General features: G+C 40.1%; 1 protein-coding gene across 2 annotated transcripts; it reads left to right on the top strand.

Moving 5' to 3' along the window:
* Positions 1-20494: 20494 nt before the first annotated feature.
* On the top strand, positions 20495-66014 carry LOC126239032 (uncharacterized). Of its 2 annotated transcripts, none has more exons than XM_049947829.1 (4): positions 20495-20624; positions 29577-29802; positions 45690-45909; positions 65060-66014. In XM_049947829.1, the coding sequence occupies exons 2-4, from the start codon at positions 29627-29629 to the stop codon at positions 65468-65470; spliced, it is 807 nt and encodes a 268-aa protein (XP_049803786.1). In that variant the 5' UTR covers positions 20495-20624; positions 29577-29626; the 3' UTR covers positions 65471-66014. The 2 variants fall into 2 exon arrangements, with proteins under 2 accessions (XP_049803786.1, XP_049803787.1); XM_049947830.1 differs by lacking the exon at positions 20495-20624 and adding an exon at positions 23782-23808.
* The last annotated feature ends 6075 nt before the right edge of the window (positions 66015-72089 follow it).

Raw genomic sequence — 72089 nt, 5'->3', positions numbered from 1 at the left:
TTGTTATCAGTTTCGGAAACTTCCTTTTGGTTCGAACATTTCTTCAGCAGCATTCATTCGCGGGCTAAATTCCATATTACCTGAGTTCTTAAAACGTCACATCACCTTATATGTGGACGATATTCTAATAGCAGAAGCTTCATGGGAACAGCATAATCGCATCCTCAACAGTTTGTTACGTATTTTTGCAGAATCTGGAATTACAGTTAACTTGGAAAAGTCTGAATTCGGTAGGTCAAAGGTGAGGTTTTTGGGACATATTATTTCTTCTGAAGGCATTCAGCCGGATCCTGAAAAGTTAGAAGCAATCAGAGCCATTCCAGTTCCATCCACAAAAAGACAAGTCCGCAGTTTTCTAGGTCTCGTAAATTTTTACCGTCGTTTTCTGAATATGCAAATCCTTGTTACACCAAAACTTTGTTCTCTCACTGGAAAAAATACTATTTGGAACTGGGACGAACAAGCACAGTTGGAATTCAATTCTTTGAAAGAAGCGCTACTTAACGCGCCAATACTAGCTCATCCAGATCTGTCACAAGATTTCTTCCTTAGCACGGATTCTTCTAAAGTCGGTCTTGGTGCCCATTTATTTCAAGAAGCCACAGAAAATGACACTACTGTTCAGAAAACCATTGCTTTTGCTAGCCGAGTGCTAACAAAATCTGAAAAAAATTATTCCGTTACTGAATTAGAAGCATTAGCTATCGTTTGGGCATTTAACAAATTCCGTTTCTTTCTTTCTGGTAAGCACGTAAAAGTATACAGTGATCATCGTGCATTACAATTTCTTATGTCTTCAAAATTAAATCATGACAGGTTAAAACGTTGGGCATTGTTTCTGCAAGAATTCCGCTTCACAATAGTCTACATTTCCGGCAAGGAGAACAATGTTGCGGACGCGCTGTCACGCGCACCGGCTGGGCTTGAGAAAAGTACCACAGAAGGCAACCTCGAGAAAAATTTCAGTATTCTTTACATTCAGAAAGTCGCCTTTGAAAACTTCATCACCACATCTTTAAAGGACATTGCTCATGAACAAGATAAAGATCCGATTTGGAAAGACATCAAGAGCAAATGGCATGAAAAGACACACACTCAGATTCGGCATTATTATCTGGTTAGAAACAACATACTGTTCAAACGCTACACTGTTGATGACAAGCTATGGGTACTTTGCATTCCTGACGATTTTGTTAATAAGCTCATTTGGTACATTCATTTCAGCTACGCACATTTTGGTCCACGAAAATGTTATCATATTCTTCGAACGACTTGTTATTTTAACAATATGGAAAAGAGAATTCGAAGAGTCCTGTCTATTTGTAAACTTTGTCAAAAGGCGAAACCATCTACTATCTCACATCGTGCTCCGTTGTTTCCTATTATTCCTTCTAAATTAAAAGAATTTGCTGCTATTGATCTCTTGGGACCGCTTGTCAGAACATCTAATGGATTTTCGTACGTTCTAGTTGCTGTTGAACTTACTTCAAAATTTGTTTCTTTCACTCCGTTACGTAAAGCCACTGGACGGTCTGTATCCAACGCCTTTGTTAAAAATTTCTTACGTGAAGTTGGACACGTTAGTAAAGTCATTTCAGATAACGGACCGCAATTCAGATCTGCTGTTTGGTCATGCATGCTTCGCAACCATAAAATCAAACCTGTTTTTATTTCATTGTACTCACCACATTGTAACCCCTCCGAACGGATTATGAAAGAAATCAATAAGCTTTGCAGACTTTATTGTCACAGAAAGCATCAGCATTGGGACAGATATTTACACTTATTTCAAAACGTGCTGAATGAAATGCCTCATGACTCCACTGCTTTACCACCTACTCTTGTACTGAAGAATGAAAAACCACCGAACAGAATCAGAGAGCTTGTACCTTTCCCGAATACACGTAAACTTCGACACAAAGACATAATTGATTTGGCTATTAAAAATATAAAATCTGCAGCAGACAAAAGGAGAAAACTACACGGTAAAGCAAATGTGAAGAAATTACATATTGGTCAGAAAGTTCTCATTAAAGCTCATTCATTGTCACATAAGAAGAAACACTTGAGTCACAAATTCTTTCTAGTTTACAATGGACCTTACAGAATCCGACGTATACCACATGATAATTGCGTTGAAGTTGAAACTCTGCGTACTAGGAAGAGTAAAGGTTTACACCACATTTCACATGTAAAACCGTTTATTGAAAGATAATCTGCTTTTTAACTTTGTCTCTGCCATAAAACTTTTCACTTCACATTTCTAGTATGCTTTGTCAGACTTAAGAAACTGTTAACATGCAACAATGTTTGAAGTCAAATATCCAGTCTAGAACCTAGGGAACATTTTTAAACAGAAATTACGAATGCATTGTTATAGTGAACAGACGACACAGTGTTGTATTTGTACATTCTTGCTTGTTAGTTGCACGATTACATAAAGACTATAAGGCTTACATACTTAGGACACATACCGGCAACGCTAATGAGATTTTCATGCAACATTTTGGTTTACTTAAAAAAAATAGAACATTCTGGATTTAAAGTACTTTCTGTGAGATACCAGAGGACACAGTGGTTAGTTTACGTGACAGCTACACGATGTTATCATGACGCTACTAATGAGTGACAATTTACAATGTTGCTTTTGCAGTGTATCTGTTTTATATCTGCACAGTTTTTCTGAATTATTCTGGAAAGTAAAACATGTTTTAGTATTTAACTTTTGTGGTATAGCTACAATGAGACAGCCTTTTTCGTGGCACAACAATACGTCACAGCACAGTACTTTCTTCATCACAACAATAAGCGTAATAACTAAGATATCTATACGCAAAGCATTTCACTTTTGTTTATCATGAGGTAAGTACATTGACTTCTGCAGAACTTAGCTTTCGGAGGACGATAACTGCGAGACTTCCACAGAGATTATCTTACAACATGACGCACAGTTTAGCGCTACAGGACATGTATTTGAGTGATTAATTTTGTACTTAAAACATTTATTTTTAAAGATTTTTGAATTGCAAAGAAAGTTTTCCGTGATACATTTCATTCCATTGCTGTAATCTGTAACACCTGAGGGTATAATTACATTAATCCTCAGGGGGGTACACGCTTACTTTGTGTACCATGTGTGTGGCAACCACAAGGAACCCTAGCTAATATGGTATTTGCTTATACAACTTTACACATCGGTACCATATTTCTCTAACACACAAATTACACAGCCATCTGATCATATAACTGAGAGATAAACTTTTTTTTTTACTACATTAGTGACAGATGTTTACGTAATTACACAGTTGAATAACTTCACACGTATGAAATTGCATTTTGTCAGTACTTTGTGAACTGTTCATATTTTTTTTAGAACCATTGTGATACTATGAGAACTTTGAATGATGTATTTGGTATGGGATCATGATTTTTGAAGTGCGTTTGAGGCGGATGACACTTTTGACATGAGCAGAGAATTTTTTTAGGTTTTGAAATTATTGGAGGAAGCTACGACGATTTTGAGAGTTGACTGAGGTATTATGATGTTATTTTTATGACGATGATGTGTATTATGCTGTTGAGGTATGTTTATGATGAACAATTTGATGCTATATGGGGAATTTGATTATGCTATGTATTTATTACGATGAAATAGTGAAGTGTCATCGCAAGATTGACGTGTCGACGAATATGTATATGTGTAATAAGGTAAGGGGTAATGTAAAGTGATTAGGGACTCTGACTTGTGGAAAAGGTTGTTGGAAACCAAGAATCGTACTTCAAGAGTTATGAAATGTGTGTATATGCGTGAATGTATCACAATGCTGACGAAAATTTTTTGGACGCTGTTACATTTATAGGATTTTGTTTCTACAGATTTGCAACGCAAATTCTCGAACTGTGGAATTTTTATATGAGACTGTCACTGTAGCGGAAACTGGTGTCATAAATATTTCGGTAAGAAAGTTAAGTGACCACCTGCACGTAATGCGTCGTGGGCACCCAGATGGGCGACAGCTGCCCGAGAAAAAAAAAAAAAGCCATTAGCGTGTGCCTTCCAGCGGCACAGGTAGAAAAAGAAAAGAGGCCATTATTCTCGCTATTGACGTTCCTTTGTAGAAAGCATCGCAAGAACGGCACGGTCGAACTTGAAAACATATGTTGACACTGTGGAGCTCTTAATTTATGATATTTACAGAAATGCCTAATGAAATGACGAGAAATATTTTTACATCTGCACACCTGATTATGACAAGCGTCTTTCTACGAGAGTTGAGAGATTTTCTGTACTACCTTATGAAATGCCCTATGGCCAATGAATGATGTTTCATGCCTTCCTTTGTACATATTTACTCATTTTGTTTAATATCTAGTTTCTAGCTGCACTGCAGCATTGGTTAAAATAAAATTTAATAGATGTACTAATATAAATATTTTATGCCTACAGATCCAGTAAATAATTTTATGATCTATTCAAAAAAAACGAAGGAGCATAAAAAGATATTTCCCTTCACAGGAATTGCCTACGGAATTTTCTTTTCAACTACTGGGTAATTTTTTTTGGTAGAATAACTTCTTGTGGTGCACCACTTTAATTACTTAGACATTAAGATGTGATTATACATTTCCCTTATCTGCATTGTTATCTTTAGTGTACTATTTTTTTTTTTTTTTTTTGCTTGAGCTATGTCATGTTTAGGTATTTCATTTTCTGCTGCTGTTTGCCAGGCATAATGTTACTGAATTTGACATTGTATTACGCTGTTAAACCAGTTTTACTACTGATTTATTTTTCTTGTTTGCTGCGCATTGCCGCATATTAGTTGTAATGTTGAATTGCTTGGTAATTTAGATTTACTGTAGCTTGCTTTGCCAGCTTGAAATTTTTGTCATTGATGTTTGTTACTTGATTTGTGCTGCTGCATTGCCTCGTCCCTTAGTTTAATATCTGAGCTCAGTAGATTTAAGTTAGCTTAAGAGGGGGTAGACTATATAAGAAACTAGTTGTGATGAATGGAAAGAAATGCATTGAAGGTATATGAAAACGTTTTGGGCCAAAATGAGTATTGTACAATGATCCGTAATTATTTTGAAAGAAATATGAACAGAGTAGAGAAAGCAGGTATTGATAGGACTTTTTGGAAATAATGAGGAACGAAGGGAGATCTCCGAGAAGTAAAGAAAGTTTTGTTTGCAAAATACTGCAGTAAAACAAACCCTGTCCTTTCCTTGTGTTATCCCACTATCTGTTTGTGTACCCTTGTGTATTTAAGTTCTTCCTGTCTTTATATGTTTATCTGATAAGACTTATGTTGTAGAATTTTTCTAATACTCAGCTACATGAACTATGATGAGGGATACTGTTATCCTCAAATATAATTGGCATTAATAATATGTTATTTACCTTGTAAATACGCTTAGACATTATTTATTCTGTTTTGTTTTAATGCTTATGTGTAAAGTTGATGTTTCAAACGTTATTCTGATATTTTTTCATAATTCCTGTAACACTGATGTATATGTTTATTTCTATTCTTTTGTAAAGCCTGTACTACAAATGTTATCTGTATTGTAATGTTATTTAATGATGTATTTTGTACCTTTGTAATTGTATTCTTCTGTTATAAAATTGTAATTGACACCAGGCCATCAAATTAAGTAACTTGTAAGTTACATTTCACTGCACACGTTTCTATTGGTCATAGTATATGGACAATATGTGAGAAGTAGGGACTGTTAGTGTTTGCACGTGTGTTAATAATTCAGCAAGGGACTGGATAACAGCATTGTTCGTTCTAAGGACAATTCTAAAATCTTTGTGAGTGCACAAGTGGTGGTTATGGACTTGCTATATTAGCCGCAAGACTCTTCAATGGTGATTGTGCACCTGCACAGTCACAACAGATGGCTGCTGGCCATCTCTACAAGGACTACAGTGGGTCTGCATCTTTGATGATCCATCAAAACCATTATTTCTACAAGGACTGCAGTGGGTCTGCACCTCTGGTGGCCCACCAATACCGTAATCTCTACTAGGACTACAGTGGGTCTGCTCTGTGATGACCTACCCACCAATACTCTTCAAAACTTCGACTGACTCCGCTGTGGGTTTGCTCTGTTGTGGCCCATTACCTGTCAGCATGTCAAGAGTCAGCACTGTCTTTCCGTTGGAAGGACAACGCTACTTCTTCAAGACTGCATGGAAATCCACTACTTCCGTGTGCATTTTCTTTTACTGCTCAGACTTTGAGAAAAACACTGCAATGTGATGAATGATCAGGACTGTCTTTATGGACTGTGAGAAAATTTTACCTTTTGACCAACATTGTATCAATAAGTGTGTGCATTTGATTTCTTTGTTATTGTAATTACGATTATGAAAAATTTTAACAAATATGTATTGGCCAGTGCCCAAAAAAATTTGTAAAATATTTTGTGGGGAGCATGGGGGCTATGTAAGTAGGCTGTTTAGGTTTTTTTATTGGTAACGCCACCTCTGTATAAAAAAATCACTGGCTGTGTTGTGTGCAGTCTGTGGCTGCTTTGCATTGTTGTAATACTCAACCATTGTAGTGCTAGGCAGCTGGCTGTGAACAGCGCGTAGCGTTGCGCAGTTGGAGGTGAGCCGCCAGCAGTGGTGGATGTGGGGAGAGAGATGGCGGAGCTTTGTAATTTGTCATGAACTGCTATATATATATATGATGATATCAAGGTAAATACATTCTTTGTTCTCTATTAATATCTTTCATTTGCTAACTATCCCTATCAGTAGTTAGTGCCTTCCATAGTTTGAATCTTTTATTTAGCTGGCAGTAGTGGCGCTCGCTGTATTGCAGTAGCTTGAGCAGCGAAGATTTTTGTGAGGTAAGTGATTTGTGAAAGGTATAGTTTAATGTTAGTCAGGGCCATTCTTTTGTAGGGAATTTTGAAAGTCAGATTGCGTTGCGCTATAAATATTGTGTGTCAGGTTAAGCACAGTCTTGTAAATTTGTTAAAACGGGGACGTTTCACGCGCTGCATGGTGTCGTGATTGCGAAGATGGACCTCGCTATGGACGTCGGGAGTGAAGTTGCGCATCATGCAGCCTACTGCACACAGTTTGAGTCGTAACACAACGTCCTGTGGCCGCACGAAAAGCATTATTCAACATGTTGGCGTCAGCCATAATCCATGGGTCGCGGTCATCCACTGCAGTAGTAGCCCTTGAGCGGCCTAAGCGAGGCGTGTCATCGACAGTTGCTGTCTCTCTGCATCTCCTCCATGTCCGAACGACATCGCTTTGGTTGACTCCGTGACGTCTGGACACTCCCTTGTTGAGGGCCGTTCCTGGCACAAAGTAACAATGCGGACGCTATCGAACCGCGGTATTGACGGTCTTGGTTGATCTACGGACAACACGTGCCGTGTACCTCCTTCCTGATGGAATGACTGGAACTGATCGGCTGTCGCCCCGCCCCCCCCCCCCCTGTCTAATAGGCACTGCTCATGCATGGTTGTTTACATCTTTGGGGGTGGGGGTGGGGGGGTTGGTCACATCTCTGAACAGTTAAAGGAACTGTGTCTGTGATACAATACCCACAGTTAACGTCTGTCTTCAGGAGTTCTGGGTACTGGGCTGATTCAAAACTTTTTTTGATGTGTATAGTTTGAAGTTTGCGCTACAGAGAGTATTTTGTATTCATGTGCAACTCTAGCTAGAGAAGTCTGAAGTACTAAATAAAAATGGTACGCAAATTACTGTCGTTAACTTGTGAAGGGCAGCGAAATGTAGTTCGATACTTGTGGGCCAAATGGCACAAACCTAGTGGAATTCACAGGATCAGGCGTGGCGTGTTTGGGGACGACTGTATGGACAGTAGCAATATCTCCAGATGGTGTGCATTCTTCCAAGAGGGCTGTGTGCTTCTTAGTGATTCGCCACGCTCCGGTCGGCTATAGCAGCTGCAACCCCGCAGAATGTCGCAGTCATTGAGGCTGCAACCGGCGTGTGCAACTGCGAACTTACCACAGCGTTCCAACATTTGCTATGTTGCGGTGTACGATACTGTTCATGACACGTTGAAATTACGTAAAGTTAGTGCTCGCTGGGTGCCCAAGAACCTGACACGCAACCCAAGAGCCAACAAATGATGACAAGCTTAGATCACTTATGGTGCAGAAGGGCGTGACTTTCTGAAAGGTATCGTCACTGGCGATGAGTCGTGGGCGCACCACTACACTCCAGAAACTAAGCTGGCCCCAATGGAGTAGAAACATGCTGGTTCCCCAGAACGAAAGAATTTCAAAGTGACTTAGTCTGCTAGAGAAGTGCTTGTGACAGTGTTTTGAGATATGCATGTTGTATCACTGGTGGACTTCGCTGAACACGGGACCATTTAAATGCTGCAGCCTACATTAAAACTTCGGTTAAGTAGTGTTGTGTCCACCGTGACAAAAGCCCCAACATTATGGCTGGCGGTGTCAAATTTCTTCACGACGACGCTCGCCCCCATGTTGCTGCTCCTGTTCGTGAGAAACTCGCCAAATTTGGGTAGGAGGTGCTCCCGTAAGAGATTCCTGATCGACCAACGATTTGCGACAGATGTGGGAGTGAAATCGGCAGTCCGCAGATGGTTGTACTCCAGCCAAATAGACTTCTGCGGATAGGGCATATTAAAACTGGTACCACGAGGGGAGAAATGTGTTGAAAACGATGATGACTGTAGAGAAGTAGGTAAAAGATGTAAGTTCATTTGTAAAGTTTTTTGTTTTGTTAGCCATTAAACATTTTGACAATAAAATTATGGAGTGCTACTTTCCGGTCTTCCCTCGTTTATATTGTTTACTTTTTACTTATTGTTATGTACATTGATATTAAATTGTGGCGTTAAACTTCCCAAGGGATATCAAGTAACAATTTCAGTGAAGATGTTTCCTTTCTGGACTTGAACTGTTTTCTTGACTTTCAGTCTAAATTCACTTTTGTACGTGATAAAGTATTTGTGCAAGAGGCATATCACAGATGTCTGGTATTATTATTCTGTAATACAATTTAAATTAAGTTGGATCAAAATGTATTTGTAACATGCCACGGAAGGTGGAAACGACTTGGGGCGTAATCTACCTATCATCACAGCCCACGGCCCTGATGCAACAAGTTTTCGGTTTGTACAAGAAACCTGAACATTACTTCTCAGAACTGTAGTGGTTTATAACTTCTAATAACAAGTGAGTGACTGTATCTGTACGGCGGGAGGGACAATAAAATGATATGAAATAACTTATTTCCTGGAACAAAACCTGCCATATTTTCCATTTCTAGCGGTGGACGTGACTCGTTAGTTCCAGAGGGACTGCGTTCAGACCCCTGTTTTAAGCTTCCATGGTTTTCTTCATGGGCTTCCACAGATTGTTATCCAGAAGGGAGCAAAGTTCAAAATTTCCCTATTTTTATGCTACTGATTCGATGAATCTGAAAACGTGTCGTGTCCCAAGACTTAAATTCGACATAAGTCCGTAACATTTTTAGTATGTAGAAGGACTGATAGGTATATATCTAGTATACGCAAAGTACAACTTTTTATGTTGTTGACATGAATATGATGCCGCTTGTTTGATTCGACGATCTGAAATTACGTTCTTGTATAGTGAATGAGGATATTCAACGAGTTACGGAATAAAGCTAGAGAATATTCACAAAAAATGTTTATTGGCACTCCCATAATGTTTGGCTGAAACTGAGAATTAAAAAGATGAAATAGAAAAAATTTCAGAATTATTGAAAAACTCCTGCTTGACATCAACAAAAATGCCATATTAATACTTCTCGAAGTGAAGAAAAACGACATAAACTTTGATAAAGACTTATTCACATCTCTTCACATGAATGGATATGAATGGATGTTTTGCATTACTTTCAAGATCAATGTATTTTTAGTGGCGGCCGGCATAACTAAAGTAGAACAAAATGTGTTTTGAAAGCTACTTGGCCGGCCGCAGTGGCCGAGCGGTTCTAGGCGCTTCAGTCTGGAACTGCCCGACCGCTACGGTCTCAGGTTCGAATCCTGCCTCGGGCATGGATGTGTGTGATGTCCTTAGGTTAGTTAGGTTTAAGTAGTTCAAAGTTCTAGGGGACTGATGACCTCAGATGTTAAGTCCCATAGCACTCAGAGCCATTTGAAACTTTTTTTTTTTTTTTGAAAGCTACATGCTTTTAGTTTAATTAGGTCAAGTGTAGCCTGGGGCCAATATATGACCACTCTAGAACATGAAGAACCTCCAAAAACCATTCTCAAATAGGACGATAGAATAAACTGTTAGCAGCATACAGCTGCACCAAAGTAATACTCCAGTTTTTCACATTATGGAGAAGAATAGCAACTGGAATGCAGCTCTGTGACTGTCCAAGGTGGAATACAAAATTTTCGTAACTGATGCTGCCATATGGAAAGTAGGAGTAGTAGATCTTTGCATCACTAGATGGCGAGAGCTGCATATCTGATGAGTCAGTGTGCGGAGTGGCATTCAGCTGGGAGGACGCGTTGCGTATCCACAGTGATTTCCGTAGTACTCTGTGTTTGGTGTGTGGCGATTTTATTATGGATCCGCGAACAGAACAGCGCGTGTGTATCAAATTCTGTGCGAATCTCGGGAAAAGTGCTAGGAGACCATTGCAATGATTCACCCCTTGCAATGATTCAAAAAGTGTTTGGGGGACAAAGCATGAGCCGTAGGCGTGTGTCTGAGGGGCATGCTCGGTTCAGGACCGGCCGTACAGACGTCGAAGATGATGCTCACACTGGAAGGCCCGTTAGCCGGACAACGCCAGACATTGTTGCCAAACTTCAACAATTGGACCATGCGGATCGACGTCGAACCATTCAAGACCTTGCGGATGAAGTGGGTATTGGTTAAGGGGCATGTCAACGAATGTTAACTGATGAATTGGGAATGCATTGTATTGTCACAAAATTTGTGCCATGGATCTTGACTGCCGATCAGAAGGCACAGCGTGTTGAAGTGTGCATGGACCTTCGTTAGACTGCATCTGATGATCCAAACTTCTTGTCACGGGTTATCACCGGCGACGAGAGCTGGATTTACAGTTATGACCCAAAGACTAAGCAACAATCGTCCCAGTGGAAGAGCCCGGGCTCTCCAAGACCCAAAAAAGCGAGACAGGTGAAGAGCTAAATGAAGAGCATGATCATCGTTTTCTTTGATGCTAAGGGAATTATGCACAAAGAATTATTCCCACCCAACCAAACAGTGAATTCTGTGTACTACTGTGACGTTTTGTGATGGCTCTGTGAAAACGTGTGGCGACGATGGCCCGAACCTTGGCGTCAAGGGAACCGGCTGCTGCATCACGACAACGCGCCCTGTCCCACGTTCTTGCTCACCAGGGCCTTTTTGGCAAAAAACAACATGGCGGTAGTACCCCAACCACCGCACTTGCCAGATTTGGCCCCTTGCGACTTCACGCTATTCCCAAAACTGAAACTCAAGTCGAAAGGCCGTCGGTTCGACACTCTACACAGGATTCAAGAAGCTTCACTCAAAGAACATGACTTCCATAAAACGTCTGACCAGTGGCAGAAGTGCTGGAACCGGTGTGTACATGAGGATGGGAACTACTTCGAGGGTGATGGTGACCATTAGTCCAAAGGTAAGGTTTTCAACACATGACAGCACCAGTCCCGAAAATTTTGGATAGCACCTCGTATATGGTGCTTTGCTACACCCACAGACTTTAAGAAGGTCGCAGTACTGAAGAGGACATTTTTTTACCTTCAAATTTCAGTTTTCCCTCTCCTCTAGTGGATACAGACGCATTTTCTTTTTTCAATAGATGTGTTTCGAATTACGTTTACATATACAATATGTACAATTTGTAAAATACGAAGGTGGTTTTATAAGTCTGATAAATCTCCATGAAAGAATAAAACATTTTTTGTTGAGCATCACGGTCGGTAAGTTTGTAATTCCAAGGACAGTATAAAGAATTTCAACAATGTACAGTGCTCAGTTCATTGTTGACAGCCGTCTGAATTGGTCAGTGTGTCGGCTGCGATTGAAAATGGAGAAAACCGAGTTTCGTGCTGATACTAAACATTTTCATTTGAACGGTTGGACTGTGGGACAAATCAAAACAGAGTTGGATGAAGTTCTTGCGGACTCTGCACCATCACTGAAGACTTTTTCGTTTTGGATTAATGAATTTAAACCCGGTCGGACGAGTACCGATAACAAAGCGCACTCCAGCCGTCCAATTGAATCCACCAGTTAGGAAACAAATGACAAAATCCGTGATAAGGTCACGCAAGACCGCCGAATAAAAGTTCGTGAGACTGCTGAGACTATAGGCATCTCAACTGAGCGAGCGCATAATATCCTGCACGAAGAACTGCCTATAAGGAAGCTGTGTGTGAGGTGTATTCCGCTATACCTCACAGTCGTCCCAAAAGTGTATCCGGCAGAAATTTCAACACAATATCTGGCGATGTTTAATCTCAATCCGCAAGACTTTTCGCACCAGTTTGTCACTGTTGATGAAAGCTGGATCCGTCCTTATACACCAGAGCCAAAACGACAGTCAAAACAGAAGCTGGTGTAAGTGCACCGAAAAAGGCAAAGACCATTTTGTCAGCTGGTAAGAAGATGGCCACGTTTTTTTTTTTCAAGGAATAATCCTCATAGATTACTTGAAAAATGCGGAAACATAATTGGACCCTATTATGCTTCACTGTTCGATCGTTTGAAACTTACTTTGGGTGAAAAAAGACTTAGGTTGCCATGCAAAAAAGTGCTTTTTCACAAGGATAATGCATCATCCGACACATCAGAGATAACAATGGCGAAAGTGCATGAATTGGGCTTTGAATCGTTCACCCTGTTGACGAGACTTAACTCCAAGTGACTTATCCCTGCTCCATAACTTTAAAGTTTGGCTTTCTGGGAAGAAATTTTCATCAAATAAGAAAGTGATGGTTTCAGTCAACGAATATTTTGCAGAGTTTGACTGAAACTATTTTTCCGATGTAATGAAAAACCTGGTGATCGCTGTTTGCGGAACAAACATTTTTTCTTGCTTTTTAACAAGCCTTATCAAGTCACCCTCATATAGTATGGGTGTGTTCTTCAGAGTGTACTACAATAGCTCTGTCATGTAAAACAGAATGCAGAATCAACAAACAATCGTGGATTTTCTGTTTCCGCAGAGAAATGGTAGACTACTGTTTTGATTCCGTTGTGCATGAAGGGGAAAGGGAGTCATTATGGAAACTGGGGACGGATAATCGCACGAATAGTGGTACCAATTAGTACGTACTCAACGAAGAAGCGACAGCACAAAGACTGAAGACATTATTTCGGCACGGTTATGTAAAGGTTCGTATCTATCCTGACTATAGACCAGCGCCGAAACCGCAGCCTCACGAATAGACTGGTATAATTTCCCGTGAACAGTGACAACTAAGAAAACGCAAGATATATAGTCACTGATAAAGCTGCAGTATTTCTCTTCGTGGTCGGGAACGCTAAATCTCCAGTTTAGTGGAGTCGCAGAAAACTGATAGAAATTTGAGAGAATCCCATAAAGAATAAAAAAAGTCTGTATACAGAGTTCAGGAAGGGGCAAGCTCCCCTCCGCCTCTCTTTCCCCATTCCGACCTTGCGGATACCTATGTTTTCCTTAAACTGATCGAGGTATCTCTAAGACAACTCCTTTGAGAAGGATACGGTTGATTCTCGCCCCTTTCGTTGCTCTATCTGAGATTCCCTAACGACCTTGTCTGGACGTTAAAACCGCAATCCTGTAATCCATACTCCACTGGCGTGTGTGGTATTGCAGTCCTTGACGTAGAGGATTCCGTTTCCTTTTAAACTAGGGGTTTCTACCATACTGACTATAGTCCGATTACAATTGCTGGAGAGTTGACACGCGATCGCTGTTGCCGAACTGCAACAACAATTAGTTCACTTCCAATTCTTTGTACGGCTTTCTTTCTTGATATGTTTGGATTCCGATTCCTGGGTCTGGCTCTTTTATCTCGTATTTCATCACATATGATAACCACACCTCAACCAACACACACACAACGATGCTGACGAAATACACACGTTTCATACACAGCATCAACACACTACTGAATGCTTCCTCATGAGACGCGATTCAGCGCCCTTTGTACAATTATTATTATCACAGATTTGGGCTCATTATAGATGCTTCACAAGACATTCTGTGAGCCGAATTTTTTAAGGATGTCAGTTAATTGTTGCGACTGGTACACGAGAGTTATAAATTCAACTTCCTAGCGTATGCCATGTAAAAGGTCAAAAGTTTGAATCTTCTCAAATGCAGTGAGGTTTTGTAGTTTTCCAAATCTAATCGAAAGACTTTATCATTTTTATTCATTTAATTGGTTTAAATGTAATTCTTTTATTTCTAATACTTTGCCACGTCATTTTCATCATCGTGTTGGCTTTTTTATTGGTTTTTATTTTTCTTCCTATTATTCTGTTTTTTTCGTTTGGAACCTGCTTGTGTTGCCTGTAATATGCAATCAAATGCCATCTAGGACTGCTCATCGGTTGTTGACGCAGCATCCCGTGTAGCCAGCGTTAGAAAGGTATCAGGTAACCAACGACAGCGAGAAATTACAGTTTGCCTTTACCGCTAAAACTGAAATTTTGCTGCAGAAGATGGCTGTGCAAACAAACATATTATGAAAGTTTCCTATCTTTAGAGGTTAGCCTTAAAAACCGTGAACAAAGCGATCATGATTTTATTTCTGCCCCAGATTGCTGTTCGTCGTTTTTTCGGCTACATTGCATAGGCCTACTACGAGGTTGTGGTTAGGTTAGAACATGAGTTTAAATTCAGGGCTACAAAACCCGTCGTCTGCTGCAGTTCAGTCACTGGTCATTTAAAATCAGCTGGCTACAATTGGCAAGTGACAGATGTCAATTATCAAGTAATTTTAATCGGGCTATATTTGGGCGTTTGTGCTATGTCATTCACTACACTTACATGCGACACATCTCCAAAAGACGAAAACCGAATTTCGGAAACCGTTTTTTGCTGTCGCCATTCCTAACAAAAACAGTGGGTGGACTCACCTAAAGAGGATCCCATTTGTTGGAGTACCGGTCACACTGCTGCACATGTGGGTTAGCCTTTTTTGCATTTTAGTGTTCCGCGTGCCTTTGGCTTTTGATCTATACTTTAATGTAATCCTCGGGGTTCCAGAGGTGCAGTGGAGGCCCCATAATTGAAATAAACATTAAGGATGAGAGATAGCAAAGAAAAACCGAATTCAGCAGTGTTGTGATAACGAAGTTCATTGCGCTGAAGCGTTTTTCACAGCCCGATGCTCTCACAGAGAGTGTATCAACACAAACAAAAACTGGTTTCAGGTTTTCAGGAATGTTCTGTCCACTGTCGTCTATATAATCTCTGAAAAATTCTCTTACATTTGGAAAAGAAAGAAGAAAACGGGCCAGCCGCTGTGGCAGAGCGGTTCTAGGCGCTTCAGTCCGGAACCACGCGACTGCTACGGTTGCAGGTTCGAATCCTGACTCTGGCATGGATGTGAGTGATGTTATTAGGTTAGTTAGGCTTACGTAGTTCTAAGTCTAGGAGACTGATGACCTCAGATGTTAAGTCCTATAGTGCTCAGATCCATTTGAACCTTTTTTATTTTTTTTAAGAAAACGCTCATTCGTTATTCTTAGATTTTCTTCCCCATCTAGCCATGGGCTACTGTGTTTGTGACAAACAGTGTGGCAATGATGAATGAAAAACAGTTAAGAAACTCAATTGTAAATAGTGCAGTGTAGGAAATAACGCAAAATGCCAAAAACTGTCAAGTGCAGATACGAAATGAAGCCAGTCGACAGCAACCATTGCTAGCAAAAAAATGGTTCAAATGGCTCTGAGCACTATGGGACTCAACTGCTGTGGTCATAAGTCTCCTAGAACTTAGAACTACTTAAACCTAACTAACCTAAAGACAGCACACAACACCCAGCCATCACGAGGCAGAGAAAATCCCTGACCCCGCCGGGAATCGAACCCGGGAAAATTGCTAGCAAGAAGGGAAGGAGCAGATTATGTAAAGAAACACCAATACCACAGAAGATGCTTTGTAAATAAAAGTGAAACGCGTATAGTGTAATTCTTTTGAACTAGGTTGCAGTCAGCTCAAGACAAATTGTCAAATGGCTCTGAGCACTATGGGACTTAACATCTGAGGTCATCAGTCTCCTAGAACGTAGAACTACTTAAACCTAACTAACCTAAGGACATCACACACATCCATGCCCGAGGCAGGATTCGAATCTGCGACCGTAGCGGTCGCGCAGTTCCAGACTGAAGCGCGCAGAACCGCCCGGCAACTGCGGCCGGCCCAGCTCATGAAACATACCAACACTACTGGCCATTAAAATTGCTACATCACGAAGATGACGTGCTACAGACGCGAAATTTAACCGACAAGAAGAAGATGCTGTGATATGCAAATGATCAGCTTTTCAGAGCATTCACACAAGGTTGGCGCCGGTGGCGACACCTACAACGTGCTGACATGAGGAAAGTTGCCAAGCGATTTCTCATACACAAACAGCAGTTGACCGGCGTTGCCTGGTGAAACGTTGATGTGATGCCTCGTGTAAGGAGAAATGCGTACCATCGCGTTTCCGACTTTGATAAAGGTCGGATTGTAGCCTATCGCGATTGCGGTTTATCGTATCACGACATTGCAGCTCGCGTTGGTCGAGATCCAATTAGCAAAATATGGAATCTGTGGGTTCAGGAGGGTAATACGGAACGCCGTGCTGGATCCCAACGGCCTCGTTCAAATGGTGCAAATGGCTCTGAGCACTATGGGACTCAACTGCTGAGGTCATAAGTCCCCTAGAACTTAGAACTACTTTAACCTAACTAACCTAAGGACAACACACACACATCCATGCCCGAGGCAGGATTCGAACCTGCGACCGTAGCGGTCGCGCGGTTCCAGACTGTAGCGCCAGAACCGCTCGGCCACCAGCGGCCGGCCAACGGCCTCGTATCACTAGCAGTCGAGATGACAGGCATCTAATCCGCATGGCTGTAACGGATCGTGCAGCCATGTCTCGATCCATGAGTCAACAGATGGGGACGTTTGCAAGACAACAACCATGTTCACGAACAGTTGGACGTCGTTTGCAGCTGCATGGACTATCAGCTCGGAGACCATGGCAGTGGTTACCCATGACGCTGCATCACAGATAGGAGCGCCTGCGATGGTGTACTCAACGACGAACCTGGGTGCACGATTGGCAAAACATCATTTTTTCAGATGAATCCAGGTTCTGTTTACAGCATCATGATGGTCGCATCCGTGTTTGGCGACATCGCGCTGAACGCACGTTGGAAGCGTGTATTCGTCATCGCCATACTGGCGTATCACCCGGCGTAATGGTTGGGGGTGCCATTGGTTACACGTCTCGGTCACCTCTTGTTCGCATTGACGGCACTTTGTACAGTGGACGTTATATTTCACATGTTTACGACTCGTGGTTCTACCCTTCATTCGATCCCTGCGAAACCCTACATTTCAGCAGGATAATGCACGACCGCATGTTGCAGGTCCTGTACGGACCTTTCTGGATATAGTAAATGTTCGACTGCTGCCCTGGCCAGCACATTCTCCAGATCTCTCACCAAATGAAAACGTCTGGTCAATGGTGGCCGAGCAACTGGGTCTTCACCATACGCCAGTCACAATCTTGATGAACTGTGGTATCGCGTTGAAGCTGCATGGGCGGCTGTACCTGTACACGCCATCCAAGCTCTGTTTGACTCAATGCCCAGGCGTATCAAGGCCGTTATTACGGTCAGAGGTGGTTGTTCTGGGTACTGATTTCTCAGGATCTATGCACCCAAATTGCGTGAAAATGTAATCACATGTCAGTTCTAGTATAATATATTTGTCCAATGAATACCCGTTTATCATCTGCATTTCTTCTTGGTGTAGCAATTTTAATGGCCGGTAGTGTATAATAATAAATGTTAACAGCTGCTGCGGAAGATGGCCGCACAGACGAACAAAGAAAAGTGTCCATAATTGCTTCCAACAGTTAAATTGTGTACAGCATAATCAGGTTTGCCAACATTAATTTTTAAGTTCATATGCAACTTTAGTTGTCACTGGGCGTTAAAGGGTTAAAGAATACAGAGTGCCGAAGAAGGGAAGTAAGTGTTTTCAGACAATATTATCATGTCACGCGATGTGAGCGTCTAAAGGTGAGTCGACATCGGATGTGCAACTCCGCGCATCATCGCTCAGGCCGGCGCAGAGCAGCCCAGAACTGCCAAGAAAGGAGCAGAGTCTTTGTAGGTGTCCAGGAGTGCTCCAGTGGTACTCGCATGTGTGTCAATAATAAAGGTAAACGAGAAATGCCGTTTAAACAGAGCCCGCATTTCCTCTGATGTTCCGATACTGTACCGAACTTATTCATTGTTGTGCAGAGCGGCGCTCTTATGACGTACCCACCGGCCGCGCCGAACCTTCTTCCTGACTTTGCGCGGATGCCCGGCACCACACGCCTGATGTTCGTTGTTCTTTTTTACTGCGCTGTTTGTCTGGGCCATTTATCGATGCTCAGTTCATTCCACAGCTAACATGTTCTAAGAGTTATAACTCAAAATCGATGATAATTAATTTAGAGAGACGATGAAAGAGAATTACTGTAAAAAGAAAATATTCTCTACCTGAACTTGTCAGGGAAACGTGTACACCCTGGAAAATAAGTGGAAGGGATGGGGGGGGGGGGACGGAGTGGACCTGTGTTCCAACAATACGGCGCTGGCTGTCGTATTTACATAAAAAGATCTGCAGCGGATTTGCTAGCCCAGTTAAATACGTCTGGAAAACAACTAACCAAGTTCCTGATGTAGTCAACACAATCGTTATTTCTGTTCGCTTAAATATTACAGCTAGACAGCTCATGCTCTATCTAATATTTCTGCTTCTCCACTGCACATAAGTTCACGTTAGCCGAATATTCTGAAAACAAGACGTAACTCGACAATCCATGCACGTTTCAAAACTGGTTGCGTTTACATGGGAGCGAAAATGGATTGCGGAATTGGAAAACCGGCAACTAGACGCGAATTTCCAAAATCAGTTTGGACCGCCCATAAGCGGCTTTGGAAATTCGGTTTACTAAATCCGGAGTTGGAAGCCCCATGTAAATGCGGTGACTGTATGACACACAACGCGTACCAATCACATCAATTGAGAGCTCACTGAAGAATACTCAGAGCTTGCAATAATATGAGGACTGGCGAGGCTGGAGGGCTCGTAGCCTGATAACCCCGGGTTCACCAAACACAAATTTTTCATTGCTTCCTGAACTTCGAAAGGTGGCCGACATTTGTGTAAGTTCTGAGATTCGAAAACTGTTTTCCAGATTAAAAATTAATTCCGGCGGAGCAAAACTCACACGTTTCGTCTGCAGGAATATGCTATGACTAATCTCACTTTTGGTTGCAGTGGGATCCAAAAATACATTCATTTACATTTTTCGTACTTTCCTTAGATCACAATGCTACAACCAGTCCGTTCGTTGCCCATCTTTGTGCGATTGGAGTTTGTACTCCGTTCCTATGACCTCCATTTCGGCGAGATCTTAAATCTAATCTCCGTTTCGCTCATTTTAAACTCATTACTTACAAATGAGCATATCAATATGCTCGAAGGGAAACTGCGAATTTGCACAGAACATGCCATCGATTTGTCTTTTTTGAAAAATTGGTACGTTAAGTTCTGTTCGCTCCGCTTCCTTGTTATATTTTTTTTAATAATGCAACTGAGCGAGGATAATGTGGCGTATGGTAAGTTACGTATTTGATAAAGTCGACTAAATTAAGAGTCCTTTGACGCTGAACATGGTCAAAGCGAGGCGGAAGGACAAAGTTTATGTTAAACGCCGGCCTTTATCGGAGAGAAGCACACAGGTTGAAGTGGACAGAGAAAGGACACTTTTGTTGCAACGAATTGTCGCAGCATTCACTTGTCGCCCCGACTGCGAATCGTAAAAGATTTAAATTTCTATGGCCACATCAGGATTTGTTTCTTGTTCGTACCAAAACATCTAAAATTATGGATCCTAGTCCTCTTAAATATGACCCCAGTGCGGTTTAGCCCAGCGAAATTGCAACACAAAGAGACCACTATCGTTCTGCACGTTGAGGCTCTTGTAGCCTTCCAAAATGTATGTTTCCTGCCTCTGATGTGTTTTACATCTTCTCTCACCGTGTTCTTCTATTTGTTTTCCGCCTTTGTGTATTTTAAGACAGACTTTATTTCTGGCTTTCGCTGCTCTTGCGCCTTCCACCCCTAGATCCTGAATGTCTCGCCCTAGCTTGGAAGTGATCAATAGCTGAGCTGTTAACGCAGCTGCCAGTGGGCTCCGGACATGCGCGTTGTGGAAGTGTACATCGCCATGACTAGTGTTCTCGTTCTTCTTTCACAAGTAATATGATTGTTGTATCAACAGTACTGTCTGGTGAGCACAATAGTGACCAGGTGGCCAGTAATAAGGCATCAAGAGCTGGAATGCTGTCGGAGTGGAATGACATCGCTGAGGTGTGTCAGGTATGCACATTCGGAAAGCTGAACAGGGTTTGTAGACATTACCGTGGCTGTTGTTTACGACGTCCTATTAGTCAGAGTCGTAATATTGTAGTGCGGCATTTGTTTTCACAATAAAAAGTGAAACATGAAATGCATTTAGCATTTCTTTAGCGTTTCTTAACAATAATGCTTAATTGTTGATCGTCTAGTGTCAGTTGTTTGTCTACCGTAAACACACAAAGAACAAAGAATTAGCGTCTGCAAGTGTGCGCTTCCACCTCTTTGTACCGATAGTATATTTTTCGCAGAGGAAATGAAAAACAACGGCGCGAAGAAACACAGCTAATAATCATAGCTATAAAACAACGGCGCGAAGAAACACAGCTAATAATCGTAGCTATGATAGAATGGGCGATGTTGAAACTGAAACACATACCGCTAGACATATTACACGGTTGTACGACGTTAATCTGTATATTAAATTCGCGCATATTTATTCGTCAAACTGTCACGTGAAATAACGGTTCAGAAGTAAATATAGCTCTAACAGATAGAACAAGCGCACGTACAGCAGGATGATTGTAGTTTTGTTTCAGTCAATTATACGGAAATATTTAATATTACAAGGCCACAAGCGGTTTATTTTCATTGCACAGAAGCAGCACATTTGTTTCCTCATCAAATTCCACGTAACATAGCTCTTTCTTCACACGTAACTGGTACCGGTGCATATTTAAAATCCCAACATATGGTGCAGAAACGGAGATCAAATGTGAACTTTGCCTAATACTGTATTTGCCCCAGTACCTGTCAGCAGATATCATATATAAATGGTTTAGGGCCAATAATTCTGAATTTCGTGTTTTATGCTACAGTTTACCTATTGTTGTGACAAACTGGATTATCTGGTCCTGGCATTTCCTAATAAATTTGCCGTTATCATTTTCTTAAACTACGAAATTGGATGAGTTTCTTCGATAATGAGGGTCAACATCCTCTCGTACCTGTATGTAACGTTTTTTACTACGCTATTTCAACTGAAATTATTTTACATTACATCTTGTATTTTTTCTACTCTTCATTGAGGAGCACATGAAAAATATAGTCATCCTGCATCTTTTTAATTTTGCACAACGTGCTGCATGTTTGTGTTTTATATAGCATTCGAATATGATGTCGATAAATTCTTTGTCAATGCAATTTAGTGCATTTTTAAATCTGCCTATGTGGGCTCATTTTTTTTATGGTGCACAATGTCATTGTTCTCCAAAGAATTCTCTTGTAGTTTGTAACATACCATTTACACTTAGCTACTGGTATGTTATTTTCACCACTTTCAGTTCATAAGATTGCTTTTTCTCAATTTATGCAATAAGTCCACATTGCCTGCCTCTCAACCTGAGTAACTGCCATAACAAATCAAAACAGTCATATTCTAATGTACTTTGCTTCGTGCTGTAGTCTTCAACGTTTTCTTGGTAAATGACACAACTCTGTGGCACTTTTCCTTGTTAATTACTTCTCAAAGATCAAACTTTTCTGGATCTGCTAATCCAGTCGTCCTTTCAATCACGCTGAACTATTGCATTTGAATGGAAACTCAGAAATCATAATGAGTAGAGGGAGCCGCATGAAGTAAATGATTAATAGTATGATTCTTTAAGTATAAAATGGAAAACCCCCTTTAGAAACTGAATGAAATGCAAGACATATAATAGTAACAGAACTCAAAATATTCATCACATCTCTTTTATGGATCATATCATCTGCCCCACTCCTCCAACCTCTCGCACAACCATCCTTGTTACATTTACATTTACATGCTGGTTGAACTGTAAAGTATTGAGGGAGAAGAAATGATAGTCTTTATTAAAGTTTTATGGGGCCGTGGTTAGCAAACATTTTGGGGAGTTGAGTAGATACGTGCCAAAGAGTTTTTACATCATTTATGAAACTTAAACTTAATCTGTTCACTGGCTTCTAATTCAGATGAAGATTTCAAATGTAGAAACTTGTCAGCAAGCAAGTTACTTCAAGAGGCATAGAAACTATTGAACCACACTCATACAACGATACTGAGAACTTTTCAGGAGCAATGTGTATACCTGGATCTCATTTCAACATTTATGTAATTGCTGTGGAATAATAAATACAATAATGAAGGATCATAGAGGGAATACAGAAAATTGTATGACAAAAGACAACTTCCATCCATATGGAGATACTTCATTACCATTGATTATTGTATGAATTAGTTTGTCTCCCCAGTATGATTAGTGAAGTCCATAGGATGGTGAACCATTGCTGTTATCCTGGCTGAATGAAGTGTTGTATACTGGTGGGGACATATTCCATTCAGTTGCACATTAGTGTATTTTTCTTTTCATTTAATTTGTCAGTTCAGATGAGATTTTGATGGCATGTCACCACTGGCATAATGATATAACTTCTGTTTGCTTATTGTGGCTTCATTGCTATCAATAGTGATGATGAATGGCTTACTGAAATTGGAATAGACAATGACAAGTAGTATCATTAGCTCCATGCTCCACCCCCTCCCACCCCTTCCCCATAGTTGCTTGTTCCATGCTAATTAGCTTACAGGTAGTTAGAAAACATATTAAAATGGTTTATTAATCATCCATGGTACCAAACTATGCTTGACGTCATTAGTTTGATTTGATTTGATTTGATATTTTGAATTGTTATGGATGGACTCCGGCTTCACTGAGTTGGGTTTAATTTTATGGGTGACATTACATGTTCTAAATGCAATAGTGACTTCTTCAAAAATTCACACTTTACTGTTTTCTTCAAAAATTCACACTTTACTGTTTCGACATGGAAAGTGTGAATTTGCTTGTGTTTCATGTTTTTGGTCAGTTTATGATTATGCTCACCTAGGTATTTTCTGATCATGACTGTCAGGGAGGGTAACAATCTGAAAGATTTCAAATCTTTCATAACATAGTCTTTGAGTTCCTGGTATGTGCTAGATGCTGTCTCTAACCCACAGGCATATAAACACATAAATGTTTCAAGGTCTCTGCTGCATACTGGATTTCATTTTTTCCCCTGTTTCTGTTCTCCATTGACACATGTTGTTAATTCCTATTAGACTGAATCCAGAGAAATTTTTCACCTTTCCATTGATATGTCACCTATTTGCAGCAATGGAAATGCGAGATCACACTGCATTCCTTTAGTAAGTTGAAATGTACTAATATATCATTTTCATTAATCACTCATATTTAATTCCATGGGAAATTCCATTCATTTATTCTTTATCTGATAGTATCGTATTTCCTACTGTAGCACTTTCTGTTGAGAGTGAAAACAGTGCTACTCACCACATAGAGAAGACATTGCATCACAGGTAGGCATCATAAAAAAGACTGTAAAAATGTGTAAGCTTGCAGACAAAGTCGTTCTTTCAAAGCAGAAAGAGCACAACTCACACACAAATGGCCACTGTCTGTGCGCACCAAGTTATTCCATTCTGGACTTCACATTGTTTCTTCAGAGTCTGTTGTATTCTATAGAGGAGGATGCATGTAGTCCTCTCTTCAGACTCAAGTAACAATTTGTTAACTAAAAAGGAATTGTACTCCATGTGATGGCCTAAACCACTTTAGAATTTCATAAAGTACAGAGTAAAAGTTGGTTTAAAGCTGGAAAGACACAGACTCAATAAGCAGAAAATCAGACACATAAACTCTGATTTAAAAATGACGACAGGCTCTGAGTTTTAGAAAACAAAGATTATACATACATAGACAACAAAGAATCAATCATTTAACAAAGGTTCATATGCAAACAGCGAAAGATGTTGCAGGCAAAAAGAATGCAAAAGAAAAGAGAATCTCAGATGGAATGAGTCGAATACTAAAGGAGGATGCAGGAGTTTCAAGTAAAGACAACAGGAAAGTGATGCAGTATGCTGAATTAAACAAAACTTATAGTAAATGTCTGCATAAGAATGTGAGAAGATATAATGAAACTCTGATAAAGAACAGTTGAAGACCATTACAGTAGAAACAAAGTGCAAGAGAAACTATGATAGGTAGACATTATATACCATAAGTTAAAAGGGTATAAGACAGTTTCTAACAAAAGAAAGAAAAATATACAAGTATTTGTAACAATGCTGTAACTTTAAATGGTTTTGCTTTGGGTCTTTTATGGAACATAGTAATTATTATGCATGAAGAGACACTTTTTGACATATTTTATAACTTTGCATTCGACATAACGTTGGTGTTTGGTTACAAGCTGTTATTCTAGTGTTACTGCTTCTAATACGTTGTTATTGTTTTTTTGGTGTACTATGAAACGAAGAATTTCCAACCACCAAAAAATTAAGTGGAAATTCAAAATATACCAAGATCTTACAAGATACCACAGTAAAATTAAATGATGATATGAGATTGAGTCCAAAAGTTGTCTTTCTAATGGGTTCCCAGCCCATGTTAGGTTGATGAACAACATATTGTACACAGGGTGGTCAGAAACGGTCTGAAAAGCTTTTAAGGGTGTGGAACACAAATAACTGTTAAAAACAAAATTCGGTATGTTTTCTGTTTCCAAGTTAAATAACATTGAAGTTAGCCATTCAGGCAGTTATAAATTCAAGCACCCTGGTAGACACAATTAGTGTCAGCTGTTCTCATAGCGTAGACCATAGGTGAGTGTATGAGACTGCTCAGTTTTTGGTTCAGGTTCGATACTTACTACCATCCCATGTCCAGTTTTTATGTTGCCATCTTGTTTGGTTTTAGGAAACAAAATGAAGAACGTGTTTGGTGTCACTGTATTTGGAGGGGAGCCGCTTGAATTAGCACACGATGGCCTGATTGGCTGACTTCGTTGCTAATTAACTCGGAAATTGCGTAAGGTATCGAATTTTTTTCCTAACAGTTAGTTCTCATCACAACCTACCTGGCAACAACCTGACAAGCGTTTCAGACTGTTTCTGACCACCATATATATTTTTCAAACTGTTTTTCTGTGATTGACCTTTTATTGTCTCATTATATTTACATGATGATGAGCTCGTTTCACTAATTTTTGTCATTTTGAAGTGATCCTGCAATGATGGTACAATCTTTTGCAATATTCAATGATAAAAATATATTGTTTATGTCTGTGTAAGTAATTGTTTGTTATGTTTATCAGATTCCAAATTAGATGTAGAGTTTCTCACTCCACAGTATTGATACTATGTGAAATAGATAACAGTTTAAATACAGGTCTTCTCTCCACACAATATTAACAATAAGATACTGTTTAAAATGCAACAGATAAGGCAATTCAGTTATTTTTCAGTATTTGAGGATGGAGTTTATATTACAACTTATGGAACTGAACAGTGCAGAGTGGGTGGAGAGAAGGTTTTCATTTAGACATTCCAACAGTATTTTGAAGTGGTGAGAAAACACTAAAGTAAGCTGCTTTAAATGTTCATGCTTTTGGTGTTATATTGATGATAATACACTTCTGTTGTGCCCTCCTTCAGCGATAACACTACCCATGTTCTTCAGCCTCAGTGAATTTGATCTATTCAAACACACAAGTTACCTTGGATGTGGAAAAACTTGGCACATTAGCCTTCGTGGATGTTTTGGTACAAAGTGCTGTCAGCAGAATGCTGGGGCATAGCTTGTACTGGAAGTGAAATCAAACTGATCTGTTTTTGTTTGCTGCAAGTTGTCACCACTTGTGGTGGGGTGTTGCACAGACTGATGCAGAAAGCATGCATTGTTTCCGATCCAGTCTGCTAAAAGAGTTCCAAAATATGAGGATGGTTTCCTAATAGAAGAGCTATTCAGCAAATAAATTCATTGCAAATTCTAGCTGAAAAAAAGTAAAGAAATTATGTCCCCTACTATCAAAGCCTTTTTGGTGTACTTTGATGGTAATACCTCAAGAATCAGAAGGATCCCTAATAGACACAAAATAAAATGTGTTTTTTGAGATCTGTAAAACTGAGGAACTTGCTGGGACTTGTCAAAGACTGTGTTTGCTTTAAGAAATACCAGTGTGCCATCAGTCATGAAAGAATGTTGTATATGTGGAAGAGAATTTGAGACTGGAAGATTTCAGATAAATGGAGACATTGGAAGATTTCATATAAATGGAGACATTGTTAGATTTCAGGTAAATTATATAATTGTAAGACAAAGAGTTTGTTTCCAGATTTTAAACTGCAAAACATTTCCAGTGGCATATGTGGCTTCTGGACATAATTTTTTGGTTATAAAGTGCAGAGGAAAACTGGAAAGAATTGCAGTAAGTTAGGAAATTAAGGAGATGAGATCTGGTCAGATTGAAAGAATGGGAGATGGCTGAGAGTTAGAACGGGATCATTAAAGTTCAGGAAGAATAAATAAAAGAATTGAGGTATGTTAGTGATTTGTAATGCTGTCAGATACAGCAAAGGACTTGGAAGGGCAGTCAAATGGAAGGTATAATGTCTTGAAAAAAGGTTATAAGATGAACATCACCAAAAGTAAAACAAGGGTATTGAAATGTAGTCAGGCAATGGTGATGAAACTGGATTAGGAAGTGAGACACTAAAAGTAATAGAGATTTTCTATTTGGACAGCAAAATATTTGATGGTGGCAGATGTGGAGTTAATTTAATACTCTGTAAGAAAAAAACTTCTAAAAAATAGGAATTGTTTACACCAAATGTAAATTTAAGGGTTTAGAAAGTCTTTTCTGAAAATATTTGTCTGCAGTGTAGGCAGGTAGAAAAGTGAAACATGGATGACAAACTATTTCAACAAGAAGAGAATACAAGCTTTTGGAATCTGATTCTATAGAACAATGTTGAAGATTAGGTGGGTATATCAATAACCAATGAAGAGGTACTGAACTGAACAAATATACAAATAGAACTAAGGGACATAGTTCTTGAAAGTTTTGACAGCACAAAATTTATGGGACTCGGACTCCTGAACAACACAAGATGGGAGGTACACATTGAATATCTGCAAAGAAAACTAAGCAAAACCTGCTAAATGATGAGGATCTTAAAAAGCTGTTGCAGCAAAGCCAGCCTGTTAAATGTATACTACTCCTATGTCTATTCTGTAATTAAATATGGCATAATCTTCTGGGGCAATGTAAAAACAAATATTAAACTTTTCAGGATGCAAAAGAGAATATTAAGAATTATTGAAGGTGTAAACAATAGGAAATCATGCAGACCCATATTTAAAAAAATGCCAATTTTTCCTCTGACTTGCATTTTTATCTACGAAACATCAGTTTTCATAAAACAATAGACAGCCAGGTATCTTATTAAAAATGAAGATATGCATGCATACAGTACAAGACAAAAATTTGGTCTTCATATGAAGCGGGCGAGAACATTGTTGTGCCAAAAAGGCTCTCTACATATTGGGATAAAAATTTACAATAATCTGCCTAACCATATTAAATCAGTAAGTAAACTCAATAGTTTTAAGGCTGAACTTAAGGCATATTTAATTGATCATTGGTTTTACGGTCTGGCAGAGTATCTAGAAACCAAACAACAAAAATAAGTATGCGTAATGAATATTCTACTTTGTATGTTGTCTCTGATGCGTATTGTATATAAGATTCTTTGCTAAATTATATAAATATCTAGTCCCTAGCAATGCAATACAGACTGTATTTTATGTTGTAAAGACTTAGCCATGCCCAGTATTCTTGTATATATTCCATACACGTAGGATTAGAAGGACTAAATAAATAAAAAATAAATAAATAAATAAAAATTTATGGCACAACTTGACTAAAAGAATGATTGGTTGATAGGATGCATTTTGAGGCACCAAGGATTGTCAGTTTGATAAGGTAGGAAAGTGTGGGGGATAAAACCTGTAGAGTGAGACCAAGGCCTTGAATACATTTAGCAGGTTCAAAAGAACGTAGGTTGCAGTAGTTTTGCAGAGATGAAGAGGTTTGCTAAGGGTAGACTAGTGTGGATAATTGTGTCAAACCATTCTTCTGACTGAAGGCCATACTGCTAACAACAGCAACAACAATACTGATTGCCCACTGATTGTATTTATTTGTAATGTCTCTAGCACAATTTGTGCTTAGTTACCTGTCTCCTCTCCTCCTCTGCCCTTTACTCTTCTTCCTAGCGCTTTCCTACTCCCACCTCATCCTTTTTGCTGACTAGACATTGCTCTCGTAGTATTCACTTTAAATGTTCATTTTATTGTTTCTCTGCCCCATTCTGGTAAAATATTTGATACAATTCATAGTGAACTTTTTCTTTCTGTGGGCAGCTGTATCATATTTCAAAAGCACTTTTTGAATAAAATTTTTTTGTGTTAGGCCATGTCATTTTAAAACACTAAAGCAACTGAATTTCCAACATTTTGACTGACTTACTGTGCTTGTCTTCAGGGAGTTAATTCCCTAGTTAACTCTTGGTTAACCACCCTGAAGGACACCACAGCAAGTTAGCCAAGACATTGACAATTTAGTTGGTTTAGTGTTTTAAAATGATGGAGCCCAACACCCAAAATTATTTTATTGAGAATGACACTGGCTGTGGAGGCCTATGAACTTATAGAGGCACTTTTTATACTAATCTTAATTTTATTTGCTAAGAAGGAATGGGGGCAAGGTAAATAAGCTTAAATTTTCATAAACTGAAACTGACATACACCCAAAAAATGGTGCAATTGATGTCACAAAACTCCTTTAAACAATTTGTAGAACTTGCTGTCATAGGGCAATTTTTAGTTTTCTGTCCCCTGTGTAATTAATCCCATAGAGATGTTAAGATAAAATTAGATTAATAATGTTTCGCTCAGAATATATTCTTGTGTCATATGCCAAAATGTACCCTCTGTCACAGTATATTTACAGTGTATAGGTACATTTATGGGAGAAATTATTGCATTTATTATTTACACTACCCATAAAGCGTAGGTGGGTTACTGATTTTGGCAATTATGTTGCATGCAGGTGAAAGCTTTCTGGTGAAAATCACATTCACACTTGATGGAAAGTTCCTCATGCATTTCTGGATTGACAAGCGCAGCCAGACGTGTGGGTATAACGGGCGGCGCTCACTGCCTATGGGCTGTGGGACAAGACGGCCCCGCTGCAAGCCCATGGTTACACCTGTCCACCGGTTTACACCAATTGACTGTGGGCGGCGTAGCCAGCTGTCAGTGCCGCCCACTTTCGGGTATGTTTACTTTTAATACTTATTCTTGATACTTTTAATGCTGAGTGAATGTTTAATACATATTCATGATGATACTTTTAATACTGAGTGGTTTTTTGTCACTTTGCCTATAACAGTGTGACAAAAATATTTTCTTTATACAGTGCTGCACAGCTTCAGTGTAAGCTCACTGGACAAAATACACAAGTGCCTCCGACCCCCTCCTCCCTTAAAAGAGCAAACTATGGGTGATACGGAACTGGTACTGGGTGGTAATGTGACACTCCATAATGAATGTAACTTGTGGCAGTGAAGTTATGTGTATATGCCAGTTGGTTGTCCAGAACTGCTGTACATTTGTGGGTTGACATGAAGATGTGACACAATGGCAGAAAGGAGCAACGATATCTGGACATGCCAGTGACCACACCATGGATGTTGCATAATTTGTGGATGTATCAATACTGACTGTCGACTATGTGTACAAGCCATGTAACTGAGTGGTTGCAAAAAGATACCAACCGACAGGGATGAGGTAAGATTGTCATGCCTTGTCAGTGACAGATGGTTTCAAACCAAAAAGGAACAGCTGTTATCAGTGAATGCAGATCAACCTCAACTAGTTTCCAAGTGAACATTGCAAAATACAATTGGAGTCTGATACCTTGCAGAAGGCCATTGCATCACAGCAGCATCTAAACTGCACATCTTCAGTGGGCCAAATGACAGAAAATGGACAGTAGTTGACTGGAAGTGTGTGCAGTTTCAGTGCTGATGTCATGATTTTGCCTTTTTTTTCCAAATAATGCAACATGTTGAGTTTACCAATGGCAGAATGAGGCATTTATTTATTTAACTAGCTCTGATTAGGGCCATTTGGCCCCCTCTTACATCAGCCGAGGGATTCACACATACAGTACCTCTTTTCCTTCAGTCACCTGAGAAGTAACAGTTTTAATATGACAGATAGTATTAAAATGATTTGAGTGTCTGAAGTGGTAATGTCAGTAAATAATAATAAAATAATAAATACTGGCAGTACTTGTACTACTGCAGCTGCTGCCAGTAATAGTGATAATAGTAATAATAATAATAAACCCCGTGGAGGCCCGGGAAAAGAATAGGCCTCAGGTATGTTCTGCCAGTCGTAAAAGGTGATGAAAAGAACAAACCACTAATAGGGCTAACCCCCCTCTTTAGTGCGATTAGTTGGTTCAGGACAGAACTAAAGAAGCCTCGGACAAGCACCATTATGGTTGGGGACAATGTTTGAACCCTATGCCCGCCCACAATGGTAACGACACTGCTAGCCAACTGGAAAATGATTTAAATCCAAATAGAGGTGTTTTGCAGGATATGCTTCCTGCAACCACCCTAGAAGGAAAACAAAGACAGAGGATGAGATGGTCAGATGAAGTTAATCAACACCTCATGTTCTGTTATTAGCAAGCAACAAACCTAGGAACCAACACAACTGGATACAGATCACAAGTATACACAACATTTATTATCAGATACCCAGAATTAAAATTTTTAACAGAACGACGACTAGCTGATCAGATACGTGTAATAATAAAAAATAACAGGATATCCAAGTCAGAATTAGAAAACATCAAACAACAAGTACAACAAATACTGGAACAAAATAATGTGCAATCAGAAGAAGAAGAAAATACAGTAATGGACTCAAACATCCCAGAGCAATCAAACAAAGAACAACACGCAACAATTAAACAATCAGAGGAAAACGAAATCTTAAGACAGCCACCAGAACAAGCACAAATAGAACTCGAAGTAACACACATGTTAGATATAGAAGAAAAATTTCAGCTGACATATATAGAATACAAAGACACAAATGCAGACATTAGACCATTCTTGCATGGACCGCCAAATAACCCACAAGTCGAAACAACAATAAAAACTATCAACACAATCATACACAACAAAATAAATGAAAACACAACTATGGAAGAGTTACAACTACTGTTTTATATAGGAGCACTCACTACACTAAATATACACACTAGCAGAGATCAGAACCAACCAACACACAGAAGAAACCCACAAAACCAGCATGGCAACACAGGCTACAGATCAGAATAGAAAACTGAGAAAAGACATCGGACAGCTAACACAATTTATAGGAAATGAAATGTCAGAAAAATACGAAAAAGGTTAGGTAAAATGTCACAACAAGAAGTGATAGAGCAAGTAGATGAAAAGAAGCAGAAATTACAAGCACTGGCCAAACGACTTAGAAGATACAAAAAAAGTGAAAATAGAAGGAAACAAAACCAAACATTAAACACAAACCAAAACAAATTTTACCAGACAATAGATAACACACACATTAAAATAGACAATCCACCAAACATAACAGACATGGAACACTTCTGGAGCAACATATGGTCAAACCCGGTACAACATAACAGGCATGCACGGTGGATACAAGCAGAAACAGATACATACAAGATGATACCACAAATGCCTGAAGTGATAATTTTGCAACGTGAAGTCACCCGAGCAATTAATTCTACACACAATTGGAAAGCCCCTGGAAAAGATAAAATAGCAAATTTCTGGCTAAAGAAGTTCACCTCAACACATTCACATCTAACTAAATTATTTAACAGTTACATTGCAGACCCATACACATTCCCTGATACACTTACACATGGAATAACTTATCTGAAACCTAAAGATCAAGCAGACACAGCAAACCCAGCTAAATATCGCCCCTTAACATGCCTACCAACAATATACAAAATATTAACTTCAGTAATTACTCAGAAATTAATGACACATACAACACAGAACAAAATTATAAATGAAGAACAAAAAGGCTGTTGCAAAGGAGCACGAGGATGTAAAGAGCAACTGATAATAGATGCAGAGGTGATATATCAAGCTAAAACTAAACAAAGGTCGCTACACTACGCATACATTGATTACCAAAAAGCTTTTGATAGTGTACCCCACTCATGGTTACTACAAATATTGGAAATATGCAATGTAGATCCTAAATTGATACAGTTCCTAAACATAGTAATGAAAAATTGGAAAACCACACTTAATATCCAAACAAATTCAAATAATATCACATCACAGCCAATACAGATTAAGCGTGGAATATACCAAGGAGACTCATTAAGTCCTTTCTGGTTCTGCCTTGCTCTGAATCCACTATCCAACTTGCTAAATAATACAAATTATGGATACAATATTACTGGAACATACCCACACAAAATCACACATTTGCTATACATGGATGATCTAAAACTACTGGCAGCAACAAATCAACAACTCAACCAATTACTAAAGATAACAGAAGTATTCAGCAATGATATAAATATGGCTTTTGGAACAGACAAATGTAAGAAAAATAGCATAGTCAAGGGAAAACACACTAAACAAGAAGATTACATATTGGATAACCACAGCGACTGCATAGAAACGATAAAAAAAACAGATGCCTGTAAATAGCTAGGATACAGACAAAAAATAGGAATAGATAATACAAATATTAAAGAAGAACTAAAAGAAAAATATAGACAAAGACTAACAAAAATACTGAAAACAGAATTGACAGCAAGAAACAAGACAAAAGCTATAAATACTTATGCTATACCAATATTGACCTACTCATTTGGAGTAGTGAAATGGAGTAACACAGACCTAGAAGCACTCAATACACTTACACGATCACAATGCCACAAATATAGAATACATCACATACATTCATCAACTGAAAGATTCACATTAAGCAGAAAGGAAGGAGGAAGGGGATTTATCGACATAAAAAACCTACATTATGGACAGGTAGACAATTTAAGAAAATTCTTTATAGAACGAGCAAAATACGAGCAAAATACACAAAGCAATCACTCATATAAATACATCGACTACACCACTGCAATTTCATAACCACTTCTACAACCCTTTAGATCACATAACATCAACAGATATGAAGAAAGTAAATTGGAAAAAGAAAACACTACATGGCAAGCACCCGTATCATCTAACACAGCCACACATCGATCAAGACGCATCCGACGCATGGCTAAGAAAAGGCAATATATACAGTGAGATGGAAGGATTCATGATTGCAGTACAGGATCAAACAATAAACACCAGATATTACAGTAAGCATATTATTAAAGATCCCAATACCACAACAGATAAATGCAGACTTTGCAAACAACAGATAGAAACAGTAGATCACATCACAAGCGGGTGTACAATACTAGCAAATACAGAATACCCCAGAAGACATGACAATGTAACAAAAATAATACATCAACAGCTTGCCTTACAACATAAACTTATAAAACAACACGTTCCCACATACAGGTATGCACCACAAAATGTACTGGAGAATGATGAATACAAATTATACTGGAACAGAACCATTATAACAGATATAACAACACCACATAACAAACCTGACATCATACTCACCAATAAAAAGAAGAAATTAACACAACTAATCGAAATATCCATACCCAATACAACAAATATACAAAAGAAAACAGGAGAAAAAATTGAAAAATACATCCAACTGGCTGAGGAAGTCAAGGACATGTGGCATCAGGATAAAGTTGACATTATACCAATTATACTATCAACTACAGGAGTCATACCACACAATATCCACCAGTACATCAATGGAATACAGCTACATCCAAACTTATATATACAACTACAGAAATCTGTAATTATTGATACATGTTCAATTACCCGAAAGTTCCTAAATGCAATATAACATATACCGCACAGTTAAAAGGAAGTCACGCTTTATCAAGGTCCGCGTCACTTTGCATTTTTGACCAGACATAATGTCTGAGAAAAGAAAGAAATAATAATAATATAATAATAAGATTAGTGGCAGACATAAAAAGAATGGAGGCTATTCCTGAGTCGGGTTCCTACTACTGGCAAGGATGTCGAGAAAGTGGCTGAAATGATGGAGAGAGACAGAAAGGATTTTGCTCCGATGGGAACAGGTGTTTCTGCTGTGTTGTTCAGACATTAGCATTAAGGTCAAAGAGAGATATGGGGACAGTGTATGTTGATAAGACAGTAGAGAACACAAAGGATATGAAAATCTCTGCACTTTTCTCTGCACAGCAAAGATAGCTTTGCATGTGATGGTGAAATATGATCAAAGAGTCAAACATAACAGATATAATGAACACAGGCTTTCATAACCAGTTCCAGGTTCCGTGAGCTTTCCAGAGAAAGGTGTTGCAGGATAACATTGCTGTTATCAGTCATTGGAAGTGTAGGTGTTTGTACAAGTTTCTTTTTCAGGGCAAGAGGGAAGAGCTGTGTGTATGAAGTGTGATTGGAATGTTTTAAGAATGGATCCGCTACTGCTTACTGGATTGGCGGGCAGGTACATGGAGGGTGGGGAGTGAGTCATTGCCTTGTCCTTGAATGCCCTCTGATAGGAAACTGTATTTCCTTTATTCAGTTCGTTATGGCAGCTGGCTGAGTGCAGGTCTATAAGGGCTTGTTGCTGGATTCTGTCTGTGTGAAAATGGATGTAAAAACAGAGTAACGAGTTTGTGTGAAATTTTGTTTTAAAACTGGGAAACCAGCTTCTGAGACTTACACGCTATTAAAAACAGCTTTTGGAAATAATTGTATGAGCCGGTCAAATGTTTTTGTCTGGTTCAACAGATTTAAAAATAGCTGTGAATCATTTGAAGATGAACCACAGTCCGACCGTCCTTCCACCTCAAAAACGAATGAAAATATTGTGAAATTGTGTGACTTTGTGCGCTCTGATTGTAGACTTACAATTAGGGAGATGGCTGATGAACTTAATTTAAGTTCCTATGCATTTCAGTCAATTTTAACTGAAGATCTGAACATGTGTCGAGTGTCCGCAAAATTCATTCCAAAAGTGTTGTCAAGTGACCAGAGTCAGTACCGACTTAAAGTGTGCCAAGAACTGGTTAACTGGACTAAATATTACCCAGATTTGTTAATCAGGGTAATTACAGGTGATGAATCATGGGTATATGGATATGGTCCTGAAACCAAAGTGCAGTCTTCACAATGGAAGACTCCAGGTTCACAACGCCTGACTTTGGTCAGGCGAAGGTGAAGACAGTGTTGGTGATTTTTTTCGATTCTACCAGTATTGTGCATCATGAACTTACCCATGGAGGACAGACAATTAACCAGGAATACTACATATGTGTCCTTGGGTGTTTGTGCCAAAAGGTGCAGAAGAAAAGGCCCACATTGTGGAAAGACAGGATTTGGGTGCTACACCATGGCAGTGCTCCAGCTCATCGTGCCTTCTCCATTGTTAAATTTTTGACCAAACTCAAAATTCCTGTGTTTCCATAACCGCCATATTCCCCTGATGTGGCCCCTGTGGACTTCTGTCCATTTCCTAAACTGAAATTTTCACTCAAAGGGGAGTGATTTGACTTGATTGAAGACATCCAGGCAAATATGGAGAGCATCCTTAACACACTTCAGAAAAAAAATTTCCAGGAATGTTTCCAAAAGTGCTGTTGGGGTCAGTGTGTTCAGTCAGAAGGGGCTATTTTGAAGGAGATTCATCACAGTAGCACGTAAGTACCACCATTATACAATTACAAGCCATTCTTAAAACTTTCCAATCACTCCTCGTATTTTTGTAGGGGATGGAGAGCCGCTGATGCCTTCTTGTACACTGTTGTTACATGCTCAGTCCATTTTAGATTTTCATCTGTTATAAGTCCTAGACTCTTTGCTGAAGGAGATGAGTTGATATTTATCCCATTTAAGGTTAAAGGTAGTAGAGATTCCTGATATTTCGGACTAATATGCCTAGAATGACCAACGAGTAGTGCTTGAGTTATGCATGGGTTGAGCTTTAACCCTATATCCCTCACCCATTTTGATAGTGAAGACATGTCAGAATGGAGATTCTCAATAGCTCTCCTCAGATTTATTGGTTTTGCACTTATTGTTAGATCAACTGGAGGTCATTAGTGTACAAGTGGTATTTGCAGTAAGACAAAACTTATGACACATCATTTATGTATAATGAAAAGAAATACCAAATGTTGTGGGATGCCTGATACTATCTGTTTTCTTTGTGACTTTACGGTGCCAGACATGACACATTACTGGCAAGATGACAAGCGTGAGTGAAACCATTGCAATGCACTTGGCTTCATCATTTGGACTGTGTTGTCATCGTGTGCAGTAGAAGCTGATCTGATTCACATGATGGATTTTTTGATAGATGTTTTAGATAGAATTTTTCATGGCTTCAGTCCAGTACCTCCATAAAGTAATCAATGACCCTGTGTTTCATTTGTAGTTCAACTGTTGTAGGTAATGTGAAGTACTGCATCACTTTCTTCAGCTGGGACAATGATATTGGCTGGAGCTTTTACTTTGCCTATACCAGAATGATGCCGGTTTTTCCATAGGACAGCTGTTATATATCCTTTGCCAGTATATGGGCATGCCTGAGTTTTGCATTTCTCACTGCTTGAAGGATTCTGTTTTGCCTCTTCTTGTAAGCAATATGATTTTCAGGCTTGAGGCATTGTTAGTATGCCTGATCTGCAGGGTCTCTGAGATTTGTGAGCGGATTTAGTTCTTCAGTTAGCCAAAGTACAGTTTTCCTTCTTACATTTCCGGTCTTTAGGGAAGCATATTTGTCATATAGTTGAGTGAGTTCGTTAATAAAGTTTTGTTTATATCTGAGGAAGGAATAAGAGATGTTCCCTGAACTATTTCTTGCATCTTAGTTGCAAGTTCAGATAAATTAACGCGTTTGAAGTCTCAATATGTAATCAGTTGCATTCTAGTGAGTACCCACAATGTGTGGAATGTGGAATCATTCTGTGATGAATTGGCCCCACTCATTGAAGTTATCGTGAATATGAACTAGCCTGTTTGCTTCAACATTCTCAGTGATTATGTGTCTTATACATCTACAAGAAGTATGCATGAACACTTGCACTGTCTAACATGACAACAGCCACGCTAACAGGGATGCACACACATTCCTAATTTGATGAACACTCAAGCATTCTGTCACATCTTGAATGGCCCATTTAATGACATGATCTTAATCCCACAGAAAATCTCTGGAAATATTTGGAGCAGCAGGTGAAACATAGTTGTCAACATCCCCTCAATTTGGTAACTCTACAGGATTTATGCATTAGTAAATTGCTTCAGTTGGACTTGGCATACCTAAAGAAACTGTTGAACACTATTCCTCATCAAACTGGGATGATTATTAAGGACGGGGGTGGTATTACACGCCATTAGTGTGATGTGTCCAGAGGTGACTAATGTTTTGTCTGATATATTTATTTAAAATACAGCATAGACACCAAGGAACATTACTCAAATTCACAACAGTTTTTAGTGGTTCCATCATGCCATTCATTAATTATGTTTGTGTTACTGCATGCAATTATAAAATCCCTTACGCCATTAGTCAAAAGTGGTGTAAGGAATTGACACTAAAATTGTTTAAACAAATAGAGAAATAGAAATATCTCCTTTAAAAATTAAAATAAAATAAAAATTCTCTTGTCAAAGATATGAGGATATATACAGCATTTTCTTCTTCATGTTTAAACACACATCAAAAAATATTTTGCGTCATCTCAGTTCCAAGAGTTCCGGAACCTATACAGAAAATTGGAATAGGGATCAACATAAACATCATTTCCGCCCTTTTTATTGCTCATGAAAACCACACATTGGATGTTGTACCACCATACAGTGTGACCTTTGGAGGCGGTGGTCCAGATTACTGTACACATTGGTATCTCTAATACCCAGTAGTATGTCTTCTTGCATTGATGGATGCCTGTATTCGCCGTGGCATACTATCCACTAGTTCATCAAGTCACTGTGGTCCAGATTGTCCCACTCCTCAACGGCAATTCGGCGTAGATCCCTCAGAGTGGTTGGTTGGTCACATCATCCATAAACAGCCATTTTCAGTCTATCCCAGGCATGTTCAATAGGGTTCATGTCTGGAGAACATGCTGGGCACTCTAGTTGAGTGATGTTGTTATCCTGAAGGAAGTCATTCACAAGATGTGCACGATGGGGGTGTGAATTTCGTCCATGAAGACGAATGCCTCACCAATATGCTGCCGTTATGGTTACACTATCAGTTGAAGGATGGCATTCACATACTGTACAGTCGTTACAGCACCTTCCACGACCACCAGCAGCGTACGTCGGCCCCACATAATGCCATCTCAAAACAGCAGGGAACCTCCACCTTGCTACACTCACTGGACAGTGTGTGTAAGGCGTTCAGCCTGACCGGGTTGCCGCCAAACACGTTTCCGACGATTGCGTGGTTGAAGGCATATGTGACACTCATCAATGGAGAGAATGTGATGCCAATCCTGAGCGGTCCATTTGGCATGCCGTTGGGCCTATCTGTACCACGCTGCATGGTGTCGTGGTTGCAAAGATGGACCTCGTTATGGACATCGGGAGTGAAGTTGCGCATCATGCAGCCTATTGCGAACAGTTTGAATTGTAACATGACATCCTGTGGCTGCACGAAAAGCATTATTCAACATGGTTGCATTGCTGTCAGGGTTCCTCTGAGCCATAATCCATGGGTAGCAGTCATCCACTGCAGTAGTAGCCCTTGGGCAGCCTGAGCGAGGCATGTCATCGGTAGTTCCTGTCTCTCTCTACCTCCTCCATGTCCGAACAACATAGCTATGGTTCTCTCTGAGATGCCTGGACACTTCCCTTGTTGAGAGCCCTTCCTGGCAAAAAGTAACAATGTGGACGCAATCGAACCACAGTATTGACCGTCGAGGCATGGTTGAACTACAGACAACACGTGTACTTCCTTCCTGGTGGAATGACTGGAACTGATCAGATGTCGGGCCTCCTCCGTCTTATAGGCGTTGCTCATGCATGGTTGTTTACATCTTTGGGCAGGTTTAGTGACATCTCTGAACAGTCAAAGGGACTGTGTCTGTGATGCAATATCCACAGTCAACGTATTTCTTCAGGATTTCTAGGAACCGGGGTGATGTAAAGCTTTTTTTGATGTATGTACATTACGAATTTCTGTTAAAATCTAAATAACAGGTTTGAGAAATAACAGTAGTGTAAGCAGTAGCAATGGTTAACTATGTGGCAACCAAGTGAGAAACACTGGGATAGTTTTTTGATGAGCTAGATTAAATTTCCCCTCTAACTATACAAATTCAGGTTTTTAGTAGTCATCCTGAATTATTTCTTATTTCCCAGTCATATCAATAAGTGAACAAGTGCTCAGTTTCCAATCACCTCACTGTTAAGTAATCATTGAATCTAGCAAGAAAATAATTTATCTGCACAGTAGATATGCGGGTAATAGAAATTGTTAATATGTAATTTGTAAGCAGAAAGAATACTTTTGAGAGAAACATTGAAGTGTAGACTTATAATGTTCATGTAAGAGATGAGATCATTATAATGTTCATGTAAGAGATGAGATCAATAAATACCTCCAACTGATGTATCCATGATAATCTGTAACAGAACATAAAGAAATGAAGAAAGAAGCAAATGAGGCATAAAGATTAAATATACTGTTAATGAGAGATAACTGGTATCATGTAACCATTGCAGAAAAATGTTCGCTAGTAAAACACAGCAGTTAAAAACTAAGTGATATTGAAGTAGAAGCTGAAATAAAGTTTCTAGAAAACAAGTAGCTGGAAAAAAATAACCAGTTTTAAATGAATAAATTCCAAATATTTTTAAACCTCCCGATGCACTTTATTTGTCCAAAAAGTAACTGACATTCACCCTAAAAAATCAAATCTACTACATATGATTGATTGTAATATCTGCTACATTTTCAGCGAGAGTGCTTTCGCATGCTTTGTTCTTGCATTTTTGAAGGAATGCTGATAGGCTTACTGTGGGTAACACTCACCTATGCGATTATGTTTGATTTTTATTTAAATTTTTTTAATTATGCATGATGTTTGTTGTGGCATTTCTGAGTACAAAATAATGATTACCTTTGAAGTGACTCGTGCTGGGCTCGGTGCAGAACTTACACTCAGGTAAATACCAAACAATTGGTTTATTAATAACAACATTATTCACTCTTCTCTGTCCTGGAACATTAATGAACCAGAACACGGAATAGGCGAGTAGTCAGTGTAACTGTTTGAGTTTAAAACTTCCAGTAGATTAAGTGAAGGCTAGTCAGTTCACATAGTATGTCTAGTTCAGTGACTACCTCATGAAGCCCTCCGCCACACACCGTTGGGTGGCTTGCGGAGTATAAATGTAGATGTAGATGTAGATGAAGCCTTTGGTTAAGGGCAACAAGATGAGGCAACAGTCTCTGAGCACAATCACAGTAACTAGCTGAGATACCAAAGTCCAGGAGGCTGAGTGTCAAGAGGCCAACTCTCAGCTTAGAAAGGATGAAGACTGCTGGCAGCTACAGTAGCACTCCTCAGTTTGCAGGCTGGCTTCAACTGCTGGATTCAGACCACTCGATTGCATAAGTACTGGCTGGCAGATGAATTGCTCACGGACTATTTGTGGTCATGTGGTGTGGTGGAAGCAAAGAGGTCTGTAGTAGCCTTCTAGGAGCGATGCCGCTGCTGCCTGCCTACAAGATGAGCACCCTGAGTCACAGTGGTGGCATCCTGAATTGTCTTCAGTAACATGCCTGGTGTCGTTGTTGTATGGACATTTATTGTTTGGAATCTTGTTGTCATCACCTCTACACTCTCGTGTATAGGTAACCAGTGGTGCTGTACAGTCATATTGATGGGCTATATACCCAAACATTGCATACCCTTCCCCCTCCCTTCTGTAGATGAGACATTGTGATATATTTCAGTGTCTCAGATGTCGCCATCACTTATGCCAATGTTGGGAGGAAGTGACAAACCCAGTTGACTGTTATCGATGTCCATGGGAAAGGGGAGCATCAGCTGCTGCAGACACTTTAGCTGGGAGACTGATGTCTGTGAGTCCCAAGGCTGCTGGTTCCGGAGGGTATTGCAGCCTGTGTCAGCAGTTGTCAATCCCAGATGCTGGGCATACAATATCTGGAACATAAATAGAGGAGAATTCTTCTGCCTTATGAGAATGCACTTATTGAGGTGCTTGAGGCAGCTTGTTTGATCTGTCAGCTGGACTTTGACCATGGCCCTGTTGAGGAGGCAGATGATGAGAGTGGGCACCCTAGAGAATGCCATTGTCCATATGTTGTCCCAAAAGAAATAACAGTGACAGGGAGGCTGCCAGCATGAGGGTTTATGATTGGAGGGATGGACAATGGGAAACTGGGATCATTGCAGTTGACCATAAAGCTCTTCTGTCAGGCTTGTCCTGCCCTGGGGTTTGAAGCAGTAGTACACAAGGAACAATTTAAGGATGTCATTGAGACCATGACTTTTGGAGCTTTGCCATCTGGATTTTAAAGTTGCATACAAATGTTGACACCAGACCATTGGAAGCTGGATGGAATGGTACCATAGGGACCAAATGGATGCCACTTTTCTTCAAAAAGTGGCAAAATTGTGCCAATGTGAATTGAGTTTCTTGGTCTCCTACAATGGTTTCTGGTAGTTTTTTAGTGAAAAATGCATTATAAGACTTCTGTTGTTTTTGGTGATGAAGTTGATTGCATCTATGAGTCTAGGGAAATTTGCTGCCAGCATTGACCACAGGAGAGAACCCCACAAAGGCCCACCAAAATACAGATGTATCAATGACTGAGGAGATGTTGTGACAGGCCATGGGAAATGCTGACTATCTTGGCTGCCTGTTTGCCCTGGCTAACTGTGAACATTTGTTTGATGTCTTTGTCGATTCCCTTGCAGAAAAAATGTTGTTGAGCCAATCTTTCAGTGGTGACCATCCCACACTGAATCTGGTTGAGTAGTGTCAGTACCTGGCATTGGTCAGCATCCGGCATTGGAGGGCTCATAGCATGATGGCTGTAGTGTGACAATTGTCATCATGCAGTGAGAGGGTACCATTGGGCATTGATAATCCATGCTGATATTGCTAGTATTCCTAAACCTTCGGATGTTGTATGAGTTAGTAATCTGTCAGCCATCCGCATTCTGCCAACTTGATGACATCATGAAGGACAGGATCTTCTGCAACTGCCTGGATATTGTTGTTGGCATCTATAGGCAGACTCTTGAGTCCTTATGGAAAGCTGAATCAAAGTTGAGATCCTGCTCCACCAGAATGTGGGATGATAGGCCTGCATTCACATGCTGTGTTGTTGAGTGGGAATGAGTGCTGTTGCAGCATCCAGAGCGGAACAACATGCAAGGATGCAGCCAATGGGCAGTCTTGTTAGGTATGTTAGAGTGAGAGTTAAACAATGGCAGAAGTGAGTTATGGTGCGTTATGTTTGTAGTGATAGTGAATGAAGGTGTCTATAAGTGTCCCAGTTCTTGAAGGTGATGGAGAAGCCAGCATCTATTTGAAAGGTGACAGGCATGATGTTGATTACCATCTCTAACATCGATAATCTGCCGGAGATGGGCAGAATGGCCTGCACATGGAGGGCATCTGAGCCATGCTCACAGTCCGCTTCATCTGAGCCAGAGTCAATTTTGTCCAGACAGGTACTATCAACACTCATTTTAATTATGGACTGCCAGACCTCTGATTTTCCAGTTTTACAACAGACTTGCACTTCACACAATAAAAGTAGCATTGCGAGCAGTGATATGTGATGAAACAGTTTTTGCATGATGGTAACTTCTGGTTGTGTCAGTTACCTGCAGTGTTCTTTCTAGAGGGGACTTGTCAGGTGGAACTGGTAGGTTTGTGGGGTGGGATAGACCTGGGTCTTGTGGTTGAGGTAGGTGGAAAATACATGTGACAGATCTTGCAGGGCCACTGAGGAACAGATTGACAGCTCGAAAGTTTGAATAAGTGGAAGGCAAGTTTCTAATTTGAGAACATCATTCCAGAGCCCTTCATCCTGTAAACGACCTAGAATCATTTTCCTAACCAACAGTGTGACATATGACTGCGTGCTCTTACCACTGGAGCACTGAAAATGGCAATCCCTGGAAAGCACCTGCAGTTGAACTACCCTCTCCTGGTAGAACTGCCTGTTCTGCTTACAATAACTAAGAAATTTGTGCTTGGCAGCTGCCACCTGAATTTACAAATCAAAATAGTCCAACAAGCATGTTTCCCAATGGGTTGCATATGGTTGTGCTTCAGGGTTTAACTGCTGCATGAGGCAAGAGATGTCTACCCCTGCATAAGCCAACAGAAAATGGTGTTGCTGGGTATCACCTGAGATTCTGTGAGCAATGAAATGGTGTTGTAGGTCAGTGACGTAATCAGCCACAGTTCTGCCTTCTTGTTGAATGCCGGGAACACTAGTGGTGACATCGTGAAACCCTACACCATAGTGTCGATGTAAGACAGTAAAATAGAAACCTCCAGTGATGTGGTAGTGGGTGCAGTTTTCTCTAACATCAGTTCCTGTGCTCATTTCATATTTTGCAAAAGCAATAGTACTTATGTAGTGACATCTGTGGTGGCTGTGGACATAATGAAATGGAAATTTGATGTGAATGTACCACATATGTGGGAAAACATATAAAAGCACGGTCTGCGTGGGGTGCAGTACAAAAGTTCAGCCTAAATTCACACAAAAACCTTATCGCCAATTGAAGCGACCTGTACTGGTTTGGTTGTGGAAGGACTTACAACCAAGTAGACAACAAACAATAGATTTATTAATAACAACATTAATTCACTCTTCTCCATCGTGGAGCATTAATGAACGAGAACACAAAACAGTTTAGTAGTCAATGTAACTGTCTCAGTTTAACATTTCTAGTAAGATAACTGAAGGCTAAACAGTTTGCCTAGCACTGATGAAGTCAAGGTGAGATGATAGTCTCTGTGCACAACGACAGTAGCAAGCCAAGATACCAAAGTCTGGGAGGCGAAGCCTCAAGAGGCCATGTCTCAGCGAAGCATGGACGAAGACTGCTGGCAGCTCGAAGTAGCTCCAGTAGCACTCCCCGGTTTGCAGGCTGGCTTCAACTGCTGGATACTGACCATGTGATTGCTTAAGTACTGGATGGCAGATGGCGTGGGCACGGACTATTTGTGCCCCTGCTTCCCCCTTGTGGTGGAAGCAAATAGGTCAGTGGTATCTGTGCCTCCTAGGAGCAATGCCACTGCTGCCTGCTGCTGAGGTGAGCACCCTAAGTAGCCGTGAATTATAGTCAATAACATGCCTGGTGGTGGTGGTAGTGGTGGTGTTGTCATATGGATACACATTATTTGGGCTCTTGTTGCCATGACCCCTGCACTCTTTTGTGTGTAGACAACCTGTGGTGCTACGATATTATTTTGGTGGGTTAAATGCTCAAACATGGCAACCTTTTTCCTGTAACTCTCACAGACTTGATCATAAGTTCTTGATGTGACCACATTTCATACATTCAGAAAAGCATATAAAATCCCATATCTGGGAGTATGTGGTTATTTGCCTGTGCCTCTAGAAACATAGCTCAGGTCCATCAAGATGGTGTTTATTCTTAGCTGAAACAATGATCTGTGTGTTTATAATGGCATGTACACCAAATCATTGCTGAGATTCATAAGTTTCCAGATGTTTAGTTATATGATCAGTGTCTACTTTGTTACAGCTCGTGAAGCGTTTCTGTGATGAAGATATTAATGTTCCATGTATTTCAAAAAAATTTGCTGTAAGAGTGTTTTCAGTTATAATGTTGTATTATCATTCACTTAATTATTTTATTTTTGTTCATGGAGTGTTGAAATCTTTTTATTGTTAAGTTGAAAGAGAAAGTTTTTCTGCAGGTGCTTTTGAAACTGTAAATTTTACACTTTCTCAATATAATGTTTATATGTGTTTCTAGTTCATCCTCTGGCTCCCACCGACAGCCTGGGCCTCATGCAGTTGAGGTGGACAGTAGTGTCTTCCTAGACTTGCCACTGGAACCAGCAACTGAAGCCACTGTCCACAGTATAGCTCAACAACAGCTGCTGCCAGTAGGTCGTGTTAGGTGTGGCATGTGGGCATCATTTGCACTTGCCACAGTTTTTGTGGCAGGAGCAAAATTCTATTTTGATCATGAGGTACAGTATTTTGCAACAGAATCTGTGCTGAATTATATACTAAGTCTTATTATGTACATATTATTCTATTTTTCTACATTAGTGTGTAAGACAGGCTTAATGATCTGTGCCAGATGATAAATAATAATTCAGAAGATAAATGAAAAACTGTGTGTTGCGAAAATCTTGTTTTAGGATTATAAATGGGCTTATCACAAAAATGGAAGCAACAGACAAAAAATGAGGATAGGCAAATCATTCTTATCTAGATGAGTGTGGGTGAATCAGATAGTCTCTAGTTTTGTAATCTTTGTTTTTCTTTCCGGCATTAGTATCTAAGAGTGTCAGTCAGGCAAAAAGAGGAATATTTTGAGAGAAAGATGGAGGGTAGTTGCGTATTAGGGAGAGGATTGGGGAGGCTTAGGATGTTTGTAACAAGTAGTCAGCAGGGAAGTACTGGGAGTCAAGAAATTGTATTTGGATGATTCTCGGGGGCAATGGCATAACTGTGGATTATTAGTGGTAACAAAACTGGATGGGCAGAAGACAGAGCATATGCAAGAGAAGAAATAAATATTACTGATCTTAAAAAAGTTCAACTTTTCAGATTCCATAACTCCCTTCCCCTCAACAACGTAGCCATAAATAACAACACTTTCCAAGCACAGGTCTTTCTAAACCATATCCGTCCCTACTACAAAGACTGTTTATTCCATAATAGTAGTTTCCTGGACCCTGTCTTTAGATTGAGCTTCTGCTGCTTCAAGATCCAAACAACTTTCTCAGCACCATCTGGGAAACCTATCAAAACTACTTATTTTACTCCTTCCTATGAGAACGACTACCCACCAGATCATTTATCATTCCCATGTAACATCACTCCTCCTTTATTTGACTGTACACCACAAACCTTCCTTATCAACTTCTTATAATTGTCAGACTCTGTCTTCTTCATCTAATCCATTCCTGCATCCACAGAACCTTGTTTCAAACCACTCCCTTGACACTCAATACTGTCAGCAATGTTTTCTATAAACCTTGTGCCAACAGAAGTCTAAGTCCCTTCATAAGGCCTTGCCTTGAGCCCAAGACCCAGGCTTTAACTATGCTAGACTTGACAAGGGCTCCTATTGTTTCTGATGTGTCGGCAGCTGGGCCAACACCTTGTAGATCGAAGTGGCTGAAAGTGCACGCTAAACTAACGCAGACGGGCGCGAAGTACTGGAACATGAGACTTATTAATGAATAAGAAGAAAAGTACGTAGCTGGAATAAGATACTTAACTTTATTCTCTTGTTGGAATACATCTCTTGAATAGTAGTAAGCTATAAGCACTGATACAAATGGCGCCTTGCTAGGTAGTAGCTATGGAATAAGCTGAAGGCTATTCTATCAGTCTCTCGGCAAATGAGAGGAAGACTTGGTAGGTCTGGTCGCAAGCTATGTCGTCCGTACAACTGGGGCGAGGTCTAGTCAGTGTCTTGTGACCTGCCATGTGGTGGCGCTAGGATTGCGATTACACAGTGGCGACACGCGGGTCCGACATGTACTACAGGACCGCGGCCGATTTAAGTTACCACCTTGCAAGTGTGGTGTCTAGCGGTGACACCACATTCCTCCCCCGCAAATCGGCGAACGGTCGTGAGATAAGGCTTCCGCCCGCCGTGGGGAGGACCCCATGTTGACGTATGCGATGAGGTGGGGAGCCTAACAACAGGCGAGGCCGTGCCACCCGCACCCGGCCATTCGGTCCGAGGGGAGCTAGGAAACGCCTGCAAACCTAGTCCAGGGTGCACGTCAACCTGAGGTGTATGCGCACGTAATGATACACGAGGGGCCGAAGAGTCGACCTCCATTGCGTCGGGGAAGCCGACGGGCGAAGACGACATCTGGTCCGGAGCGGGCAAGAGGTCCATGGCGGAGGACGGCTGGGCACGGGAAGCGAGCGGCGGCGCGTGACCCAGTGAGGCGCCAGGCGGCTGCAGCGAAGCGTCCGCTGCGGGCGGCGCCGGCGGCGGCTGCGGTGGCGGCGGCGCGACGCCATGTGGCAAAATGGAAGGCAGCGTCGGCAACACCTGGGGATGAGGCGAGCCAGTAGATGGGTCCCCAAGGCGCTGACCTGACGGCTCCGTCGCTGAAAGCAGACGGGGAGCGGCAGAACCCAGGCGACGACAGAGGCGCAGCTGATTGAGATGCCGACGCACCTCACCAGAGGCCCCCAAAACCAAATACATCGCGCGGCCGAGGCAGCGAAGAATGCGCCCTGCGAGCCAACGCCGTGAACCGCGACAAGTGCGATAATAGACAACGTCGCCAGGAGCAAAAACAGGAGTCTGCCGCTGCACAGGAACCTGATGCGGCGGATGCAGCAAAGACATCAGGGTGCGATGAGATCGACCATGGAGCAATTCAGCCGGCGAGCGACCATCGCGGGGCTGAGAGCGATACGATGACAAAAAGAGCAACAAAGCGTCCTCCCGAGAATGCGACTCTTTCAATTTCAACATCTGGGACTTGAAAGTCCGGACCAATCGTTCAGCGGCACCGTTTGACTGAGGCGAAAACGGCGCGGATGTCAGATGGTGAATACCATTGGCCTTGCAGAATGACTGAAATTCTGCGGACATGAATTGTGGGCCATTGTCGGAAACAATAGTCTGCGGAAGACCTTCAATGCAAAAGATAGCAGACAAGGCTTGGATTGTGGCAGAAGACGTCGTGGAAGACATCCGGACAACAAAAGGAAAATTACTGAAAGCATCGACCACAACCAACCATCGAGCATTCCAGAATGGACCAGCAAAATCGATGTGCAAGCGTTGCCAAGGGGAAGTGGCGTTCGGCCATGCAAAGAATTTACGCGGCGGTGCGGATTGGTGTTCGGCACACGCCACGCAAGAGGAGCACATATTCGTAATCGCAGCATCGATTCCGAACCAAGTACAGTGCTGACGAGCAAGTTGTTTCGTACGCACTATACCCCAATGTCCTTGGTGAAGAAGCTTTAAGACAGAGGACTGCAACGAACGTGGGACCACGACTCGGGATTGATCATTATCAGAACGCAACAACAAAACACCACGTCGTACAAAAAGTCTCGCCTTGTGAGCAAAAAAACGGCGAACCAAAGGATCCTCGATCCGTGACTTTGATAAGGGCCATTGCGTAGCAACAAAACGCAAAACAGTAGCAAGGACAGGGTCAGCAGCTGTGGCTGTAGCTACACGACGAAAATCAATCGGAAACGATGCGACCACGTCATCGGCTTCCGAATCAATGAACATGCAAGCAAGTTCGGAAGAATCGAATGCCTTATCCTCAGCAACAGGCAAACGGGACAACGCATCAGCGTTGCCGTGCTTAGCAGTGGACCGATACAAGATATCGTAGCGGTACTGCGAGAGAAAAAGTGACCAGCGAATGAATTTCTGCGCTGTACGTGGAGGTACAGGCCTGGTCGGATGAAAAAGCGATGTCAAAGGTTTGTGGTCGGTGATGATTGTAAAGTGACGACCATACAAGAAGTCATGGAACTTGGTTACACCAAACACGAGAGCTAAAGCTTCTTTCTCTATTTGTGAATAATTTCTTTGCGCAGATGAGAGCAATTTTGACGCAAAGGCAATAGGGCGATCATGCGAGCCATCCTTGTGCGCAAGCACAGCACCGATCCCGAAATCTGATGCATCTACCATCAACAAAAGGGGTTTTCGGGGATCGAATGGCGTAAGGCAAGTATTTGAAAGTAACGCCGATTTCAACTGGCGAAAGGCGCGTTCGCATTCCGTCGTCCAGACGAACGGAACACCTTTACGGCGTAAGCGATGAAGCTGAGCTGAAATGGAAGAAGCATTGCGCAAAAATTTATGATAATAATTTATTTTACCCAACACACTCTGTAGCTGTTTCAAATCTTGCGGAGCAGGTAAGTCCTGTATGGCACGGAGGTGCTCTGGACTCGGATGTATACCTTGGGCATTTATGACATGCCCCAGGTAGGGTAAGTCCCGAGCAAAGAACACACATTTGTCCTTTCTCAAGCGAAGACCATTCTGACGCAATACCTGAAATAATGTTCGGAGATTTTGCAAATGTTCTGCTTCTGTCTGTCCTGAGATCACAATATCGTCCAGATAGTTCGCAGCAGTAGGGACCGACGCACAAATAGTTTGTAAATATTGCTGAAACAATGCAGGGGCGGAGGCACACCCGAATGGCAGTCTTTTGAAGCGATACAAGCCAAGATGCGTGTTTACCACCAAGACGCGCTGGGAGTCTTCGTCCACAGGTATCTGCAAGTACGCATCTGCTAGGTCCAATTTTGAAAAATATTTTCCCGGGCACAGTTTGTCAAAAAGATCTTCCGGGCGGGGCAAAGGAAAAGTAGCAGTCACAAGTTGTGGATTCACAGTGGCCTTGAAGTCCACACAAAGTCTCAGTTTTCCGGAAGGTTTTGGCAAAATTACTAAGGGTGAGGCCCAGAGAGAAGCCTGCACACGTTCAATTACACCTTGAGATTCTAAATCGTGTAATGTTCTGGCGACCTCATCACGCAATGCGTGGGGAACATTGCGCGCTCTGAAAAATTTCGGTTGCGCGTTGTCTTTCAATTCCAAATGTGCTGCATAGTTCTTAGCGCAACCAAGGCCCGGTGCAAAAAGGTCTGCAAATTCTTCACAAAGACTAGAAACACTGGCGGAAGGCACAGTCTGATTCACTGATAGGACCTGATTTACTATAGACAAATTAAACAATTGAAATAAATCTAAACCAAACAAGTTCACTGCACTAGAAGAACGAAGAACGTAAAATGATACAAGTTTTGTTTGTCCCATGTATGTTGCAAGAAGGCTGCACTGTCCTAACACAGGGATCGGCTGTCCTGAGTAACTAGTTAACTTAACATTTGCGGCACGCAATGGCGGTTTGCCCAGTTGTTTGTACGTGTCGTGATTGAGCAATGAAACTGCAGCTCCGGTATCGAGCTGGAATGGGATCACTTTGCCTTCAAAGTCTAAGTCCACAAAAAGTTTATTGTCCTGCTGACGACAAGAGCGACTGTCACGTGCAAATTGAACTGATACAGGTACAGAAGCACTTGCGACTTTACGGGATTTCCTGCGACGTCGACACACACTTTGGGTGGGACGAACACAGTCACTGTTAGCTAAAGTGTCACTGGACGGGTGGGAATGAACTACATTAATGTCCATGGGCGAAGGTCCACGAGCCTGATTGTCCTGGGTTCGATTCCGGCGCGAAGCAAAAGGCCTGGAATTATTGCGATTGTCTGATCTAAGCTTTTTCTGGCAAACACTTTGTACATGTCCTTTCTTTTGACAGTAAAAGCAAATAGCTTGGCGTGACGGGCAATTTTCACGCGAATGTCTAGTTGCACACCGCGGGCATGATTTCACTGCAGTTGCTTGCTTACGCGGCGCACGTGTTTGCAATCTAGGCGGCCGCTGCTGCGATGGGCGCGAGGGCCGCTTAGCGTCCCGTGCAGCGGGCCCGGCGGGCCGATTAATGTGACACACTGCTGGCAAAGTTTCAAATGATTCCTGAGCAAAGTCAAGTGTGTCTTGCCTATCTAATATGTCTATCACTTGTTGAAGGGAGGGATTTACGAGTTTCAAAATCTGTTCCCGTATGCGAACATCAGAAACGTTCTGTGCTATTGCATCATGCACCATTGTATCGGAATATGGGAGGCCACATTCACAGGCAAACGCGCAGTCTCTAGTAAGTCCTTGCAAAGTTGCAACCCACTCCCTATTAGTCTGACCGGCCGTACGTTTTGTACGAAAGAACGTATACCGTTTTGCAACTACATTGACTGTTTCTTTGAAATAGGCATCTAAAGCCGACAAAATTTCCTCGTAGGTCAGAGTTGCTACGTCGCGTCGGGGAAACAATTTCACTATCACACGGTAGGTAGACACACCGACACAAGAAAGCAAAAACGGCTGCCGCTCTGTACCTTGAATTCTGTATGCTGCGAGATGAAACTGGAACTGGCTGGCCCACTCAGTCCAGGTTTCGCACGTGGCCTCAAAGGGCCTAAATGGCGGTGCGACAGCGTTGTGTGGCTGCGGTAGCGATGAAGCGGCGGCTGCCGCATCGGTTTGCAGCGCACGTTGACCCTGGACGAGCTGTCCAAGGGCTTCCAATAACGCCTGCGTCTGCTGATTCTGCAAGCGAAAAAATTCGGACAGTACATCTGGAGATTGTGGCGAAGCCATGACACAAGCAAATCAGAGCACAAAAAGGGAAAAAGAACAAATCAGTCCAAAGCAGAAAAAACACTTTCCCTCGTCGCCATGTGATGTGTCGGCAGCTGGGCCAACACCTTGTAGATCGAAGTGGCTGAAAGTGCACGCTAAACTAACGCAGACGGGCGCGAAGTACTGGAACATGAGACTTATTAATGAATAAGAAGAAAAGTACGTAGCTGGAATAAGATACTTAACTTTATTCTCTTGTTGGAATACATCTCTTGAATAGTAGTAAGCTATAAGCACTGATACAAATGGCGCCTTGCTAGGTAGTAGCTATGGAATAAGCTGAAGGCTATTCTATCAGTCTCTCGGCAAATGAGAGGAAGACTTGGTAGGTCTGGTCGCAAGCTATGTCGTCCGTACAACTGGGGCGAGGTCTAGTCAGTGTCTTGTGACCTGCCATGTGGTGGCGCTAGGATTGCGATTACACAGTGGCGACACGCGGGTCCGACATGTACTACAGGACCGCGGCCGATTTAAGTTACCACCTTGCAAGTGTGGTGTCTAGCGGTGACACCACAGTTTCATGTTTTCTTAAGAAGTAGCATTCTTTTGTCACCTACCTTACTAACCAAGCCCACCCAAAGCACTTATTGAATTTTGTCTTGTTCCATCCTCTCAAGTTGTGAGGCCTCCCCACCAGAAATTCCAAATTTCCAACTTGTCTTCACCTTCTTGCCCCAAACAAGGTATTTGACAACACCACTTACAAACTTTGCCATTAAGTTCACTTCCCAGAATCATGAAGACTCCTCAAAACATCAAACCTATCTCAAAACCTATGTACTTAATCCCTCTACCAGTGATCATCCACAGTTGTACTTAACACCTATATAGAGTGTATCATAATTAATAGCGTAAGCACATACAGTTGAATATATATGATATTTGAAGCAAAAAAGTCTCAGTAAACACAGGTCACAAATGAAACCATTGTGAGATAATTGTGACTTCATTGTTAGCAGCCACCACTGACTTTATTCTGTGTAGAAGTCACCAGAGTTGAGGAAAGGTAACAATACTGTACAACATTAAGAAAAACATGCAGGTGTTTTGAATAAACACATTAGTTACGTAACTGCTCATAGTTAAAGGAAGTGTTCAAAGTGTCGTCCCTGTACCCAGATGCAGGCCTGCACCAGTCCATGCAATGAGTTTCGAATCCTTTCAAACATACCTGGATCACTTCAAAATTCTTTACAAGCATTGACAAGTTTCTGCTCCAATTCTTCAATAGTATTAACCTTTAAGGTGGCCCCAAACACAAAAATCCATGGGGTTCAGATAAGCTGATCTTGGAGACCATGGTACATGTCCTCTTTGCCCAATCAATCTTTGCCCAATCATAGCAGCAAAATGTGCCAATGCTCCACCATGCGTATACCACATCCTCTGGAGTTGCTCTAGAAGGCAACATCCTCAACCAGTCCTGTAAGATGATGATGCAGAAACCAAGGATTAGAGTTTGTTTGGTAATATGTATAGCCCAATAAAATGATCACCTGGTACCCCTAACCACACATTCAGTGGGAAATGCCACTGATATGAAGACATACACAGCATGTGGGTTGGAGATTAGATGTGATCCCAAACATGAGACTTGTGATAATTAAACACACACATCACAAGTGAATCCTACTTCGTCTGTAAATAAAATGTAACTGTCAAACACAGGGTTGCCTACAGCTTGTTGTCGCATCCACTGACAGAACATTTTTGTCAAGATTTCTGGATAGTGTTCGTCTGTTTCCAGCACTATATTTTCAAGCACAGGTATAATTCGTGCAGACATACCCACTCCCACAGCATGTGCCTATCTCCTACTTTCTTGGAAGTATTGATGCACCCATGTAAACGTGCTACTCTCAGGGTGCCTTCAGGTAGGGTATGGTTCTTGGAACAAGCTTGCAGCCTCATGTGCATTGCCGTTAGCACTACTATACATGAAATGCATATCTGCATACTCCTCATTACTGTAATGTTCCATGTTACCCCAAATACTCATACAACTCAATTTATGCTCCACAAACGAATGATGTGAGTGGCGCTCTGACTGTGTACTTTAGTGTCATATCCATTCTGTTTACAACTCCAGGTTTCGAAAATGTAATCAAGAACTACACTATGGACTGGCATGCATTGTTTACACAGAATCACATCAGTAGTGACTGGTAACCACAAATTCATGATTGTCTCACAGGTGGTTCATTTACAGACCTATGTTTGCTGTGACCTTTTTGCTTCTACTATCATGTATTTTCAACTGTACGTGTTTACACCATTAACTACGATGCACTCTGAATATTGCTGACATTCAAAAATGCTACAGGAAGTGAGAGTTATCTATATATGCTGACGACAGGCAAAAACAGCCAGTACCCTGCCTAAATATTTCATAAATGGCTTTCCCACACCATTTCTTTCCATGACCCTCGACAAACCCAAAGCTGCTGCTAATGAACCACTGACCAAAATTCCTCTTGTTACCCAATACCACACATGCCTAGAAAAATCCAACCACTTCCTTCGCCAGGAAATAATATTTAGATAATTTTCTTATTTTTTAACCAGTTTCATTCAGAGAATAACATCAGGTGACAAAATTCATCAACAGTCTTGCTACTAACTCCAAACAAATGTCATGACTCAAGGAGTTTAATCATCTTACACAGTGTTAAAGGCACATTTTGGACCACGACAAGCACACAAACACTCCGCTGGCCGCCTGGGACAAGCACAGCCATCAGTAGGTGCAGGGAATATAACATGCTGTACACACTAAACTTCTCCAGGATTTTGACTACTTCTCATTTCATACTCACATCAAAGACACCTTACCTGAAATGTTCTCTGAGAGGTGTTCCAGTATGTATATGCCCCGAGGCAGCCGAGGAATCCAGGAAAAAAGCAGGAAAATCCAAGATGGAATGTAACAATATTATGAAGAGGGTACTTGCTACTCACCGTATATTGGAGATACCGAGTTGCAGATAGGCACAACAAAAAGACTGTCGCAAAATGACACACACACACGCGCGCGCGCGCAACTCACACACACATGACCACAGTCTGGCAGTTGAAGCCAGACTCGTAGTCTGCCAGAGACTGTGGTCATATTTGTGTGCGAGTTGCAGTTTGCCTGAGGTTGTATGTCTCTTTTCTATTTTTGACAAAAGTCTCTTTGGCCGAAAGCTCATTTTGTGACAATCTTTTTGTTGTGCCTATCCACAGCTCATTATCTCCGCTATACGGTGATTAGCAACTGTTCTTTTCATAATATAATTCAAAACATGAACACTTTGAGAACCAGCCACGAAGAAAAATTATGGGCAGAAAAGACCAGCCATTTATGCCATTACTTAAAATTTAACTTTCACATTTGTATCTGACGTGTCTTAAAAGGTAAGACTTGCTATAAAAGACCAAGCTTCAAGGTTAATTTTTCATATTTATAGTTTGACTCTTACACAGAAGATTACAGCAACCAGCCACTTTTTACAGTGCTAATTATTCACTTAAACAGCGCTGTTACCGGTTTCGAGCTGACAGGTTCATCTTCAGATGGCTAGTTCACGTTTTACATTAGATTTCGCCTTTTGTTTCCCCACCTGACGAAATTTCCTTGGGGTGGTGATGCTGATGAAGAATCCATGCCATTATGTTCCAGTGCAGGTTGCTCATCAGCTTGGAGGAGCAGAAACTGTGTAATGCCCTTTTTGTAAAGCACCACTGTGATGTGAAGACTTGTCTTGACATACTGATTTGTTTAAAACTTTTTTTTGCATGAAACATTTTTCTCACAAACTCAACAATATTAAACAATTCCGTCATATGTAAATGTTCCAGGATGGTCAGCTATCCATGACACAACATTTATTTTTTCAGGCGGCATGGCACACAACACGTTACACATTACACATCGTAAACACATTCAACTGTGTACAAGTAAATAGAAAGCTAAACTGAAACAATGGATGTGGGACTAAATGCTTTCATAGTCAGCAGTGTGGGTACAGGAGCATTGACTATGTTTGCCTGTTCCTGTTCCTCTTCTGTAATGATTTCGCTAGGCAGTGGCTTCTTGGTTAGTGATTGCATGCAGTTCTAGGTCACGGTCGATCTGTGAGACATCAAAACTAGATGGAGCTAGAGACTGTATGTCTAAATTTTTAAAATATTGTAAACATTGAGTGAAAATATGCATTGTCACTAGTTTTTAGTTAAAATATGCAAAACCTGTGAAAAGGAACCAAATATGCAAATGCATATGCAACATGCAAATGCATACGAGGTGGAACCCAAAATTTTCGGGATTGGTGCTGCCTTCTGGAAAGTAGGAGTAGTAGATCTTTGCACCGCTAGGTGGCAAGAGCTGCATATCTGATGAGTCAGTGTGCAGACTGGCACTCAGCTGAGAGGACGGGTTGCGTATCTGCAGTGGTTTCCGTAATACTCTGTGTTTGGTGTGTGGTGATTTTATGATGGATCTGCGAACAAAATAGTGCGTGTGTATCAGATTCTGTGTGAATCTCGGAAAAAGTGCTACGGGGACCCTTGCAATGATTCAACAAGTGTTTGAGGGGCAGAGCATGAGCCGTACGCATGTGTTTGAGTGGCATGCTCGGTTCAGGGCCGGCCGTACAGACGTCGAAGATGATGCTCACACTGGAAGGCCCATTAGGCACATAACACCAGACATTGTTGCCAAAATTCAAAAGTTTGTTCATGCGGATCGATGTTGAACCATTCAAGGTCTTGTGGATGAAGTGAGTATTGGTTATGGGACATGTCAACAAATGTTGACTGATGAATTGGGCATGCATTGTGTCGCCGCAGAATTTGTGCCAAGGATCTTGACTGCCGATCAGAAAGCACAGTGTGTTGAAGTGTGCACAGACCTTTGTCATACTGCATCTGATGATCCATCCTTCTTGTCACGGGTTATCAACGTGCGACTAGAGCTGGATTTACGGTTATGACCCAGAGACAAAGCAACGGGCTCTCCAAGATCAAAAAGCGAGACAGGTGAAGAGCAAAATGAAGAGCATGGTCATCGTTTTCTTTGATACCAAGGGAATTGTGCACAAAGAACTTGTCCCACCCAACCATACAGTGAATTCCACATACTACTGTGACGTTTTGCGACGGCTCCGTGAAAATGTGTGGCGACAACGGCCCGAACTTTGGCATTGAGTGAACTGGCTGCTGCATCATGACAACGCGCCCTGTCACACGTCCTTGCTCACCAGGACTTTTTTGGCAACAAACAACATGGCGGTTGTACGCCACCCACCGTACTCGCTAGATTTGGCACCTTGCAACTTACGCGCTGTTACCAAAACTGAAACTCAAGTTGAAAGGCCATCGGTGCGACACTAGAGAGGATTCAAGAAGCATCGCTGGTGGTGATAAACACCCTCAAAGAACAGGACTTCCAGAAAACGTTTGACTAGTGGCAGAAGCACTGGGACCAGTGTGTACGTGTTGATGGGAACTACTTCGAGGGTGTGGTGACCGTTAGTCCAAAGGTAAGGTTTTCAATAGATGGCAAAATTTTGGATAGCACCTCATAAACCTGGTCTCTACTAACAACTTTTCAATATCTTATGATATATATAGCCTGCACTGCAACCTTCGGAGAACTGTCAATTAATTACAGCCACCGGATATTAATACTAATAATCCATAGTTTCACCATTGCTGCTGAGGGCCTTTTCTGGTCCCACCCCTCCCACTCCAAAATATGTATTTAACTCCTCCTTGTCCCTACTCATCACTCCCTCCCCTTCCCATTGCTCAACTTTTCCCCTCCTCTATCCATCCACTCTCTTAGTCTTCTGTCCTGACAACCACTTAGCAGTTGGTACATTTTGTGACTGATTGCCATGTGTGTGTATGGGGGGGGGGGGGGGCATTCAAATGTTGGCATGTCAAGGCAGGATAATGAAAGATTAAAACATAGCTTGTCAGTATCTGATCTTAGTGTGTGCTTGTCCACAATATGCGTTCCACCTAAAGCTGAATGGTTGCTGGTCCTCTGAATTGTCAGATGTTTCATAGCTACTGAACATCTGTTGGATGTAGACTAGCAGAGATCCTCTTGTTTCTTTTTCTTGTTCCCTTTCTGTCCTTTTGTTTCTCTTCCTTGTTCTTCTCCTTTTTTACTACTTTCCAAATAAAGGAAACTTGTTTTATCTTTTTTGAATATTTCTTCTTGCTAGCATTTTTTAACACAATATGTAGAGAAGCTAAGTCTTATTACATTACAGTTCCAGTTTATGAGTGACAAGATTCACTTTTAAGAACCCAGCCATATTTCTCTCTTGATAATCAATAATATTTTGTCCAGAAGATCAACAATTGAAATGGCTTGAATATCACACTGGTGTTGTATTCAGGAAGAGTGATGTTTAAATTCCTATACAGTCATCCTACTGCAGCTTTTTGCAGTTTCTCTAAATATATTGCACAAATGCTGGAATGGGTCCTTAAGAAAGACCATACTCAGTTTCCATCTCACTTTTGTCCAAGTGAAGTAATGTTCCATGTTTCATGACTTTGATACCATGTGAAGTTTTTCTCGGCGTTTCTATCCCAGGATCACAGAAAAAAATCTCTGAAACTTGCTGATAACTAAAATGGAACCAAGTTATAAGAGATATACAATGCAGTGACAGATTAGGTTTGCAGTTCAGTGCAGTAGAGACCAGAATTGGAAAAAGAAACACTCAACCATAATAACTTTTGTTTTGAAGACGCCACATGAGAGAATTCTTCTGGCAGTCATCCAGGTAGTTGTAAGGATGCTAGATATATTTGAAAAGATAATTGATGAAAGCTGATTTAAGAGGATGACTGAGTCAATTGACAAGTTTTCTTTTTTAAAATAATCGTACATGATTTCCATTATTGTGTTTTGTATAGTGGTAAGTACTCTACCACTCCTCAGTAAACTGCAGGGTTGTTGTATAATTTGCAAGAATCATGATGTTAAAATGAAGAAACTTGTTTTATAGAAGGATACCTCAGCAGTCCATGACTCAGAAATTACGGCTGTGCATACATTACTGGATTTAACATACAGGGTGTTTCATGATTCATGTTACGCACTTGTAGAGGTTGTAGAGGGGTCTTAGTAGATCAAGTTTTACATAGAAACCCATGTTCAGAAACATCATCCAGTGATGCTACAAAGTGTCAGAGTTGTAGGTGCCAGCACCTGTAAATGTATGTGTATATGGAGTAATTTCATGACAATATTACAAACTTTCTAGGATGATGGAGAAGGAGGTAAAGGTTCCTGTACTGAAAGAGAATGAATCAAAAGTTAGAAGCAAAAACTGTGTTAATACTTCTGATAGTGGAATACGTGTAGTGGTACTATTGTTGCTAAGGTTGTAGCACAGGCACCTTTTCAGAGGGATAAATGGCCAATAAACATGGGCTCTAAAATGCACACCTGAGGAGCCATGAGCACTTGTTCATCTCTAGTGTGAAATATGTCTCCTCTATTGAAGAAGTGCTTATAGCTCTAAGGTATGCAGTCTGGAGCCCATGGTTACTAGATATTTTTTCTTTTTTGTGTCCATGCTACCACTTCTGAAAGTTTCCTACCCTGCAATCTTAGCACTAACAGTACCAGTACATGTTCCACTGTCAGAGGTATCAGAACAATTTTCACACCCAACTTTCTATTCATTCGTTTCTAGTACAGGGACCCTTAACTCATATTGATACACTTATCCTTCTCCATCACCCTAGAAAGCTTGTAACATCATCACAGAATCACCCTGTGTGTACATATATTTACAGCCACTGACATCAGTAACTTTGATGCTCTCTACTGTCGTTGGATGATGTTTACAGACATCGGTTCCCATGTTAAACTTGATCTACAAAGCCCTTCTGCAACCTCTAGAAGTGTGTAACATGAATTGTGAAACATCCTGTATGAAGAAACTGAAATATGAGGTCATCATATACATTTGCAAGACTGACAAAGGATTGTGTGTGCCAAAAGAAGAGAACTGTAGCGGATGTGAAGTTTATAGTTGAAACTGAACATTTGTAGACAGGAAACTCTTTGAAAATGGTTCAAGTAAGGTCTGCAAAGTGTTTGATTTGCAAAAGAACTATTTTCACGGCTGCTCGTCACACAGTTATGTTTGTCGCTTTCTCCAATCCCAGACAAGCCATCACTCAGCGTGGGATGCTCATTCTTGGCTCTACAACGGTCTGTAATTAATCTCCTGCTTGCCACTCCGCCACATTTGAAGTATATGCTGAACTTAAGGTTCTGAATGGAAAAAGGTATTAATCCTATCAAAATTCATGACCAGCTAATGAAACACCTGGATGAGTAAATGTCCACAAGTGATGTAGGAAGTTCATGTGTGGTTCCACTGAAATTCATGACAGTGAAAGAAGTAAGGAGACCATCATAGTCTGATGAGAAAATTTTGAATGTTGAACTAATCATGAGTGAAAATTTGGGGATCTCATTTGGTGATCTCTTGCATTTTGGTTTCTGACTTGGACTGGAAAGGTGGAACATGAGAAGGAGTGTGCAGATGATGCCACAAAGGACTGTGCATCGGCTTTTCTGATGAATTTATTTAGGGCCTTGCAGACGAAAACAACATATATAGGAATTCAGTTGTTTTAGGTCAACCACTGACTGTATTGCAGCGTCGTTGGTATTGTGTTGGTATTCCCCTCTGCCCAGGCCTCAAAAATTCAGACAAACACTGTCTGCAGCGAAAGTCGTGAAAACTGTATTTCGGAGTAAAAGACTGCAACAGTTGATATTGGATATTGTAAGACACTTAGGCAATTCAGACAGTTTATATAGAAATGGAGAAGAAGGACATGAAGCAAGAGTGTAAGTCTTCTCCATGACAAAGCTTGCTCCATATCACCTGTCAAATTGTCACTCACCTGGAAGAGTTTGGTTAGGTCATCAACTGCCTGCAGCAGTATATTGCAGACATGGAAACTAACGACTACCATTTATTTAAAGATGCTTGAGAAGCAGTGACAGAGTGAGAGCTGAGGTCCAGCCGTTGACATTGTTATGAGCTGGTAAAACATGAACATATGAAAACTGCAGTAGCCAAAATGACAGTTATGTGACAAAACAGAGGAATTTTCAAACTTTATGAAAGGAGAAAATATAAAAATGCAGTAAATGAAGCAGGCAAAAAGGAATACAAACGTCTCAAACATGAGATCGACAGGAAGTGCAAAATGGCTAAGCAGGGATGGTGGAGGACAAATATAAGGATGTAGAGGCTTATCTCACCAGGGGTAAGATAGATACTGCCTACAGGAAAATTAAAAAGACCTTTGGAGAAAAGAGAACCACTTGTATGAATATAAAGAGCTCAGATGGAAACCCAGTTCTAAGCAAAGAAGGGAAAGCAGAAAGGTGGAAGGAGTATATAGAGGTTCTATACAAGGGCGATATACTTGAGGACAATATTATGGAAATGGAAGAGGATGTAGATGAAGATGAAAGGGGAGATATGATACTGCGTGAAGAGTTTGGCAGAGTACTGAGACACCTGAGTCGAAACAAGACCCTGGGAGTAGACAACATTCCATTAGAACTACTGACGGCCTTGGGAGAGCCAGTCCTGACAAAACTCTACCATCTGGTGAGCAACATATATGAGACAGGCGAAATACCCACAGACTTCAAGAAGAATATAATAATTCCAATCCAAAAGAAAGCAGGTGTTGACAGATGTGAAAATTACTGAACTATCAGTTTAATAAGTCACAGCTGCAAAATACTAATGCGAATTCTTTACAGACGAATGGAAAAACTAATAGAAGCGGACCTCGGGGAAGATCAGTTTGGATTCCATAGAAATATTGGAACATGTGAGGCAATACTGACCCTACGACTTATCTTGGAAGAGAGATTAAGGAAAGGCAAACCTACATTTCTAGCATTTGTAGACTTAGAGAAAGCTTTTGACAGTGTTGACTGGAATACTCTCTTTCAAATTCTGAAGGTGGCAGGGGTAAAATACAGGGAGTGAAAAGCTATTTACAATTTGTACAGAAACCAGATGGCAGTTATAACAGTCGAGGGACACGAAAGGGAAGAAGTGGTTGAGAAGGGAGTGAGACAGGGTTGTAGCCTCTCCCCAATGTTATTCAATCTGTATATTGAGCAAGCAGTGAAGGAAACAAAAGAAAAATTCAGAGTAAGTATTAAAATCCATGGAGAAGAAATAAAAACTTTGAGGTTTGCCGATGACTGTGTAATTCTGTCAGAGACACCAAAGGACTTGGAAGAGCAGCTGTATGGAATGGATAGTGTCTTGAAAGGAGGATATAAGATGAACATCAACAAAAGCAAAACGAGGATAAAGGAATGTAGTCGAATTAAGTCGGGTGATGCTGAGGGAATTGGATTAGGAAATGAAACACTTAAAGTAGTAAAGGAGCAAAATAACTGATGATGGTCGAAGTAGGGAGGATATAAAATGTAGACTGGCAATGGCAAGGAAAGTGTTTCTGAAGACGAGAAATTTGTTAACATCGAGTATAGACTTAAGTGTCAGGAAGTGGTTTCTGAAAGTATTTGTATGGAGTGTAGCCATGTATGGATGTTAAACGTGGACGATAAATAGTTTAGACAAAAAGAGAATAGAAGCTTTCAAAATGTGGTGCTACAGAAGAATGCAGAAGATTAGATGGGTAGATCACATAACTACTGAGGAGGTATTGAATAGAATTGGAGAGAAGAGAAATTTATGGCACAACTTGACTAGGAGAAGGAAGGTGGGGCATATTCTGAGGCATCAAGGGATCACCAATTTAGTATTGGAGGGCAGCATGGAGGGTAAAAATTGTAGAGGGAGATCAAGAGATGAATACACTAAACAGATTCAAAAGGATGTACCGTAGGTTGCAGTAGTTACTGCGAGATGATGAAGCTTACACAGGATAGAGTAACATGGAGAGCTGCATCAAACCAGTCTCAGGACTGAAGACCACAACAACAACAACATCATGATGATCTTAAGTTTTCATTTCAGTTTTTACATAATGAGACATCTAGCCTAGCCCAGATCACTCTTTTCTCCCTATATTGCTTCTATGATTTATTGATTTTTTTTTTATTCATCCAGTTTTATCATACAGCACGAACTGTACAATTGATATTGGACAGGTCAAATAAAAGTTGCAATAATACATAGTATTTCCAATTAGTAGGCAAATTAAAATTTGCTACTTGTTATTATAATTTAATTAAGTTTTTTTGTTATATATTCAGAAATTCTTTTACAGAATAGAAACAGTGCTTTATTAGAAATGCCTTTAGTTTAATTTTAAATATTTGATACACAGCAATTTTTATTCTATCGGGTATCTTATTATGTAATATTACACTGATGTTAATTATGCTCCTCTGATAGCCTGTTGTTCTGTGATGTTTTTGATATATATTTGATTCCCCTCTGGTTCAATAGTTATGTTCATTTTTGTTCTGTAGTTGTTTGCTTGTTTTCAAAAGGTAGTCTCTAGCGAATAAGGTAAATGAATAAACTTGGAACATTCAGAACATCAAGCTCAGTAAAATAATACTACAAGACGCTATCTTTTTAAGCCCATAAGTTATTTGTAGAGCTCTTTTTTTTGATTTCTAAAAACCTTTATACTATAAGTTAAGTGTCCTCGGAAAATGATCCCATATAGAAGCAGTGAGAGTGGAATTACACAGAATATGCCTGCAGTACTGTTGTTTTGTTTTTTGTTGACTTTAATATTCTTATACCATAGCATATGGTAGAGAGCTTTCTAGACGAGTTATTTATGTGTGTGTGAGTATTATTTCAGTTAACATATGCTGCTCTAAGCATTACAAGAAATTTTACATTATGGTATTACAAATCAGCTTCGTCAAGTCAAGAAAAACTCTTACTTCTGAAGAAAAATGCAATCAGTTTATTATGTGTCTCACAATTGTTTTATGTATCCTTAATAATGTAATCAAATAAAGAAGGAATACAACTTCTATTCATAAGATATAACCATGACTAAAAGCTAAGTAAAGGAAATTCTCGGAACTGAACTTTCTTCCTCTGGCAATGAATTGGAAGCAGCAGTAGATACCCACTTTCAAATTGCTTTTCAGCAACTTTTGTTTTATCCTTCCTTTTTTCCAGTTTCATTTTTCTCTTGAAGGAGGGCTTCAGAGAGACAGAAAAGGAAAAACCTCTAAATGGCTGAGTTCTGAAAAACTTTTCTTGCAATCTGTGTGTGTGTGTGTGTGTGTGTGTGTGTGTGTGTGTGTGTGTGTGTGTGTGTGTGTAAGCCTCACTCCAGTGTTAAAATTTTGGTAACTCATAAGTAAATTTTGAATCCTGTCTCTGAGCTTGTTGGTATCAATTTTTTGCTTACTCATTGAATGCACTTTATAAAATGTTAGCTTGCTGTCACGTTGTGGGAATGGAAAGATGTTAGAAATGAATTAGTAAATATACTTTAAAGTGATAATTTTGCATTCTTTTTATGCTGTAGAAAAAAGTATTAAGATCATTAACCCACACCTAAAATTCCATAATTCAGATGCAGTGAAATTTCAGTTTGTTACAGAATCTCTGGAAGGGTCTGATTCCATAACAGAAGGTGAATCAAAATCAGAAGATTCTGATTCTGATTCAGACTCTGCATTCACAGGACCCATTTACAGATTCCTCAGCAAAGTGGAGCTGCACTGCATCATTTATTTAATAAAAACCAAGAATTTTGTGTAGTTTTAAAAGTTAAGAAACAGTTTTCTCTAAATTAAGACCCACAAAGCTTGCAGAGTAAATTTTGCCACATCCTCATTTCTGTTGTGTATGTGAAATCATTTTTTCCCTTGTTTATTGCAGGGAGTACATGGTACTGGGCTGGAGGTGTTGGTGTTCTGTTCGTTGCTGGTTGTGTTCCTGCTCGCAGGTTGTACTGTGTCGCTGTGTCGATCAAGAGTGACCCGGGAATTACTTTCAGCTGCAGTAGCATCAAGTGCTGTTCATGTCCAATCTGCCCAGGCTGTAGCAACTTCTTCATCAGCAACCCCTGTCCACCAGACTCGTGAACGTCCTGTTGAAACAACGAGTGTGACAGTTCAGCAAGAAGTGGCTGAAAGGCAAGTGGTTGCCTTACCTTCGTCAAATACAGTCCAAGTTCCCGAACCACCTCCTCCACCCTACCATGTCGCAGTTCTGCTACCAGTTCAGCAGAGACCACATCCACCTGGTGATGAGTCGCCTCCACCCTCGTATGAGAAGGCTGTAAGCTAAAAATGAACCTATGAACTTCTAAATCAGAAGCTGGAGTCATTCCTCTTTGTGCAATGAGTCATCATAGTACTGATATCATGATATAGTTTACTTTGAGGGAATGCTTTGATTTTCTCATCTATAGACTTCCATGAAATGAGTGAATCTCTTGTTGGCTAAAATAGTGTGGCTGGAAATATGCTGAATTTTCTACCTGCTTGACAAATATTTTTATGCATCGTCAAGATAAATAGTTTGCATCAACACAGGAAGAAGTTTTGTGAATTGTTCGTGACTTGTGCAGTAAAACTGATATCTAAGATTGCATTTGATAAGCTAACTGTCTGTTGACTCATTTTATACCTCATTTTCAGTGTAGATTTGCATATTTGAGAGTACCAGTATACAGAATGACTATAATGGAAAGATGGGAACTATCACTCTGACAAGTTCCCTCATGCTTTTCACTTAAATGATTGTTATTGCACAAATATTATTTACATATTCCAGTCTCTCATGTCCATGACAGAAGTTTCCTGTGTTCAGACACTAGCCTTTCTTTCAAATTTTCACTTGTCAGTATATACATTCTTGTGCATGACTTGACTATTCTTATGCATTTAGAAACATCGTGTGTATTACAAATATTAAGCTTGATTCTGTTCTGTGAACAGTTACATATATATTATTATTTACAGTTATGTGGCAAAACATAAAAATAAAACAAAAGAAAATGAGTTGTAATGCCAAAGAAATGGGCGCATTTCCTCTATTTTATAATTAGCACTAAGTAATTTGTGAAAAACTTCAGGCTATTTCATTTTGATTGTTGGTAGCATGCAAGAATGTTTGAATATGCAAATTAAAATACTCTAAATTTGAGTATAGCTGTTGTGGGAAAATTTGTGAAATGGAATTATTTACCTGAAATGAAAGAAGAGAGATTTTTTGTGATTATTTTTTTGGCAAGAACAGAAATAGTTAATATTATCTTTTTTTCATTCAATAGTATTAAGATGTGCAGTATATGTCACTTGTGTATTATATTTGCCCTTGATGAACACACAAATGTTTTAGGTTTTGTTGTACATACAGACAATGAATATATATATGTTGACTTTTTAAAATTGGCTAAGATACTCAAACAATCACAAAAACTACGCACAATTTTGTACAATTACATGGTAATAGTACTTACACTGTATTCTTATCTTGCTTTAAAATGAAATTTCAGTTCTGTATGAGATAACTGCTATTAATAAAGTGCTAGAAGCAGGACAAACCTAAAAAGAATATAAGTGTGTAGAAAGGCTTCACTTCTGTTTGAGGAGCTAATATTTAACTGTAAACATAAAATATAGGAAGAGGAAGGAAAGAGAAAGGATGGGTGGGAAATTGTGACAGCTAGCCACCGAGAGCATTGCCGTAACACAGTGGAGAAAGTTGAAAATTTGTCCCCGAGCATGATTCAAACCCGATGTACCGCTTCTCACGAATGGTTGCCTTAACCACATTGGCAATCTGGACACGGTCCCTGACTGACTCAAATTTCCAACTTATCACATGCTGTAATGCAGCCTCCCTAGTCCATTAAACTCACTACTCACAAATTCTGATTTCCGTAGTAGTTTGGATGATATTTGTGCATTCCACTGGAACAAACATCGAGGAACCACTACCCACTTTTTCAAATATATAACATTTAAGAGTTTTACAACAAGGGGAGTTGTGACAGTGAAGCCAGTTGACAGCTCTCATAAAAATTTGTGTCACATTTTTATGTTGATTACAGTGTGGAACCAGAGCAATAGCATACTGTCAGATTTCAGTGCCAATAAATGTATTTTATTATAACGTAATTTAAATATAATTTTGCTGTGTAATAACACCAAAATTCCAGACATGTTACAAAATTATGTGTTATGTTGGAAAGAAATAGCCTGTTTTGTCCTTTTCTCATTATTTTTAACATTAGAAAAGCCATGAGAATGACTTAAAAATTAAAACTTTCCATTTGTCAGTCAGTGCGAAAGCCATGGAATATTTTTGTACTGTTATTGGTTCACAGTTATTGTTCAGAACCCATTTTCAAATAACTGCCATGGGATTTGTGCAGCTAAGATATGGGAAGTATGGAAACCAAATTATCTATATTGTGAGTGAAAATAATAAGAGAAAATGCATTTTTGTGTGAAACTTCCCCAACGCCTTACACAAAATATTCTGCATGTAGTAGCATGCAGGAGAATCTTTAAGAATGTGAAATGTGTCAAACAGGTATATTTTATTCTTACTTTTGATTAAAATACTGAAAAATCATTAGTTTCACTGTGAAGCTATTGACAGTATTTCCCAGTCTGTTGACACTATTTGCACAGTTTGATTTCTCAGATCTTTGTGATCATTACTAGCCTGTAGTAAAATCACTCATCACCCTTTCACTATAAACTTTGCTGGCAAGCATTCGACTGACAGCTATCCAAGCATGCCTGGCGACCTTGTAGAGCACTTGCGGCAAAAGGCAAAGGGCGCAGGTTGAGTCCCAGTTCACCACATGGTTTAAATCTGCAAGAAAGTTTCAAATCATGTCACACATTGCTACAGAGTAAAATTCATTCGTGAAACAATCCCCTAGGCTGTGGGTAAGCCATTTCTCTACAATATCCTTTCTTCTAGATGTGCTTGTCCTGTTAGGTATGTAGGAGAACTTCTGTGAAGTTTGGAAGGTAGGAGAAGAGGTAAAGTGGAAGCAGGGCTGTGAGGGCAGATTGTGAGTTGTGCTTGTTAGAACATGTGTCCATGAAAGGCTAAGGTCCCAGTTTCAAATCCCAGTTCTAATCCGCCAGAAAGTTTCAACTTCTTTGTTTCTTCATTATTTTCTTTTGTTCATTGGTAAGTTGGTGTTTCTTTGAGAAGTGTGCTCATTACATTCCACATTTATTTTGTATATTCTTTACATTCAGTGAGATGGGCAGCGTCATCAGTGAAACTTTTGTACCCTGTCCTGACATTTTTATTAAGCCCTTTCATTTCGTTGCTTTCACTTCAGTTCTTCTCAGTGTATAATTGAAGGAGCACACTTTATAATTAATGTATTTGCCTTATTTCCTTATTTAAATATGTATGAGGTACAAATGTTAAAAATTCTACCTTGGCTGTATGTCACTCAATCCTTACGTGAAAGATTTTTCTGTGTTTAGTCAGGTTATGAATTTTTCATGATTTATCTCAATATTCATCTACAAAATATGATATTCTGAACATCAAACAAGGGAAAATCCAGCGTGGAATGTAACAATATTATGAAAAGAATAATTGGTACTCACCATATAGAGGAGATGATGAGTCACCAATAGGCACAACAAAAGGACTGTCATAAAGTGAGCTTTTGGACAACAATGCCTTCGCTGAAAATGACAGCATACCCACCATACACTCACACAAATGTAACTCTCTCATACATTACCACAGGCTGCTGAGGCCAGTGAGACTGTGGTGAAGTGTGTATGAGTTGCATTTGCATGAGTGCGTGTCTGTGTGTTGTCTATTTCAATGAAGGCCTTGTTAGCTAAAAGCTCATTTACTGACAGTCTTTTTGTTCCTATCTGTCACTCAATATCTCCACTATATGGTGAGTAGCAACTATCTTTTCATAATATTGCTATATCCTGAACATCTTTACACATTACTGTTAATGAAGTAGTAACATTTAATTTTTTCTCCATACCCCCTAGTGTATAAACCATGGAGAGATGAGAGAAACCTGATTGATGACTATTAATAAGTTATATATGGTGTCCATGCTTTCATGGAAGTATAGAGTGATGTTCACCTGAAGTTTCTTCTGCTTTTTCTTGTGTTTCTTCTGCTTCACAAATTTTATTTCCATACTGAACAATTTCTCTGAAATCCACTGCTGATGGAGGTTGTTCAGCATGACACAGTAAATGCCATGTTTTTCATTTATTGTGAGTTACATTAATCACATAAGGAAGTGATATGACAAAATTACAATCTGTACTTACCTACTGGAGACAAAATTCCAGTAATGCTGATTGACACATTTAAAACTGGAAAAACTAATTCTAGCATTCAGAATTATTAGTTCCATGCTCAGGGAGGAAGGCGGGAAAGATTAGACACATTAAATACATATGCAGGGTGTTCCTCCTAAAAGTCATCAGGCACATTTTCTCTTCTGTTTTGGCAGATATTTGCAATTTGCTTTTTCCAATGTGTAGCTGGAGGCAGCCCAAACAAATAGTGCTTGTCGTGTCTTTCATGCAATGCCCAGTTTCAACAGGAAAAGCCAGTTTATTTCCCATTACAAACAAAAAATTTTTAAAGCAGAATTTTGGATGCACATTTGATATAGATTTCCCAAATTCTACTAGTACAGTATTCATTTTATGAGTATGCATTATCAAGGACATTCAAACATGAAGAATAACTAGTACTCCTACAGTGATAGGACCACCCTTGCCTGTGCTAACTACTACCTCCATGCAGCAGTGCTGCTGGACTAGTGGTTACTCTTCGTGTTTTACTGCCCCTGTCAATACAAATAGGCAGAACAAATATTCATAGTCTAATTTGGGGCTGCTCTATTGAAAGGGCATGTGAAACTTCAGCTTTCAAAATAATTTTGTTCCCATGTGAAATTACATATTAGTATAATAAAAGAATGTATGTGACCAACAGAATCTCAGCGTAGTTGTAAAATAAAATTTTAGCAATACGCACATCATGTTCAGGAATAATACTGATACGATAGTTCACTTAAATGTATATTAGAGCGGTTCTGAAAATGGAAACAGCAAAAGCATTATGTAATGAATAATTGAAATGAAGATTACAAAATTGTTGATAAAATACAGTAGAGGCAAAAATAGTGCTGCTGGTTAAACTGATATGCATTATTGTTTGAAGAAAATAGTATTTATGTATTGTGGCAATAGAGGAATAGTATAGGCCTATGTGTGCTGAAGCTCTTCAGAGAGTTTAGAAACTGGACTCCACATACCTGATGTAAGTTCTGTGGGTGAAACAGTGGAAAACATTTTCCAAGAAAAATATCACATTCTTGCCAGAAGTTTGTTATTCCATGAAGATCCACTTTTGAATTGGTTTTTAATACTGAAATTACTAGAGATCTTTCCTGTTGCATACTTGAGATCTGACAAGGAAATTTGTGTTGGTTACTTCAGAAAACCATTCTAGTACATGCTGGAGTAGACTCAGAATTGAAATCTCTGAACATAAAGTTTGGTTTTCTCTAAAATGTAATCATGGTCTGTGATCATTTGAGATATGGTACCATTGTTAAAAAATAATGAGGAAATTGTGTTTCTCCTTGATAAAAGTTATTTTGGTTTGGAGAAACTGTTACCGACAGTCTACATTTCTGTATAAATTTCATAAAAATTGTTCTGAGTATGAGGTAATTTATGCCTAAGTATTGTAGATTTAGGTACTCCAGGGTGAAGAACGAGTTCCCCCATTCTATTGTATGTATTTCCAAACATCCTGATTGTTAACAAAGAATTACTTATTTTTAATAAGTGATTTAGATACTGTGCTTTGTATTTACTAAATTAGGCAAATAACCAAATCATTGTTTTACTGTAAACCTTTTGTATATCATGTACCGAAAACCCCTTGTAAAAATCACATAATTTTGATACATTTTACCTTTTGGCATTTGCAGTTGGAAGTAATTGGCATATCTTGTTATTCTGCACAATTTACTGTTGTTTGTTTGCTAGAGATGAGATTTTTAAATTGAGCTGAATGGTGTAAGTCACTGAAATAACATTTCTGTGAACTATATCATCTCATACGGCATATTTTCAGTATTTTTCTTACACTCATTTCTGTGTACTTTCTGGCTTGCACCTGCATTGGTTATTTGAGACTGAATAGAAACCTGCCTGAAAGTCGTACAGAATTTATGCAATGATAGAAGACTAGATATGAACAGGGGGATCACTGACACATTCTGTGACATACTCCAAGTCCATACGTTAACCATCTTTGAGTGGTTTTGATTAATTGAAAATGTTTATTGAAAGAAAGACATATATATAGGACTTATTCTCTGAAGTTTTTTATTTTTTTATTATTTTTTCTATTTTTTAAATGAAAATGTCACTGGAAACGAATAGATAACTGCTCCTTGTTAGATTCTATACATGTATGACATCATAATAGAGACTGTAGAGGTACCACATCAGAAGCTGTAGAAGTTCATTTTTCTTCAATTTGGTCCTGTTTTCCATGAGAGGCCTTCATTAATTGCAAACTAATAACATGAGGCAAACTACAAATTTTGATATTTTATGGAAGGTCATATAAATCAGACAGTGGCATCATTTTCAGTTAGTGTGTTGTGGAATAAATGTTTTCTAAAGATCAGTATAAAAAACTGGAATATGTTTAATTTTCAGCTGGTATGTGCCTGTAGTACTTCATTGACCTATCCCACATGGTTCAAATGATGGAGATATTTGTCTTTTACTTAAAGAATTCAACCTACTCTGTTGTAATAACGAAACAATGTACAGCAGGAAATGTGTACTTTATTAAAATGTGAGTTAGAATTCTGGCGTGTGTAATAAATAATAAAGCTTGAAAATTTTAG

The sequence above is a fragment of the Schistocerca nitens genome, chromosome 1 (assembly GCF_023898315.1).
Source record: "Schistocerca nitens isolate TAMUIC-IGC-003100 chromosome 1, iqSchNite1.1, whole genome shotgun sequence".
NCBI lineage: Eukaryota > Metazoa > Arthropoda > Insecta > Orthoptera > Acrididae > Schistocerca > Schistocerca nitens.
The sequence above is the reverse complement of the archived record's forward strand: the minus strand, read 5'-3'. Positions and strand labels throughout refer to the sequence as shown.

Excerpts from the sequence above, each read along its gene's own strand:
- LOC126239032 (XM_049947829.1), top strand. The coding sequence starts at position 29,627 with ATGCATTTCTGGATTGACAAGCGCAGCCAGACGTGTGGGTATAACGGG. Across the intron at positions 29,803-45,689 it reads TCAGTGCCGCCCACTTTCGG|TTCATCCTCTGGCTCCCACC; the intron begins GTATGTTTACTT and ends ATGTGTTTCTAG. Across the intron at positions 45,910-65,059 it reads AATTCTATTTTGATCATGAG|GGAGTACATGGTACTGGGCT; the intron begins GTACAGTATTTT and ends TGTTTATTGCAG.